The sequence below is a fragment of the Hipposideros armiger genome, unplaced genomic scaffold, assembly GCF_001890085.2.
Source record: "Hipposideros armiger isolate ML-2016 unplaced genomic scaffold, ASM189008v1 scaffold_83, whole genome shotgun sequence".
NCBI classification, from domain to species: Eukaryota; Metazoa; Chordata; class Mammalia; order Chiroptera; family Hipposideridae; genus Hipposideros; species Hipposideros armiger.
In genome coordinates, this window is record NW_017731433.1 from 682153 (window position 1) to 754241 (window position 72089).

At 35.9% G+C, this 72089-nt stretch overlaps 2 protein-coding genes across 2 annotated transcripts in view; both read right to left on the bottom strand.

The window, feature by feature from the left end:
• Positions 1–630: 630 nt before the first annotated feature.
• SERPINI2 (serpin family I member 2) lies at positions 631–31249 on the bottom strand. Its single transcript, XM_019643908.1, has 8 exons — positions 31000–31249; positions 24789–25019; positions 23176–23370; positions 22905–23097; positions 11905–12002; positions 8128–8214; positions 5029–5118; positions 631–852 (listed from the first exon to the last, which is right to left on the bottom strand). Exons 1-8 carry the CDS (start codon positions 31244–31246, stop codon positions 776–778), a joined length of 1218 nt encoding a protein of 405 aa, XP_019499453.1. The 5' UTR covers positions 31247–31249; the 3' UTR covers positions 631–775.
• A 4583-nt stretch (positions 31250–35832) lies between these two features.
• The window catches only part of WDR49 (WD repeat domain 49), a 134848-nt gene continuing 98591 nt past the window's right edge, over positions 35833–72089 (bottom strand). Inside the window, exons 14-20 of the mRNA XM_019643912.1 lie at positions 71889–72076; positions 70499–70696; positions 65843–66024; positions 58446–58555; positions 55797–55943; positions 38450–38570; positions 35833–35923 (exon numbers count right to left, since the gene is read on the bottom strand). Of these exons, the coding sequence (XP_019499457.1) occupies positions 35833–35923; positions 38450–38570; positions 55797–55943; positions 58446–58555; positions 65843–66024; positions 70499–70696; positions 71889–72076 (1037 nt within the window). The remainder of the gene's footprint in view (positions 35924–38449; positions 38571–55796; positions 55944–58445; positions 58556–65842; positions 66025–70498; positions 70697–71888; positions 72077–72089) is intronic.

The window sequence follows — 72089 nt, forward strand, 5'->3', positions numbered from 1 at the left end:
GTTAGAATATTCAGAAGAAGGGTTCTGCATTTAATCTTTATAGATTATGATCTTGGCTCTAACACTTCCTTAACTCAGTGGTGTAAAATTGTGGAAGGTCAGCTTCCTGAATCATGCTAACGTAGCTGCCACTTTCACATTTGGGAAAGCTTTACAAAAGTTCTCATCACTTTTATTCTTTACACATGTTTAAAGCAGAAATCAGAACGAAAATTTAATATATTCCAAAAGGTATTAAAACAAGGCAAATATTAAATGTAACACACAGAATACCTAATTAAGATTAGCAAAAAACCTCAAAGCTTGTCTACTGTCATAGATACTAAGTCTCTGTATCTTAAGTAGCAACCCAGAGAAGCACCCACAGCCACAGCACCCACGCTTTCTTGACCATACTTCCCCATGGTCTGGCTAATGCTGTTATGCCCGATAGTTAGCTACTCTTGTCTTTTAGAAATATAAACTTGGATATCTAAGATAGGAATTTGATATGTAAAATGTCTTAGTAATATTTTAGTAAGTAATAGCAATATTTTATGTAAGTTAACTGCTTTCATATAGACTTTATAAAACATACAGAAAGAATAGAAACATTGAATGAATTTTTATTTATCAATAATTTCACTTATTCATTAATATGGTCTATGTTAATACAGAAAAAGATATATAGTTTAAAACAGAAAAAGATATATAGAATACATTTGCAAGATGATGATGTTGGGCCAATCAACAAAATCCCAGTAATCATCTTTTATTCTGAGATGGTGATTTTCATTCACAGTGAATCTAAATCTCTTCCCTTCATCTTTTGGGTGTCAGGATTTGTCACCCGTCCCATAAACAAAATTGATTCTAGGAAAGTAAAAAAAAAAAAAAACACACTTCAGGAATTTCTGGAGAAAAAAGTTAGTAATTAGTTTTTCTTAATATTGTAGCATATCATTTAGTCTTTGTTCTCTATAAGATAAATAAGCAATGTCTAAGAGCAAAATAATCTCCTTTGTCTAAAATACATAATTATATCATTATTAATCATTTATGAAGTAAATTAACACCCACAACAGCTTGCCATGAAAAATACATTAGTCCTGTTTTTCATATAGCAAAGCAAAAACAAAGTGACCAAGAGGTGGTCTTCTAAATATAGAGACTCCATCAGGCAAGCACAGCATAATAAAATGGTAATGAGCATGGCAGAGTTTTAAATTTAAGGCATTAGCAGTCATCTTTTTATGTATGCAACATAAGCCCGTAGGGTTAAAAGTGCAGCTTCTCAGATCTCCTTCAGCTCTGAATCAAAGCTCATTGCTAAAGGCAATATTTTCATATCACTAGTGCTTTCAAAACCTCACTGAGGTGATATAGTATACAGCATAAATGCAAACACTTATTTCCAGCCATTCTGTGTTTGCAAGTGAAAAGGAACAAGAAATAGACAACAAAATAGAAACAAATAATGTGTCAAAATCCATTCACCTTTCTTTTCAATTAGGGTAAGGCAAGTGGCTTGAACGGGTCCATGTCAAGGGTTGCTTTAAGTTCCTATGGTCATGTCATAAAGGTTAATTTCAAAAGTGATAAAATAAATTTTACATAATTTTAAAGCTGATGAAAAGTACATTTAAATGTATTTGGAATAACAGTGAAAGAATCCTTTTTTTAAACTTTTTACTGTTCAGTCCAAAGACTGACATGCTCTTAGAAGAGTCAAAAACATGGAAATAGACATAGTTTCCAGCAGTTTTTCTTCTTTTTATAAATAATTACAATCAATAATACCTTTATGAAAAATTATAATCAATAGTGATAAAAAAATCTCAAAATAGTTCTGAGAAAAAGAAACAAAAACCCCTATTCTTCAGATAGAGATAAGTAACTTTCCCAGGATACACATTACATTTAGTCAAAATAGGATTATTAGTGACTCTTGTATCTTTATAATTCTATGACATCAAAATGCTTGTCAGACGATACAGATGCCTGACCACTGCACTGTACACCTGAAGCTGAAGCTGAAAAATATTGCATGTCAACTATAATTTTATATATATATATATAGTCATGGGATATGGAATACAGCATAGGGAGTAGAATCAATGGAATTGTAATAGATATATACAACGTCAGAGGGGCAATAGATTGGGGAGGGGTTATAATCACTTTGTGAGGGATGAAATGTCTAATTATTACATTGTTTTGTACACCTAAAACTAATAAAAAAAATCTTTGTCAAAATTATTTGTTCAGGAAATTTTTTTAAATAACTTTTATATAACTTCATAATTGAAGACTATAGTTTAAAATTTTAAACACTCAGAAGTGTAGTACATTACGTAAAAGGCATTTGTCCCAGACTTTTTCAATCTGTTTCTTTGATGAAGGAGAGCCACATTTTGAATTAAGTCTTTATGCAGTCACCAATCTACTCACTACTAAAATGAACAGACTAGTGAAATCTCCCTTAACATAATAGCTATGGATTTAGAGGCAGGCTGAAGCAGAAATCATTATTGCTTCCACTTTTCTCTTCATGTTCCCTTCTTGAAGAGGTGCCCCCCATATTTAATCATTATATTCATATAATGTATCCATCAGATGGAAGTAAATTATACTTCCTAATATTAAAATACAATAGCATAATCAAAGCTAATTGCCTACAAGGAAAGATTTCTCAATAAATACCCTGCAGTTCTGCTTCTCCCTTCATCTCAAGGCCTGAAAGAGTTCTATGCACATTGTTTTTAAATATGTGTAGAGTACTGTCAGTTTCAACATCATGATTCCCTACTTTGTCAGAAGTGGCACATTTCATATATTAATAGAATCTTCCACAGTTTTCTTCTGAAAGTCTGTAAAGCTAGCCTAGAAGAATAAAAAATGTTTTTCAATTTCCCTGGAAGTTGAGCTTAGTAAGAGCTTTTGATGACTATACTAAAATATAAAACTAAGCTGATAGGAAAAAAATAAATAATGTATGGATTTTGCACAAGGGAACTGTTTACCCCCAAATAATTCTTAAATCTAGATAAAAATTGGTTGTACTAAATCTAAACTCATTCATCCTCATACTTCTGAAATTGTCAAATGAATATATTTTATGTAGAGCATTAAGCCACTTAGTCTACCATGCTATGCAAAATCACCATCTTTGTTAATCTCAATGATTTATTGAGTCCATTTGTGAGAGAAAAATAAATTACTGAATGTCCATTGTCTTAAGATAATAGCCTATTCTACATTTTATATGGCAACAATTTACAGCTCTCAATAAATGATAAATGAGTGGCCATTCATTTTAAATAATACTTTAAGGGAGCAACCTTAGTTTAGAAAGTTTCATTACAATTAAGATCATAAAATAGTGGGAACTGTCATTAAAGTCCGATAGTGAAGGACTATCACAGATAAATAAATAAGTGAATTATTTGGGGTTTTGAATTTCACTGTTGTTTAAATGACAGCTATTACATAGCCTTAGTCATCAACTTGAAAAATAAAGAGTCAGATATCACTATTCTAAATGCAATTATTTCCTTGTACATCAATGCCCAATAAAACTTCATTTCTTTCTGTTCTCCATACTCAACAATAAAATACTAATTGTAAGAAATTAGAGTTATCCAATGGTTAAAGATATATGGATCAAATGACATAATCAAAATATCTTTTAACACTGATACAACCTGTGCTGGAAATGAAGTTGCATTTGTGCAATATCAGCAAATCTAAAACTGTTTCATTGTTTCCAAGATATAACTTTCAGAAGTTATCTCTTTCAGAAGGGTCATTTAGCATTAGTTTCAATGAGTCTAAACAGGAGACTGGTTATGTCCTTTAGGGGGCCAATAATATCAGTATCCCTAGCTAATCTAACAGATTGAGATTCTGAAATTAATTATGTCCCATTTCCATGTAAACCAACTTATACAGAGAAACTTTCATTTTCCTTTATTTATTCAGCCATTCACTCAATTATATTTATTGATTTGTTCATCATAATAAACACTATGTGCCAGACACAGTGTTACAGGCTTCATATATTATTTTATTTAACTCTCTGAAATGGGTACTAATACTACATTCATGTAGGAGATAGAGAAAATATGTCCAAGAAAGTATAAATGATTGTGTGAAAACTATTAGTTAATTGAGCTGAGACTTGAGCCCAGGCTTGACACCCATGTCCATACTCTCAATCTGGAGGGATATAGCTATTATGTGCAAGGCACTCTGCCAAATACTAGGCTGGATACAGAAATGAAAGAAAAGTGGTGTGTGCTCTCCCCTGTCTTATAACCCTCAGGTGGTGATTATGGCTCCTGAAGAGTCCTAAATATAAACTTAAAGAAAGTTCCCTCACTCTATCTACTTTCCTGACTTCTTTTTTTCATAAGAGAAAGTGCAGAAACATTTACCCGGACGATCTGCATTTCCTCATGTTAAAACTGTGTCAAATGCCAGTCCAATCCACGGTTACCTCTACCTTTTGTACCTAACTGCATCATCTTTCACCAAATTCCCAAACTGGAGATTTGAAATTATGTTTGAGCCCTCCCTCCCACTCAAAGCCTGTACCTAGTCACTTATTCTTTTATAATCTACCTCTGAAATAGTTCACAACTCTATTATAATTTCCAATTTCCAACCCCACTGTAGCACTGTAGGGAGCTAACTTCAGAGACAAACTAGGTTCTATTCCCACTCTGCCACTTAGACAAACTATAATACATAACCTCTTCGAGCTTCTATGTTTTCATTAGTCAAATGTCTAGCCTATTAGAATGGTATTAGCTTTAGAGAGAAGTATCTAAAATGGCTAGCTCACATAATAGCTACGCTGGCAGCTTTATTACCACTGCCCTATTTTAGGCCCCTGTCATCTCTTAAAATAGAATGCTTGGTACAAAACTGGCACTCAACAAATACCCATTGAAAGAAGAAGTAATTCAGATATGTAGATTGCTATCAGCAGCTAGGAATAGGTCTGTTTGGCGTAAGCAGTTCCCCCAGGGAATTCTCAAAAAGTACCTGTTGGGTTATTCTTCATAATAAACAGAAATGGACGATTTGCTATAAATTGGTTTGGTGCCAGGCTCATGATCACAGGGATATTTATTCCTATAAAACAGAGACAGCAGTTATTTAGATGTTCACATTAAAAGATCAGTGAAGAAAGTATATCCATAATACTTTTTGTAGACTGGAAAGGTCATTTTGTTTGAAGAGTTAACAAGTGGAAATATTACCATTTTCTAAATACGGAGAAATTTGGAATAAATTTAAAAACCAAAGAGCAGAAGAATAAATATTGGATCATTCATAGACTAATTCTAACTTCACACTTATGCTCAGTGAAGAAGAAAGCCAGATACTAGATTCAATTTAGTGAAAGCAGTTGAAATATTTCATCTTTTAAACAGTAATTTTCTGCTCGCTGTGTATTTACATTATATAATTTATTCTTATAATATTTCAACTCTAATTCCTATGCAGATATGTTTGCACTTTATTACCATTCTTCAGGCTTGAGGTAATCACATCTGAGTTAAAGTTTAGTTTTTTAACTTACCTTTCCAAAATTATCCTGTGAGCTCAGAGCTTTTAGGATTTGTGCTGTGAATGTATATGAGGTTTTCATTATGAGATTAGGAGAGTTTCTGCTTAACAATTATTTACGATGACAATTTATATTACACTGCTCCATCGTGTCCTTTGTCACTATTAAGAGTGGGTAAATATAAATGGTTGGATTTCTTTTCTTTCAAAGTTAAATACTTCTACACTCAACTTAGATGGTTTTTTTTACTAATAGCACAATGCTTATATACAATATTTTCAGACCTGTGAAAAAAACAATTTTTAAAAATGTAACATGTGTGATTAGAATTGAAAAATAACTGTATAAAAGGAAAAAACTGTTCCTCTACAGTCTGTTTGGGATGTGCAAACTAAACTGACAAAAAACAGATTAACAGAAGACATGGTTTATTTTTTATCCACACAGGAACTTCATAGAAAAGAAGTGAATACCCAAGGAAGCGATTAGGCTTGAGAGCTTATATACCACATTTACGAAGGATGGTAAACTGTGAAGAAGTGACTAGACAAAGGAAAAATCGCTGGGAGTTCTAGGGCGATTAATTATGGGAAGATAAATATATAGGGAAAATTAAGGGTAGATAAGGTTTATTTAGCAAGGTTCATTATGCAGAGTCATTTCAGTTCTAACTTCCATCTCCTGTGATAAAGGTGAAATTTATGCCCTGGTTTTAAGCAGATAGGACGAGGGTAGAGAGCTCTTTTGGTATATTTTGTTGCTCAGTTGCCTACAGCTCAAAGTAATTTTTCTGTCAAAGTGGCATATTTTGGTGTGCCATATTCTGATTCCCTTCCCAAGCAAACATAACTTTAGTAACAGAAAACGCATGGCACTCCTACTATCTGGATCATCAGGGCTACATAACCCAAATTACCAATGAATATAGACTCATGTCTGAATTCATGAGAGTCTCAGGAAAGCAGAGTCAGTATCACTCCCATTCTCATTTGGGTAAATGCTTGAGCTTTTCTGCTCTTAAACAACCCCTGAGCAGATGCCTGGAAGTAAAAATATTCATGCCGACTATTCTGAGGTATGTTGCATCAGGGTCACTGCTGATCCCTTAAAGATTGTTACATCCTTCTAAGAGAACTCCCGACTTAAAATGAGAGGCAGTGGACAATGGCAGAAAGAGCTCTGAACTTGATGTTAGGAAACTTGATTTCAGTTCAAGCTCTGCTGTCAATTAATAGTCTGACCTCAGGCAAGCTACTTCACATTGCCGGGCTTGTGTTTTCACCAATAAGAGAGAATCAGACAACGATCTATAAAGAACCTTCCAGTTCTATGCAAAAGCAGGTGTCAAATATGTCTACATGGGCCAGTAACCTCATCCCAATGCAACCTTCTGATTTCTTCAAGGATTGAAATATGTCATCCTCTCCAATCTATGTTGTTTGAGCACTGTAATTCAAAGTCCTTCTGGAGATAACAAAACGGTAGTGAGAGTCCAGTGGGTCACACCCAGGTGTCAAAATCCACTGGCACTATGCAGTATTACGAATTAGTCAAGAAATTTATAACATGGACATAAACTTATAGAAATTTATCAATAAGAGAGTTTAAATGATATATATCTTTTACATGTTGATTAGAATCCAAATAATCTAAAAAGATTTAAATAGACCTATGAGGGACTCATTAAAGTAGGTTTTCCATTTCCAACTGAACTTAAGGTTTTTCTCCAATTATTTTTCTAGTATCACTTATATATAGCATAGATACTATTCACAATGTCATTAGTTCAAGGAAATTTAGAGGAGTGGTTCCCAAACTGTAGTGTATACACAAATCATGCAGATTCTAATTCAGTGGGTCTGGAGTTGGGCCTGAGGTTCTGCATTTGTAGCAAGTTCTCAAGTGATGCCCATGCTGCAGATCCATGCACTACATGTGCAGCAGCAAAAATAAGCTGCCAGCCACCGTGGAGCACTGGTCCTCAACCCTGGAAGCACGTAGGGAACACTTAGGAAAATTTAAGAAAACACTGGTGCCTGGATCTCATGTCCAGACATACAAATTTAATTATTTGGGGCTGTGTGCTGGGCACAGGATTTGAAAAAGCTTTCCATGTGTTTCTCATGTGCAGCTAAGTTTGAGAACCACTGCCACAGAGATAATGACAAGAATGAAATTAGAAAAGCAGGGGCTAACTTGGTATAATGGAAGAATAAAATTAACACAATTACTCTTGAGTGAGCATTCCTGAACAATAATGATTTCATATTTGTGCCTGAAGTTTTCTCCACAGGTCCTATCTGCTAACTGGCAGGTAATCCCGTTTGCAAATAAGCAAATATCAGTAGACAAGGCTCAACTTCTAATCAAATCCCGCCCTTTCCCTTTGCATTAAGCTGTGTCTACAGCGATGCACAAGCATCTTGTACAACCAATTTCTTTTTTCTTCCTACAGAGCACTAGACAGCAGGAGGGAACAGGGAGAACAGATTATTACAAAGTGCCAGCACCCTAATGCTCCCTCACCCCCGATCTTTCCTCCCAGCTTGTTGGGAAATCATTCGTCTTACCAGTAGATGCTGCAGCTTCACTGCCATCTTCATTTGTCTCAAAGAAAACGTCTTGCATGACTTGGGAAACATATACGTCAGATGAATCTGTTGGAAAATATGAAAGTGTATTTAAGGGTTAAAATTCAGAGCCATTACTTATTAGGTCTCTGGTTAATTACATTTTCAAATGAACAAAGAAAAGGAAAAAAAAACTCTTTCCAAGTTAGTTAATTTGCTGGAGATAAAGGTGTTTTAGGTTTAGCTTTTGCAGAGTGATACAGAGACAGATATAGAGAGACAAAGCTTAGTTCAGATATAAAAGGTAAAGACAGATGGGTATAAGCCTTAAATCAGGTACCCCGCTAAGTGAAATATTTGAATGGACAGAGGGTTTTGCCCCCCTTAGCCATTGTCTACAGACAAGATGAAAGACACTTTACAGATTTAAATTAATCTCACCCTATGTATTCAACCTCAAAGCCAGCTTGCCTTTTAAATTCTATATTCAGTTTTGATCTGAGTTTAAAACAAAATTCACTTTCCTTCAAGACTGATGAGGCTGTGAAAGTCTAAAGAGCTTTTGTGGTATCTGTTACAAAATCACTTCAGAGCTGTTTTAAAACCTGTCAAATTTTTCAGTGTAAGATAGTGTCTTACAGCGTCTTATTCTGGTGTGGATGGAAGCTGAGGGAGAATGCTTTTCCTCTCCCCTTGGTGGAACTGATATATGTGTGAAGCTTTTCTGATATAGTGGCCTGGGAGGATAGGTCCTTGAGAAAGGGGAAGTGAAACCATGAGCTCAGAAGCCATCAGCCATCTCTGCTCTGTCAAGACCAGATAGATATAACAATGTTCCTTCCTCAGACACACAACTGAACCGTGGTTGTGCGTTCAATGGTAATAAATGGGTGGAGAGAGGGAGGTGGGCTTGAAACTTTAAGAGAAAGGAGAAGAAGGAACTTTATCTCCCTTGAGAGAGACAGCTGGTGGACTCCACCAGAACTACCTATTTAAAGAAATTCATGAAGAAATATCTGAGTAAAGAGGAACCAGCTCTAACAGCTTACTGAAAAGTAAATACCCTCAGGCAAGATAGAGAGAAGTCATCAAAGAGACATTTGCATAAAAAAAACCGGCTTCTCATCTCCCTAAAAATAAACTGCAAATTGTTTATGATGATTCTATCTGGGCCCAGGTTACCTTTTATCCTCATCTCTCACCCCCTTGTCCTCATCCAGTAGCTCCAGCTACAAAATCAAGCATCAAAGCCATAGCTTTAGTTTTCCCTCCACTTTAAACTCCTTCCCAGAACTTGCCCCGATTGTTCCCCTTGCTATTCAGGCTTCAGCAAAAATGTCACTTCCTAGTATCAGCCTTCCCTCACTACCCTGTCTATTTCTGACACATAAAATGAAGAAAAGGAGGCATTCACCTCATTGCGTGGATTAACTGAAATGCAGGAGATTGGTCTTTCAAGATAAGGCAAAGAAACATCTTCTTTCTCCAGGATTGCCTGGAATAAGACAGGATTCACACAGATCACAGAGTAGGTGACCAGGGGGTCCATCTCGAGAGCAATGACCAAACAGCAGGTTGGGAATTAGTGAAGAATTTTTCCCATTTTCACAAAATCACCACCAAGTGACTCTGGATAATTAGACTGAGCAGCTTGGTATTGAGTTTTCCATCTTACCATGGAGAAAGCATAGTCTTGGGAAAAGAACAGGACCTGAGAAGCAATAGGCTAGAACAAGGAATCTGGATGCCATAAATTCCCTGGTTTCTACACCTTTGTAATCATTCTTTCCCTTTATTTCTATAATTCCTTATATGTCTTTGTCAATCAAGAGGATAAGAAACCTCCTGCAGCTTTGCTAGACAATGTGTAAGTAAATATTAATGTGCCAATTGCCTCCCTTGTTTTCTTTGAATTTAACATTCATTGAGTGTCTACTATGTGTCAGATGCTAAACGAGGTGATTTACATATTCTTTCATTTCTTTCCACCACTAGGATATACTGTCTCACTGAACAGATTTGCAAGGTGAGGATCAGAAAGGTTAAATACTTTACTAAAGATAACATAAAAGGTAATAACAACTGGAAGTCAAATATTCATCTCAAAGTTTCTAAAGTAATTCTCTGAAAACGTTTCATCTAAACCTTGGGAACTACATGAGTAAAAGGTAATCTTTTTTGTATAAATATCCCATAGCACTAGGGGTGGGCTGGTTCCCAGCAGCCTTTGGTGAACGCTTACTGCACAAATGAAATGTAGGGATGGAAGGGAATTCACTGTTTTCCTAATGACCAGGTGTAGTCCCAACCTTGGCTGGGGTTGTTCTATTTCAGGCAATAAGGCAGACCAAAGTAGTTAAAATAATTCAAATAGGTAACTCGGGAGAGAAAGGGCTGATAATGTTGGACTTGTATTCTTCTCTGTTCAGGGTTATTCTCTCACAGAAATTCTTTTATGAAGCATTTTGGAGGTGTTTTCTTGACAAACCTGCCTATAACAAGAGATTGTGTAGAAGTCACAAATTGCTGGGAATTGGCAGAATGAGTGGCTGTTTGAAATGCCTAAGGTATAATGAGTAAGCTCCCAAAGGCCAGAAAGAAGCTTAAAAGGAAGAGGTGCTTGAAAAATGGCTTGGTTGATGTCAGGGTGGTGAGGTGGCTGTGTTCCTTGGCATGCTTAGATAGCGTCCTGTTGCAGTATTTAATATTGACTGTCTCATTTCTGATGCTGATGAAATTGTCAAAGAAGTCAGATCTGCCAGCATGAGAACAAGTAGCTAAATCATGTACAAAGGTGACAATAAACATCTGTCAACTGTGTACCACACCCAACTCCTCCACCAGAAAAGCTCACTCATTCTGTCCATTTACCCATATAATTGATGAGTGAATGATTTAATGAATACTTCTCCAAAACCCAGGTCTATAGTATATATACATAGTGTGTGTGTGTGTGTGTGTGTGTGTGTGTGTGTATATGTATATCCCTGTATGTATATAGGAATACACAAAAATTCCATGTTATGATACAAAAACACATCAGATAGATAGGCTTATATCATTAGGCCCCTTTTTATAAAACAGAAGACAATTTAAAAGAGAGTAAGTAACTTGGGAGAAATTGGTCCTCTTCATCCATTTTTTTTTCCTCTTTAATTAGGTGTTTTTGAACTACTGAGAAAAATTAAGACTGTCTCTGACTTGGCTGTGCAAGGGCGCATCTTGACTCTGCACAATTTCCTAGGTGCAAGTTAGTATAAGAGCTCCGTGTCCTCAGATTAGTTATTGGTCTCAAGCTAAATCTACAAGCTGTAACATTACAATTTCTAGATTGTGTTCATCATCCAGCATGTTGTGAATGCCTCTTTCATGGGCTCTAATATTACCGAATTAACATTTGCAAATTGGTTTATAAGAGTTTTATTAGTTCTGCTTAAATGAGAGACTTGAAGTTGTAATTCCCATTGTTCAAATAAGGAAATCCAAATAGGGTCGAAATAAAAGCCCATGTAATACTTTACCTACATCGTTTCATTACAAGAATGGTCAGAAGGCTTATCTAACATTCTAAAATGTTCTCTGGCTTTCATTAAGAAAAAGTACTTAAATGCAAAATAGAATGCTTGTTTACAAATAGCTCAACATGACTATGGCATTTATTCACCGGATATGTATTTTCTGGGGCCAGATACTCTTTCAGTTTTAAGATCAGTCAGTTAACATAGTTACTAAGAAAACATATTCACATGATAATATAAGAATTATTTATCATATTACCTGTTATTCCAGAAAGGTCACAGCCACCACTAAATATTTCAGTTATGTTCAAAGAATACAAAGCTTCTTTAAAGTCTACTTTTTGTTCTACTTTAAATCTGTTTAAAAAAAAGATGAAGACAAGTTTTGAAACACCGTACACATTTGCTACCAAATGTTGTGTTTTTTGTTTGTTTGTTTTTAATAAATATAAAGTGGATGACTTGGAAGAAGTCATATTATGAAATCTTTTGTTTTCCTAACCTGATTATATTTCCTTACATTTCACACCATTTTTCCATAGCTCCACTGAGCAGTTCTGAGTTGCTAATAGCTTGCTTCCCAGATAAATGGTTGATGGGAAGAGGGAAGGGACTCCTCTACTTTTTAAAGTAACAATTACCTAACAAAACAGGGTGAGAATTTTAAGTTTGCAATTGCTTAGCTCCTTCCCTAGAAGCGTAAAGTTTTCCTCCAGCAACTATATCCACTCAGTTTTTCATACCATCTAAGACAGTTCCTGACAGATGTCCAAAATGTTATGAGAAGGGAATAGGAACCAGCAGTTCTTGGTCGAGATTGTTGATTATCAGGATGCAGAGAGGGATTAATAACCTATTACCCTTCCCATCCATTGCCATTATTGATGTGACTTTCTTCAATATGGACACACTTAATCTCTTCCCAATAGGCCTTGTAAAGGGGTAAAACATTAAAAAGGAACTAAATTTCTTCCAAGTGAAGTAAAAGATAAAAATTATAGGAGAAAAACAATAATGCCTAATGTTTCCAATGCAGGACCAAAAGTTAGGATTCCGGATACAGATCACCTGTCCAGGCTGATGTGAGAATCCCAAAGATTCTCTTAGGCACTGATCTATGATACCAAGTCAACAGCCATCGCTGAACCTCACTTTACCATTTTAATAATAATAATAATAATAATAATAATAATAATAATAAAAAGAAGCTAGGACTCACTGACTTTATAAATGTTTAAAGCATCCATTTGCATTTGAAAACCAAGTTGGAAACTCTGTTTATGAAAGAAAAGAGTGTAAGGTCCTTAAACAGGGGGTGCCAAGAAAATGTATACACATGACTTGCATTCATCTTTTGTTATCGGTATATATTGAGTGTTACATTTTAACACAGTTTTTTCCTTTCTTAAAAAGTGTATACATTTGTTGGCATCTTCTGTATGTTCCTACATCAGCCAAATTCCCAGGCAATTCCTACCCAAGTTGCACTGCGCCCTGCTGGGCATTTGCCCCTATGCTCTCTGGTTTGGATACAGACACAACTGCTCAAGCACAGGATCTTTGCTTAGTTAACAGGTAGCCCTACATGTGGGGCTAGAAATTAGCTTGCGCAATGGGTCTAATTAGATCGTTGTCTTAATTGCCAAATACTGAACAAGCAAGCTTCTTAATTATAATTTTTCAAAACAATGAACATGCCATGGCAGAAATATAACTGGGCCTTAATTATACTTGGTAAAATATTATGCACTTTTGGAAAATGTTAACTCATTCAGAACCCTAGCTAACTGGGAATGGGCACAACATGCACATTAAAATCTACTGATAATGAAAATAGCTTGTCTTATGCCAACTGTTTTCAATTTCTTCCTCTGAACTTCCTGCTAAGAAAGATAATATGCAGCATGATGGTTTGAGGTTTTTTCTTTTCTTTTCTTTTCTTTTTTTCCTGTTTCATTACCACACCCTATTTTTAAACTGAATGGAGTATGGGCTTCTATGAGGTGGGAGATAAGTGTTCCACCTATAAAAAGGTTATTTTTAGTGTAACAGTACAATAATTTTAGGATAATGACAGTAATACTGTGAGATTTAGTACAACTTCTAATAATGCCTAATTATCACCAGAGTCCCTTAAGTAACAGTCCTTTTCATAATATAGTCCAATGAAACTCACTGGAATAGAAACTGTAATAGAAACCCATTTAACCATTTAGTCAAAGTAAAATCTGCAACCAATTTCTAATTATCCGTAATTATTAGAGCAATGAATAGCCACGTGTGAAGTAGTACTTCCATGTGTTAAACACTAAATATAGATTACAGTTTTTAATCTTCACCAAAAAAAAACCTATGACATTAGCATTATTATTCCCATTAATATATTTTTTAAACGGGGGCTTGAGGAGGTTGATTTTCAGATTCAAGGTCAAGATAGAAGACAGAGCTAAGTTTCAAACTTAGGTCTTTTTGAAGTCAAAGTTGGCCTTCTAATAAAAATTAATTCACAATCATTTATATATATATATATATATATAATTATTGTGTACCTCTTCCAAATTTTGTGTCTGAATATTTATTTTAGATATAGTTCATTTCCCCTTTTGCTTGACCTTCCTCTAAAATTTGTCAACAGGATACAGCTAAAAGGTAAAAGAATGAGCAGCAAAATGACTGGATAGACAATTCACAACTAAATAATCATGAAATGAATGTTTTAGCATATATCAATATTATCTATTTGCTTACAAGACAACAATTTACAGTCAGATGCAACCATTGTGCTTAAAAGGGTCTTACACAGGTAAAAACTGCAGAAAATGGAAAAAGAACAATTCAGAATTTCTGCCTTGTGGTGGATCCACTCTTGTCTGCAGGCCCGACAGTGGATTGGTGGTGTTTCTTCTTTTTCCTTTATACCCAGGACTCTTGTTTAACAAAAAAAGTCTTGAATGGGTCTCCCTTGGGATCCCTATCTTTATTATTTGGAATCCCAGTTATGATAAACTGGACTTGAGTCAATCTTGGAATGTTCTGTCTTAGAACCAACCAAACCAAATCTTAAAGCTGCACACAAGGATCAAAATATAACGCAATCCTTGACAGAGGACGCCCTGGACTATCATGGAAGTACACAGTAGTTTCTATTCACTCTCTAACCAGTACTTCAGAAAGAGAGAGAGAGAGAGAGAGAGAGAGAGAGAGAGAGAGAGAGAGAGAGAGAATGAGAATGAATGTGTGATATACTCTATTAGCCTCAAGGGCTAAATTAAAAATGCTTTCTGTCAGATATGAAACATGTGGACAATGTTTAATGTAAACTTGAGATTCCAATTTATATCAGTGTCCAACAGGTTAAAGTAAATTAACATTTTGTAATCACTACTGCAGCTGGTCATGATATAGCTGTTCTCATATTCAGCCTCATTTTCCCTGAGTTCAGTTTTGCCCCCATACAAGTCACATTCACCCACTTAGAGATCCACAGCTGGCCAAGCCTGGGGCTGATTTCTAGCCCAGCAAGAAGATGATACTTCATGTTCTATGGTGGGTATTAGCTCCTTTCAAAAGTCGCCTTGCACTGCTGCTCCATATCTTTTGTCTTGCTGCTCATTCGACCACTGAGCATTTGCTCTGTTCTGTGCTCTCTCTCATGCTTGTCCCACATTACACCTGTTTTCTGACTCTGCCATTTGTTAGCTGTGTAACCACAGGTAAGGTATTTACCTGTTGGTGCCTCATCTGTAACATGAATATAAAAATAGATCTCTATCAATGTATTGTGGGGAATAAATGAGACAACGTAAAGAGGAGAAGCAGTTAGGACAGTGCAGGCACTAGAACAGATACTCAATAAATGTTAATAACACTGAGTGAGAATAATAATAAAAATAATAAAAGATAATATCGAGTACTAAAGCTTTTATACACATTATTTAATCCTCACAATAACCATAAGAGGAATGTGTTATCATTATCCCATTTAATAATAAAAGAAAAATCTTAGGTAAGGCAATAAAAATTATGCAGTAAAAGGGTGGCAAAACTCCTGGTTTTCAATATTATGTTCTACTTTCCATGATCTGGTTCTAACAGTTGATAAAAGGTACAGTGAGATACCACAGCAGTCAATATTTTTAAAGAATACTTCTCAGACTATGCCTATTGTTTAGTCATTATTATACTTTTGAAGAGAACTTTAGCATTTAACGAATTTAAAGACCTGGACAACCAAAAGTTCAGTGACAATTATAAAGTCTCTCCCAAGGAAAACACACATATGACCTTTCAGAAATAGACTTGCTAATAATTTCAAGGGCTTCAAGGACTCCCTAAAGTCTGCCCCAGAACTGTTCAGAAGTCCATGGTACCCAGTTAAGGACTGCTACAAAAGAATAAGAAATCACCATTTTCTCCTTTTCCTAGTAAGTCAAGCTTAGAACCACAAAACAATCTATTCCTTCTTCACCCCTATCTGGTTAGTCACACACCAACGTCCTTCTGCTTCCCAACTCCTTACTATTCTCAGTGAAGCTGCTTCCTTTCAGCACTCATTACTCAGTGCCCAAATTGTTGCAGTGGTTTCTTAACTGATCTATTGGGCTTCAGTCTTTCCCTCTTCAACACATTCTGAACATAAGTACTACTCAGGTTAAAGCAGCAAATGTTCACTGAACAGCTACTAATTTTTACATGCATGCTTTGTGCTGGGGTCAGAGAAAGGAAATATTCATAGCTCCTGACCTCAAGAAGTTTACAGTCCGATGAGAAAGACAAACAAAAACTTTTAACATAACTGCTATGCAGAAATAAACACAAGGTACCAGGAGAACTTTTCCCAGCAAGGAGAAGGTAAGATGTGTGGGATCTCACATGGAGAGATCAGAAAACTTTTTAAAACCCAAACTTGGTTTTAAGGACCATTAGGAGTTATCCAGAAAAATGGGGATGGTGGGGGAGAGTGAGGAAAAAAGTTCAGACAAACTATCTGGCATGAAAGAAGGCATTGTGACTACCAAATATACCTATCCATCTAAAACACTGACTTAATCATTCCAGTATCCTACTTGGAAATTTTCAATAATTTCTCATTGCATATGAGATGTATCCTTGTCGATTTTTAAAAGCCCAATTCAAGTCCTTCCTCTTTTACGAAGCCTTTGTTTACAGTTCCAGTTTCTGAGCTTCTTCCTTATCGCCTCCCTTTTTTCATGAACCTCTTAGTGCCTACTGGTTGTACTGTTCTTTTAGTATTTATACTGTATATTGTTAGTAAATTTCTTGTACAAATCTCGTACCACTCCACCTAAGTGGTAAACATCTTATCAATAGAGATTATGTGTATCACTTTGCATCTGTCCTAGTTCCTTATCTACAGTGTGGTCCCAGTTGATCTGTGCTTTCAAACAGGAGATACATTTTCTTATAAGTAGCAAACTAATAAGACCATAAATTTGTGAGCCAATTGACATGAGAGCTTATCCTGTCACCCAGCACTTAGTTAAATGTCAATCAGTTAATTGTTAAGGGATTCAGTTTCCTTACCTGTAAAATATAAGATATAATCAAGTCAGACTATAGAACCATAGTGTTTAATATTAAAATATAAATGCTTTAAAAATTTAAAGCGCTATATAGATGAAAGTTACTTGTTTATTTACCTTACTTACATGTATTAAATTATCACTTTTTTTCACATACATAATCATAAAAACATATGCTCAGAACGTTTCTTATACACAGAAGAGTCTAATACAAAGCAAATGGTGTGTTAGACTTTTTAACCTGAGGATGTTTCACTATTAAGATGTTTATAGGATCCAATACTACATTTAGACAAAGTGATATGATTATTTTAGTTTCTATCCAACTGCAGGATAATGCCCAAAATTAGATATCTGGTATGTTACAGATAATAAACACTAGAAAGCACCTTAGTATTTTTAGACTAGACCCTTTCTTGTTGCCCTTGATTCTAAACTAGTCATACATCAAAGAAGGAAAGGAAAGTGTTTTTTAAACAGTAACAATGATCTAAATAGTCAGTTACATGCTCCTTTCTACTGTTGCTTGTATGCAAGCATTCTTAAGATAAAATTTTTTCTCTTTAGCATTTACTAAATCGCACCTTATAATGTGACCTTATTTGAAAATCGGGTCACTGCAGATGTAATTAGTTAGGTTGAGGTCATACTGGAATAGAGAAGGCTCTTAATCTAATATGAACTGTGTCCTTATAAGAAAGGAGAATGCCACATGAAGAGAGATGACCGCGTGACAACAGAGGCAAAGATTGAAGTGATGCATGTACAAGCAGAGGAATAACAAGGACAGAGGCCACCACCAGAAGCTATGGTGAGGCTAGGAAGGACTCTACATTGAGTCTCAGAGAAAGCATGGTGCAGCAGACACCTTGACTTTGGACTTCTAGTTTCCAGAACTGTGAGAAAATGAATTTCTCTTGTTTTAAACCACCTAGTTTGTAGTAATTTGTTACAACAGCTTTAAGAAGCTAGTACAGCTGTTTAAATTGTTTCAGTTTTACCAAAATCTTCAATTATCAGTTTGAAACCATAATGCATTCATTCAGATATTAAAAAAAGCACAGCAATGAGTAATAAAATATAAAATTGTCAGTCTACACAAAAGTATGTATTGAGCCTATATAGTTTTCCCTCTTCTGTACTGAACAGATTTTAAATGAGTATTTTTCTCTTGTCAGAAAATTATTCATTTTGGAGGAAATGTATTTCAGAACTTTCAATCCGTAATGCTTAGGGGATTTAATTCAACAAATGTGTCCTAAAAACTAAAACTGTTCATGAACTTAACACATAAGAAATTTCCTTTAAAAAATTGGAAAGATAATACTTTTATAGTGAGAAGTTAATACATTTTGAATGTAATGTTTTATTAATGTGATTGAATACTTGATAACAAAATTTTCAGTCCTGGTAATTAAAAAAAATCATTTTTATTTCTCTAGAGAGAAGTTTCCAGGAAAATGGTTGATGTCCTATTTTTCACTATGGTGAACATAAGGGAAGTAGGATTAGCTTCATCAGAAACCTCAGAGGAAATAAATTAAAGAGTGACTGGAAAGTTGAATTCTGTTTTTTGAGATATGTAAAAATAGATAAAGGAAAATAACATAGAATCTCTGTCTTTCAAAATATTTGTATAACTTAATTCAACAATATTCATTTAACACATACTATGTACCGTGAAATGTGCTAGGGACTACAGAAACCCAAATGAAAGAGACACAACCTCTTGCTCCAGAGCTCACATCTTAATAGGATCAACAAAAATGTGAATAAGACCTGAAAAAGCAGTATGCTAAGTGCTATAATGTAAACTCACAAAGAACATTCAAGGAATAAAAATAAGGAATGGTTGATTCTAACTGAGCATGTTGATGAAATCTACACAGAACAGTTAATTTTGAGGAGACCTTTAAGGATGAAGGAGAATTTACTGGTTGGACACCATGAAGAAGGGTCTGTCAGGCAGAAAGGATAAGTGTGAGAGAAATTTAGAAGCCAGAGAAGACTTTCTAGTTGAGTACTGTCTGGGCAGTGATCTTCTTAACAAAGGAAGAAAAACAACCATCACTTGTTTAGCATCTTCTATTTGCCAGACTTTGTGCTATGAATAAAAGTATGTAATGAGGTACTTAATTGAAAAATACCACCAAATTTAAAAAAAAAAATCCTTGGTGGTCAAAATTGTTTGGAAAAAGGGGATACAACTGCCAACTAATGTTTCTGTTTCCATATAACTGAAGATTCAAATTCATCTGTAAAGTCAAAAGGTGTTCATGTGTTTGGCAAAAGCAACACAATGAACTTTTCATTATACAAATAGAACCAATAGGATTGAAGATGGAGAAGTTTGAGATGATGAGGCTGTAATATATTTGACATGATACGAAAATATTGTTTCACTGTGGGTTGACATCTACTGCTACAGATTCTTCTCATGACTGGGAGCCTGACCTTAGAGAACATGGGAGAAAATCTGTGTTACCTTCTTTATATGCTGGGAAAAGTTGGAGGACTCTGGATTGTGGGTAGGAGGAGATGGGAAAGACAGCCCTTTTAGGTGAGAGTGCACCCTGACACCATGACAATGGCAGGCTAAGGATAGCAATGAACAGGGTAAGACTCTCTGGTACAAAACAATGGCCTATACTCCAGGCATACCCATCCCTGGCACCTACCTGGTTTTAAATTACCTTGTAAGCCCCTTTTATTAACAACAATCTGTCAATAAAATTTGGTTAAACACTCAAGTTGTTCTTATTTGTATCAGTTTGCCAAGGCCTACTATTTAACAAATTACCATAAACTAGGTGCTTTAAATAACAGAAATTTATTGTCTCACAGTTGTAGAAGCCAGAAGTCCAAAATGTGGGTAACACTGGATCCTTCTGGGGGCTGTGCAGGAAAGATTTGTTCCAGGCCTCTCTCCTTGGCTTACAGAAGGCCATCTTCTCCCTGTGTACCTTCACATAATCTTTCCTCTATGTGTATCTCTATATCCAAATGTCTCCTTTTTATAAGGACTTCAGCCATATTGGATTAGAGCTCACTCTAATGACTTCACCACACTTGATTACCTCTGTAAAGGCTGTGTCTCCAAATAAGGTCACATTCTGAGTTACTGGGGGTTAGGACTTAACATATGAATTTGAAAGGGACATAATTCAACCCATAACAATTCTTCTTAGAGGAATTAAAAGAAAAAAGAAGTCTATGATTACACTTTGGGAGACGTTGTATGAAAAATGTGGCCACAGTTTGGAGAAACTGATAATAAGGCCAAACAGTTTGGAAAAGCTGTTCCCCATGGGTTCATGACTGTGAAACATTCCTGTAGGGATTCCTAAAATGTTGGAGAAGGGGATTCTGGCAAAAAATTTATATTTCCTGTTGTCAGTTTAGTTTGAGACATACACATTATTCTCTAGACATTTGTTATCTAGGCCAGGGGTCGGCAAACTTTTGAGACAGAAGAGCCAATCCTGTCCCTCACAACAATTTAAAAATTATTCGAGAGCCATAAAACAAATGAAATCACCATTATGTGAATAATATCCTTTAAAAATGTTATAAATGAAACTATGATAGTTTTATTTTCATTTTCAATTTTACTTCAGAGACACATGTATGTACCCAAAGAGCCGCATGTGGCTTGTGAGCTGCAGTTTGCTGACCCCTGATCTAGGCAGATGAAGCTGGGGCCACTTCGGGTTATAGGTTTCATTATCCCCATTTTATACTAATAAAACCACAACTCAGGACAGTCATGTGACACTCCTAATAGTGATAGCACAGGACACAGTCTGTTTTCAAACTCAGGTATTTTGGACCCAAACATTGATTTTTCCAGATACAGAGAGAGATGTGAGACATAAAACTGAAAATAAACAAGTTAATTCCAAAATTCATTACTGCTATTATTAGAAGAAAAACTATCTGTCACATATACCATTATATCCCAATGTTCAGCACATAATAGTTGCTAAAAAAGAACACTCCTTGAAAGACTGAATAACATTCAGGTAGAGATATACAGATGATAGGGAATAGGAAAAGGGTTTGGGGAGAAGAGATTCAGATTTAGGTACATAAATAAAAAAGAGAGTAAGAAGAGGAAAATTTCTGAAGATGAAACTCTGGTAAACATTATTTGGGAAAAGAGACAAAAAAGTGTAAGTCATAGAGCACATAAATTTGATGGAAAGACAAAAAACTAAATAGAAGTGTGTAGTGCCACAGGGGATAAAGAAAGATTTTTAAGAAAAATAGGATGGTTAATAATATTTGTATCTGAGTTAGAGTGAAAAAGACACCTCTTTCTCCAGGGCATCAAGGAAAGTAGAGCAAAAGACTAGCAAAAATTTATACATATTTTTAGGTGAAGAGTAAAGAGGTGAGTTTGCTTGATGATATGTTTTCTTTAAGGAACAGGAAGTTAAGACATATGTTGAAAGTAAAAGAAATCAACACAAAGTAGTACACTAAGAACAGAGGTCAAGTTTTGGTGTGTCGTGAAGTTTTGGTGTGGTTTGGGTATTAGAAAAGAAAGCTCTTTGAAGATAAACAAGAAGTTCCAAGCTCCAGCCTTGGTGAGACCAGAAGTGACTGCTTTTTGGGTTTTGCTAAACAATATCAGTAGTTATGAAGCAGGAGTGGCTTTTCGAGAAGACTCAGGATTGACAGTGGTTGGGGAGAGAATTAGAGAGAGACAAAGACGAGGTGACAAACACATTAAACAGTTTGGTGGCAGTATGAGTGAAATGACTGACTGGGTCCTGGCTACATGGAAAAGGAGGGAAAGGCCAGGAAGTGTGAGAGGCCAAGGGCCAGGAAGAGAGACAGGCAGACCATGCAGGCCTTGATGCGTGTGAAGAAAATTTTAAAAACAAAAGAACAAAATATAATCTATTAGCCATCTGTCTCTTTTTAAAAATTCAGGTAGAGGGCCAGCCGAGTGGCTCAGTTGGTTAAGAGCTCGCTCAAGAGTGTGAGCTCTGAGCAACAGCGGTTCGATTCCCAGCCTGAGCTGAGCTACCGCTGAGCTGCCAACAGGTGATGGGGTGGCTCAGCTAAAAAAAAAAAAAAAAATCAGGTTGAGTGTGAATTGAGTTATTTGGGTACACCATACTCTGAAGTTTTTCTTGTCTCCTAGAAGCATGATCTTCAGAAATTAGTGTGTATAACTATTGTCTCCTGAGATATGCCTTTGTGATTTCCATTTTGTATTAACTAAAACTGAGCGTAGGATTCGATTTATAATTCAGTGTCTGCTAGAGCACTGTCTGTCAAATGTGACTTAACATACTTTCTAATTGTATAACATCATAAGTGTTTTGGGAGTTTTATTTTCCTTAAACTTAAGACAAGATAAATATTTTAAATGCCAATCAGGAAAAAATTAGAAAAAAAATAAGTTTGTATAATAAAAAGAATAACAATTCTTTTAACTGCCCGCATCCTAGTTTGAAGACTTACATGTCTTCATTGCTTTCAGAGACTGTTGAGACCTTCAATTTAGTCTCCCTCATGGCATAATAAAGCTGGTGATATTCAGACCTGCCTTTGTATCCATAATGTGGAGTCAGACTTCCAAATGCATTTTTCTTCTCATTTTTGTTAATAGACTTTTCAAGCATTTGTTATCTTTCATCTGGTTATTCAAATTCCTCCATCAGTGAAAACATAAGAACCAGAATAATAAAATGGCATTACCAACCTAGGAAGGCTTATTTCCACTTCTTCTTCTTGCATCTCAGAGAACCATTTGAAGATTTGATGAGCAGTAATTAGTTTTTCCATTTCTTCCATATTTATCTCTTCTGCAGGAAGTATAATGATTAAACTAAACTCATCACCTTTATAAGGCAATTCCAAAACCTGGTAGCTCATGGAGGATTCAGAAAAATAACCTGGAATAGAGAAAATAAAACGTTAAGTATACTTGGCAATTCCAAAGTCATGCTTTTGAGTTTGCGTTCTCATATTACCGTATTTTGTTCTCAAAAGAGCCTTCATCATTGGGATTTTGACTGTTACACCATCTTTCTTAGTGAAATTCATCAGCTGTGTGTCCTCTTTTCTGAATTTTTGTTTCCAATCCCCCTTGAAATAAATAGCATTCACCAGGACAAGCCGAGTCAGAGGGCCAAATTCTTCCCCTGAAAACATGTCTTTAATTTTTCCTGTGAAGGGGGTAGAGGAGGAGGTAGAAAGCAATATGCAATAGTGATTCAGTAGGCGTGCTTTAAATAGAATTAAAACAAAAACTTCTTTTGCACATCAGTTATAAACAGGGTGCTTTATCATCTAAACAGCGATCTTGAGAGTAAAGGGATACTCCTTTTTACTTAGAAACAGGTGCAAAGGGGATTTTACTAGAAAACAGGAGATAGGGGATTGTCTTAGGGAAATTTGGACAGGCCTAGTAATGAACTCTCTTTAGTGAGATTTTCTAAATCATTTTTCAGTCAGAAAGAACAGAAACTAAATATCTCTTTCTGCATATTTATTGGTAATTTTCAAACTTCATTTCAAGGCTGTCCAGTAGGACAATTAGAATCAATAATTTCTTGGTAAACTCAAACTTGCTGCTCTTGCAGCTGCAGCCACTGACCAGTGGGAAGAGACGAGTATTGAACTGCTAGTGTGATTTTCTTCTTCTAAAAAAACCAGTCTCCTATGTCTATGTCCAATGAGCATTTCAAAGTTATGAGACAAAAGCATGGCTGGGAGCCATGGAGCTGTCAAGGGATGTTCTCATTTTGTATCTTATTACTAGGACTTTCCTGTGAACACGGCTCACAACACCCTTCTCACATTTTCTACCTATGGTTCTCCATATGAGGCTTTCCATAAATAAAATAGTAACATCTTACACCATTTTACACCACATTTTTTTTGTAGCAGAATGAATAAGCAAGGAAACAGACTACTGTTGAACCTGATATATGCTTGTCACTTCACATACATTATAATGAAACTTTCTAATAATCCTAAATTTTAATAACAGTCTCATTTTCAATGGGGCATAGCTTAGAACTTGTTAAGGTTTGAACCCATCTGTATGATTTTAAGCTTGTGTTCTTTCTACTATACCATTCCAGAGCCCCTTTGGAATTTGTGCTAGCTTGTATTTAATTTAAAGTTAAGATTACCATGTTTATGATAGGACTATCAATATTTATTATTAAACATTAACACATCCAACTAAGATGTGTTAATTATTTATTGAATCTGTGGGAAAGAAAGCATTTGGGATCAACAGATCGAACTTATATCTGGCCAAATATATTATTCCTGCTGCCATACTTTAAAGAAACCTTCCCATAAACAAAAATTATTAAAATTCTTCCATTAAGAATTCTACAAATAATTGTTTCTCAAAAAAAAAAGAAAGAAGAATCTGTGTACTTTTCAAAACAGCTTACCATTTCTCTTGTTTTTTACAATTTAGTATTAATTTGAATAATAGGGAAGCAAAGTAGATTTGATCCCTCTGAGACAGTTTAGTGGAAAAATACTCAATCATTCTTTATTTTAGGATATTAAAAACCATGAATGCAATGTCAAATAATGATGTTATGAAAATGAGAAACTTTACCATCTGTTTTGCTTTCTACCCAGGTACTTATTGTCTCTGCACAAGCCTTTGCATCCTGAAAATTCACCAGTTTTATGGCACTCTGAAAAAATTCCTTGTTGCCATGGAGATACTGTTCTTTCACAGTGAATCCTTCTTGAAGGTAGAGGGCACTGGCAAGATTAAATGTAAATTCTTGTTTTTTCTCTGAGGTGGCAGAGAAAAATGACTTCAGCACAGAAAATTCTTCTCCTAAAAAATAATTATAATGCACACTGACATATTGAACAACATAAAAACAACAGCTTTCCAGCTTTGCTTCTAAGCAATATGATTCATATCACGATTTTTTGCACTCTTATGTATAACTAACAATCTTTTCTAATTTAGTATCAATATTTGAAGCATGTATCTATCTCCTGCAGAACATGTATTTTCTGGAGAAACTAGCTTTTACATAGGGAAAAAAATGTCCATGTAAGTTTGAAATTTATCAAAAACAAGAATATGCATTTAAACAGTATGAAGAAAACTTATTCTTTATAGTCAAATTTAGCTTATTCTTAGTTGTTGGAACTTATTTTTAGAATCTCATTCTTTGCATAACATGCGATATTTATGAAACAGGAATGTTAATGAATGCTGATGGGGTTATGACAGTGATGAGCAATCCTTTTCAATATCACTTTTATTTCAGCTTAAGAAAGAATCGCTCTCTTATGAGCAACTGCACCTGTCCAAGATTTGAAATTTACGAAGCAACCCCTAGAATCATCTCTAGAGATGCGTAAGTATCAGAATTGTGTATTTCTTCAGGTTCATGAATTTATATACTTTGGCTGTCTACATGAACAATAAAAATCTTTAACCATCCCAACTATATCCACTGGCCAGATAAGTCCATCAGTGTCAGCTAAGAGTCACTGTTGGCCTATTATTTATTTATCATCAGATTATTCTGACCCACAGTGTTGTTAGGAACTTTGAGGTGTGATAAAAAAAATATGATAAATACTGCTGCTGAGTGACATCCAACAGAAAGGCAGGGATTTTCAATATGGGAAGCAGCACTTTGAACCTTAGTAACAGTGTGTGACAAGTTTGAACTTGTTCAATGTAGTCAGTCGGGTGTGAGCTACGGTTGAGAGAAGGTGTATTTTAAAGTAGGCTGTAAATCACAGGTCACAAACAACACATTAACATGAAATGGGCAAATGGTTTCATCCTCTGCCATGACAATTCTCCGTGTCACACATCGCTTCTGGTATGGCAATTTCTGTCAAATAAAAACATTATGGTGTGTCCTTATCCACTTTAGTCACCAGATCTGTCACCGTGCAACTTCTGGCTCTTCCCCAAAGTCAAAATGACCATGAAAGATAAACATTTTGAACTGATTCAGGACATGGAGGCGGCCATGACAGTGCAACTGAAGACACTTATGAACGAGGACTTCCAGAACTGCTTCAGAAAATGTCAAGAATGGTGGGATAAGTGTGTTCGAAGCCAGAGGGAGTATTTTGAGGGGGATTAATGGCAATGTGTCTTTTAATTTAAACATTCACTGTAGGTTCTGATCACACCTCATATGTGCCTATAAAAGAATTCAGCCCTGAACTTTACTCAATGGCTTTGTGTTCATTATCACAGGGTACAGATAGTTTTTTCATTCCCTTCTGGCTTAATCCTGGAACTCAGTCATTTAGTCAGGGAACTATATTTCAAATCAAAGATTTATTTGGAGCCATTGTTATATTTTCAGTTAATTACTAAAAATACCACTTTTATAGCCTTAAAGTTGATTATGTGCAATTCATTTCTATTGAAGAAACATAAATGGTTTATCATTGTAAGGTGCCCACTGAATAGAGATATCAAGAAGTATTACTGAGAGAAACTTTCTACTCAGTGTCTATTGGAAATAAGGTGTGTGTATGTTTATATGTGTGTGTTAGTGTGTGAGTGTGTGAGTGTGTGTGTGTGTGTGTGGTTGTGTGTGTGTGTGTGTGTGTGTGTGTAAACACTTTCTCAGAGAGCGAGCAGCCCATAGGGCATCTCCATGCAAAGAAGAACAGATGCCCTCACTGGGTGCTATAGACCCATGGTCTCACATCTTATCCAGCTGAGTAGAGACTACATTTCAGCCCCTACTTACCTCCTTGTTCTGGAACTCTTGTGTAGGTATAACCTGCACAACCACGCAAGAGGTTCTGGAAAATGTACTACTTTGTATTTCAAACTATGATTCTCCATTCATGAGACACAGGCACAGACATAAGAGATTTTAGATACAAAAATTTCCTTCCATATGATTGGATCTGAAGAATTTCACTAAGCCTTTACAACCCTGGAATTCCTTATATAAGGAAGGGAAGAAAGTTAATCTATTTTACTTGTTTACACAGTGATTTCAGATGCAAACAGTTCTTGCTATTTGAAGACAAGAGAAATATCTCAATACCTGCGAGGCTACAAAGAAGACCTCCTGAGTAAAGTCATGAGAACTTCTCTAAAAGAATTAATTAAAATCAGAAATAAAGTGGCAAAATTTGAAACCAATTTTCAGGAGCTTGTAATTTTTGAACAATTTTAAAGGAATGGGATAAAAAAAAGGAGAAGGGAAGAAAAATTAGTCCCAACTCATTTGTCAGAGCAAATATATTTATGTAATGCATTTAAGGTCTAAGACTATGTGACAATCGGCTGCCCTTTGACAAATCACTGGACTCAGAAGTCAATGAAAAAATATCATCAAGTAGCACAAGTTTGGAGGTGAATATAAAGTTCTCTGCTTTATAAATTTGATTTAATATACAGATTCATAATCTCTTTTAGCACAGATCAAAAGCATACATACATATGGCTGCCGATAGTCAATGAGAACAAGTTTATTTAATTTCCTACATTAGAACCATGGAAAACCTACAGGTCATGGAGTAAATGTGACTTTTGGTTTGACTGTACCAGACCTCCAGAAACTGTTCTAAAATGCAGTACAAGTTTACTTCTCCTGCTTTGAAGGGCCCAAAGACCAATGTTTGTATGCATTGTGAGAGATCCCAAAGATGAAAAAAACAAAGGCAGTCACAGGATTAGAGATTATTATAGCCAAAGGGTCCATATAAATCATCTCCTCCAAATTCATCTTTTTGTAGTGAGGAATCTAAAACCCAGAGAGATACAGTAACTTGAGAGATGTCAGATCACAAGGTCATTTGACTGCAGAGCTGAGTCAGGAATTCATGTCCAGGTCTCTTTCCATAACCATCTTGGAATAAAGAAGCACCTTCAATTTAGCCTTTGCTTAGTAAGCAGCATTATTAGATGCCAAGGAAAATGGAGCATTATCAGAGGTTCAGTAAACTGGCGAAGGTAAGTTCTGAACAGATGTTTTAACAATGGGGGAAAGGAGGGAAATTGAGAATCCCAGTGCAGTAGGACGCCAGGAGTTGTGTGCCCCCATCTGTAGAATAAGCCAGGTGTAAATGTGAAACAGATTGCTAGCAGAAAAACTAAAACATAGACTGATTCAACAGAGCATACTTTTTGATAATCAGTGGGAATTGAAGGCAGAGCCAGGACTAACGTAAGTCAGAGACACTCACTTTAGGCATCAAATTTACAAGGATGCCATCAAACTCAGTAATCAAGATAAATAATATTTTACTGCAACATATATACCGGGGGTGCCAAAAACATGTATACAAGTGGACACTTTGATCAACGTTGCTCAATGTAGTTCGCCATAATCAGGAGTGCCTAGACGCTGATGGTAACCACTTCGAGCAGCTCTTGTAATTGTATTCATCTTTTGTATTCATTTTTTGTTATCGGTATATGCTATTACAATTTTAATAGTTTTTTCCTTCCTTAAAATGTGTATACATTGTTTTGGCACTCTCTGTACTTTAAAAATCAGTAGTAATGCAAAGAAATCCATGATGAACAAATACAAAAAAATTAAAATAAAGGCAAGTTTATTATTACTGATTTTTCTTTTTTACTTGGGTTCCAACATGGGCACTACCTTCTTCTGATCTGTCACAACCTTCCTTCTGCACTTAGTGCTATTTTGCTCTTCTTTCTCCAGACCTCCTGGACATTTTCTCCATCTTTTTGCATCCTCATTCTATTCTCTTCCTTAACTCTGTAGTTTTTTTCCCTTTATTCCTTAGTTTCCCCCTTTTTTTTTCAGAATTTATTTTTCATACCGTCTCCATTGTTGGCTAGTCTTTCTTTTCTTTTTGCAGTTATCTTTCATCTGTCTCTCCCTTAAGGGAGGATAATAGAAAGCAAGTTTGGTAAATTTTGTTGTATGTGTCAAAATGTTAATGTGAAATTATGCATATATACTCTTCTAAGGAAAATATAAAAATTTTCATTATTGCTCATATGATTTATAATCCTCAGTGAATTATTTTTGGAATTAGTTCTGGGCAAGTTATTTAACCTTTCTTTGCCTCAGTGTCCACACCTGTACAGCAGGCTTATGTCTACCTCACAGAGTAATTATGCAGATTAAATGAAATCATGCACATAAAGCCCATAAAACAGCAACTGTTACTCTATATTCATATACTTGACAGTGACATCATTATTATAATTATTATTTCACTCACAACCCAGAGTTATTAAGACGTGTGTTTCTATACAAGATGAAATCCATTTAACGTAATTTAGATTTCAGAGGCTCTAATTTTGCTAGTTCACCATGGATTCAACTTTACATATCGTCATAAATGTTCTCTTACTTTCCAAGGCAGTATCATGTGACTGAAATGTTTCTGGGGCTATATAATGGGATTTGCTGAAATTAATATTGACAGTGAATCCAGACAAAATCTGGAACATAGTGGTTTCACTTGACATTATTCACATAGGGAAACTCTTGCAATGAATTTCATTCTCACCAACTTTTTTTCTCTATAAAATTGCCTTTATTTAAAGTGACACAAATAAAACCTTGTAAAGAAGAAAAACAAACCCCTAAATATAACTACTCTACACTAAGGCAAAAATATTGAAATTAGTTATAGTGAATAAATTCCCAAATCAAAAACCTGGGTGTGTCCTCTGATGTTTAGGACATATTATCTAACAGAGATGTGAAAGTTTAAAATTAACATTATTATGGAAATTGAGAACACAGAATTGTTAGGGAAATGGGCAACCATACCTTCAAATGGGATGCCCGCACTAAAGCTTCCACACAAGTAACTCAAAAGGGCCTTTGGGAGACTCCAAAGCAACAACCACTCACACACAAAAAGGCCTCTGAAGGGCTATATAAATGTTTTTTATCCCCAAAAATTTTCTTTAAAAACTATTAACCAAATAAGCTTTTAAAATACACACATCAGTGCTTTTTCTTGGTCTCAATTAAGTAAAACAGTTAAATTTTACTTAGAAAACTAATTTTAAAAAGCTAATGAAACAGAGATGCACACTAAGATTTCTGGGTGAGGGTGGTCACCGAAGCATTTTTATAAAAGAATGAAATTAATGAAGAAGGCTTAAGTAAGTAATGCTATTTCCATAAGAGGAAGTAAAATGCAACAATTAAGAAATATATTCTGAAGTATTTGCATGATATGAGAAAATGATCACAACATAGTAAGTGATAATGGAAGAATATCTGTGTATATACATATGTGGGTATATATAGCGGTTGCCAAAAAAATGTATACACATCTTAAGAAAGGAAAACTGTATTAAAATTATAATATTCAATGTATACCAATAAGAAAAGATGAATACAAGTCACATTTGACTTCTGCAATTACAAGAGGTGCTCAAAGTGGTTACCATCAGTGTCCAGACACTGCTGATTATATGGAGAATTAAAGCTTGGGCAACACTGACCCAAGTGTCCACTTGTATACATTTTTTTGTAACCAATGGTATATGTATAGACACACACATACAGCATAACCTCAATTAATTAAAACTGGCTTAATTAGACTAGAAGAAAATATACAGATATACACACAATTTTATATCTGTATAGAATTAATTTCTTGATAAGTTATTTTGGCAACATTTTAATTATGAAATGATTATTAATGAATAAATATTATTTACAATTACAATTCTCCATTTTATTATAGTTTTATACTTTCTATAACATTTTTTATTTACTAAAGTTCTATGACCCTGAATTTCTCTCTAATATTTAAAAAATAAATTTGGCTAGATCTTATCCAATATAAATAATTGTATGTTAAAATCTCACCAGTTGAGGTTTCCTGAAATTTTAAAGCTTGTCTTATCTGCTGTTGTGCTTTTCCTTTTGCTCCCAGGTGTACCATTCCAAGAACCAAAGTTGTTCCAAGGGGGGAAAATATAATGTTGTTCTTATGAGATGAACAAATAGCTTGATAAAGATCCACTGCAAATTCAGCATTTCTTTGAGCCAAGGGTCTTGAGGCTTGACCTCCAGAAAAAGCCAATAGTAGACCCCACAACAAGATCTTATCCATTTTGACCTCTGTGCATTAATTCAAAATACATTAGTTTTCAAAATAATCAGAGCGTACCATGTAAAAAACTCAATGGAAAATGTTTTACCTATTACAACTTCCTGTCTTACTAGGACAAATTACCACAAGAAGATTCTAATGCCAGTTTTCAGACAAAGCATCATCTATTAGGAGAAATTTGTGCTAATGGTATTTTTTTACATTCCTTCAAGAACCAGTCCAAAATATACAGTGATTTCTTAAAATCAAAGGAGAAATTATAATTCTGGAACATAATCAATAGTAATACTATACTTAAGTAGCTATATGATACTTTTTCCTATTTTTTACCCATGGTTTTAAATGGGATAACTGTAACTCTGATATCAAGAGAACCCTCTGTCCAGACTACTGCAAAATGGTTAATAGATGAAAAAACAGAAAGGGAATACAAAGTGAACACACTCCTTTGTGGTTTGGTGCCTGTAACATTAGGAAGTTAATGTATTCTAAATTAATTAAGTAATCTGGCTTTTTACGATAGGAATTCTCACACTTTATGAATTGTGGAGGGCAAAATACCCCCAAACCCACATGTCCATTTCCAAAGGGAGAGAAGAAACACAGTTACAACCAAATATAAATGGTACAACTATAACAAAAGAAGAGAGCACTGAAAAAAAAAAACAAAGAACAACTTGACAAATAACAAATATAAGAAAGCTTCAATTGAAAACAAACTGATTCACAACAACACTAATGACATCCTATTAACGTACTCTCCACTAAAACTGCAGGAAATTCAACCCAAATTACATCTTGAGCAGAACAAGTTCTGCAATTTTACCAAAGACTTGTGGAATACTATTCTGAAGGACTCATAAATTTTAGTAACACTAATTTTACTTTACAGATAATACATTTTAGCAACCCTTAATAATGCCTAGTTTAATAAGTTGCCAGGAAGTAAACTTTCATTGGGGGTAAAGATGAAAGCCTTCAAAATAATGTATTGTTAACCTTAAAGAATGAAGAACTATATTTCTAGAGCATTTTGTACATCATTAGGAGGGTCACCATGACCCATAAATGGGTTAAGAGTCACTAAAATCATTATTATATATAGTTAATTATATGTAACTATATATATAGCTAAACATTCTCCAAACTAAGCTGTGGAGTCATTATCTAGATATCTCAAATTGTTTTCTAATATATGTAGTTAAATCTATTGGTCTATATATACAACTTGCAAAGGAAAATGTAATAAAAATGTAATCCAAAGCAATTGTCAGGAAATAGTGTTTTGGTAAACTGCAAATATATATATATATATATATATATATATATATATATATATATATATTCAAGCAAATGTTTTACTGAGGATTAAATTAGAATGCAAAATTGTAAATAGCAGCACAACAATAGTAAAAACTAATGAATAAGAGGTATACATGCAAAATAAATTTCTGTGTATCATTTTCTAATACATTCAATATCTCAGAAAATTTCTGCCCAAATATCAGTTTGTAGATATACAGTCAAATGTATTCGTACTTTTAAGTTATCAAGTGGCAATCCATTAGGTACATCTTTATGTATGTAGTTTGTATTAGAATAATAATATTATGAAAGATATAATTTTTCTCTTATAGTAAAATCTGGAAGTTATCCTCTCATTGTTATTAACAACCTTAATAATTAAAATGTACATGATTTAAGCATCCATTTATTCTATAATATTCCTAGGCACTTAATAAATTACAAGTGCAAACAAAAACATGGTTTCAAAAACTCACTTACCTCACTGGCTTCGGATCGTATTGCATCAAAAATCACAAAGTACTGATGAACTAAACAACCTGATGAACAGTGCCATAAGAACTTGATATTTACATTTATGACATCTTTTAAGGAGAAAAAAGTAACATGCTAACCTGATAAATTTAAATAATATCTACCAAAGTTAATCGAAATGCATTCATATTCTATTAAATACTCATAGTCGATATTATTGCATACATACTTTATTCAAAAATCTATTTAATTTTAAGGTACTTACCCCAAATTTGCTTCTGATTCTTCACGGTAATGTTATAACTAAAATATGCCTGCTGGGCAACACAAGTACATGGAACACCTGATCGGTCAAGGTCAACTCTATTTGCCTTGAACGTTGCTTGATTAATTTCTCCAAAACCAAAGCAGGTGTTCACCACGTTTGTATAAGAGGACTAACATGATCAGGTTAATGATCGGTGATGAAATATGGAAGAATTGAGAGAGAAAACAATAATAGAATTTTAAAAGATCATTAAGTTTATATTATTATCTCATCCATTATTTCATTTCTTATATAAGTAGAAACAGAACTTGAAAAAATGTGCCAGTGCTTGTAAATTTGCTAGTAATTAGTTCTTTTTGTTTCTCACAGGACTCCCATATCAGATTACCAATGTATTCCACCATAAATATTTCAGAATGCCTATGAGAAAAAGAATAAAGCTAAATCAAGTCCAGAATGCAGAGACAAATTACTGCTGCACTTACAGGATTCTCAACAATTCATCAAATTATACAATAGTCAAAGGAATTTCCTGTACATACAAAGCCCATTTGAATCCTTAGGAAAAAGACTGGATACTGAAGAAATATAATCTTTACGTTGAATAAAAAAACCAGATTAAGATTACTGATTTATCAAATTATATCAAGATAACACTATTTAACATAGGCAATTTGATAATAAACATCAGTGTTACTTTTATGTGATTTTAAAATTTTACATGATTTTGTTTACAGACACTTCATTAATAAAAAATGGATGCATAATTGAATGGGTTTTGATGTTATTGTTTTGGTTCAAATTGATCACGTCAATGGCAATATTAAACACATTGGATTATTTGTTAGTGGCTTCGGATAGGAGAAATGAAAATTTTGTTCCAGACTCATAGATACAGAAATAAACTGATGGTTTCTAGAGAAAAGGAGCATTAGAGAGTTGGGTGAGAAAGGGCAAGAGATTAAGGAATACAAATTGGTAGTTACAAAATAGTCACAGGGATGTAAAATACAGCATAGAGAATACAGTCAATAATGTTGCAACAACTAGGTATAATGCCAGGTGGGTACTAGACTAATTGGGGGGATCACTGCACAAATTATACAAATGTCTAACCACGATGCTGTACACCTGAAACTAATATAAAGTGATACTGAATGTCAACTGTAACTGGAAAAAATAAATAAATAATTTAAGCTTTAAAAATATGTTCCAATTACAATTAAGCAAATATTTACTATTAATTACTCAATGTAATATTGTTCCTGATACATTCATGAAAAAGAAATAAAATGAATATATAATAGATACCTTTAAAAGGAATTCTCTTTGAAATACTTTTTCAAAGACCCTGTTAACATCTTTCAGTGTCCTAATAGGGCTATAGCTTAATAACAGGCCTGAGTAGCCTGATGACTGTTATTGGCCATAATCTCCTAATTTACTAAAATTCTTTTTTTTTAATTAAATTTTATTGGTGTGACAATGGTTAGTAAAGTTACATAGGTCTCATGTGTACAATTCTGTAATACAACATTTATATATCACATTGTGTGTTCACCATCCAGAATAAGTCAGAAAAAGTTGAGAACCATATGATTTCACTGATATGTGGGATATAAAACTGAAAACAACAAAGGAACAAGACAAACAAATAAAGATACAGAAACTCATAGTCTAAAATTATTAATTAACCAGCTTGGCATCTCTGATTTATTTTTCTGAATTCTGGGTTATGTCCTCCTCCAACTTAATCTAATCTAACTTAATCTAATATAAATAATCTCATATCCAGCTTTTAACTTAACAGCATTAGAGGGAATTTCCCAGAACACAGTTATGCAACACAAGAACACTATCATTCTCTTTGCTCTACGCTGCAATTTATAAATAATAAGTCTGAATGTCCAGGGCGATCATTCAATCAATGCTTTCCTACCCATGTAGTGACACCAGCAAACATCCATCACAAGTACACTTAGCTACCAAATTATTATGTCTCTATATTACTTGGATCGTAATGCGATTTCCCCAGGCACAGGCCATTACTTTTCCTCCAGTGGCAGAGACAGACACTCGGTCTTAGTAAGATCCTTTAATGAAGTTGTTCTGTAAAGACCTTATGTTAGAGCAGTTCATGAAGACTACATTTTCCTGTCTCTTGGGAAGTAAAATGCAATGGCCATGAATTTCTCCTCCCTGATGTAAGCTATTTTAATAGACAATAAAGATAACATAAGTGTCCATAAAATGTTACTGCAAGCCTTTTAAATATTTTCACGAATCTGTTCCTTCTACAACTCTATTTTGCCCCTAAAGCATCAGGAAAAACAATTATTCATTAGTGACAGCCAATGTGTTTTGTATAAATTTGAGCACCATCACTACCCCTACTGTAAAAACATAAACCTGGGGCTATGTATAAAAATAATAGCAGGTTTAATCTCATTATCTTTCTTAGTATTTAAGAGTTTTTTTAAAGTATTTAATTTCAAACTTAAAAAAACATGTAATCAACACTCATTAAAAAATAAAGAACTTAAAAGTTAATTATTCCATGGATTAATTTCAGGCAGTTCTTTCCTTTATCAGCTTGTTCCATACATTTTGGGTTATAAGAGGAAAATGGTCTGAAAAGAGAATGGGTTAAATTATGTTTAGTGTAAATCTTCATACTACAAACAAATAGCCTATTAAAAATTATGGCACATTCTATTTTAATGTGACAAGTTCATTCCATTGTGGAAAAATGATCTTAAATAATTAAACCTAAATGCTAATTTCAGAAATAGCTCATAAAGTCTTCAGTTCTATTAACATTTGGTAGGTGAGACCCTGCTACCTGTCCAGCACAATTAGATGCTATAAGGTACAAAAGAAGGTGAAAACAATAAATATATATTTTTTTCTTTTATTTTGTTCCTAAGTATTAGAAACAGTAATATTAAAAGAGACTTTCACACCTTTAAAAATTCTATTCTCATTAAATGTACTTGTGCAATAGCCCCTCTTAATTCCTTTCACAGAAGAGACACTGAAGTTAACTAAGGGTGGGATTAGGGTCACACACAGCATAGTACCTTGTACATGTAGTAGGCTATAAAGACAAGGTCTGTCTATATGAGCCAGTCTATTTCAGACTAATCTCTTCAAACAAAGTCATCTGCAGGGGTGTAAAAAAAAAAAAAGTAAAATATGTCTAGTAACATAATTTCCAAGTTTACCAGAAAAACTAATGGGCCCATTTAACCATTCAACCTTTGCTTAATAAACCACTGCATTTTGTGCCTCCATTTGTGTATGCCTGGTGTCTAAAATAGTCCTTTGCATATGCCTTCAATAATCAGATGGATGATGGATGGATGGATGGATGGATGGATGGATGGATGGATGGATGGAGGGATGGATGGATGGAGAAAGAGCCTCACAAAGTATTTGGTACCCATATTACATCTCTTTAATATCTTTATATTCTTTTAAATTTCTGGAAATGCAGCTCAAATTTCACTCCACTGTACTGTCACCGATACATGATTCATAAATCATGTTCTCTAAGTTTGAAATGATGAATTGTCCAATCAAACCTCCCAACCTGTGGAAGAATTTTCGGCACGATCCCTGTGAGAGAGTTAATCAGCCTCGGCCTGAACGTGTCAAGGAATCCTTTGTCCCAAGCAACCTTTTCATTTCTAAAACATAATTTACTTTGAAATGCTTTTAAATTTCCAGAACAGTTGCTGGCATAATACAAAGAGCTACCATATCCCTCTCTGTCTCTCAGTTTCCCCAATTGTTAGAACTTCATCACATGTGTGTGCTCTATCTATATAAGTAATCTATATCTATCTATCTGTCGATCTCTCTCATATGTGTGTAGATACATACACGCAGTATGTTTGTGTGTATATGTATATAGAATGCCTGACTCAGGATGCACTTAAATGTAGATGGAGTAGGCAACTGTCTTCTGAAAACCTTCCTTCTGCCATCCTCTCTGCCAAATTAAAACATTTAATCTACTAATGATGTAAATTCTATTGTTAGAGTTCATTCCACTGACTATATACTAATAAGTGAGTGAACAGAACTGCGAAGGGCAAAAAATATGGTCTTTGGAGCAAAGCAGATCTGGGCTCCTGTCCCAACTTTGCCATTAATAATTGGGCACCCTTCTAATGGATCCAAATCTCAGGTTTTAACCTTAAAATAGGTATATCTTATATGATTATTGTGAGGTTTAAACATGATGAATTTTGAAGTAACTGGACAGAATAGGCCCCTACATGTTGCTCATTATTTTCTTTACTTGTGTGTGCTATTGCAAAATTCTTCTCAAAACACAAATATTTGTAAAGGATTCCTTAAAATATTAATGTATAGTATATAACTAAAGTCATGTCAATGAAATTAGTAATTATTCCTATAGGACACAATAAATAAAGCAGCATAATAACATTGGTTGCTGGAGGATGATATTTATAAAGGAAAATGGATCCAAAAAGTGAAGCCTGTGTTACAAAACCAACATTTCCCATATGCCAACCAATTTTAGAGTACATTATAACAAATTGTAGAAGTAGAACTTACGCGGTGATTTCTTGATAAACGCACAGAAGAATGGATATAAATCAATAAGAATTAACAGAACAGCTGATAATGACAAGGTCTAATTGCATTATCAGAATCATTTTAAAAAGCTAGGAAGTGTAAATTAGTGGGAACTTTTTTCTTTTAGTCAAGTCTGTAGATATTCAGACTTGTAGATATTGTAGATACTGTGTCAGTACTTTTCATATTTAATTTCAATGAGTGTCTCACGATGAAAATTGACCAAAAACATATGTCTATAGAAGAAACCAAAGGTGTAACTGGTAGGAATACCTTGTTTTGAAATTGTACATTTTTTACATAAAAACACTTGAGAATAGAAAATACCAATTGATACCGCCCTCTGTTTTTTCCAATCTTACTTTCATTGAGAATACAGAAAGTGAAAGGCGGTAGATAAAAGCAGCACTAAAATATCGACTGAAAACAAAACTTCCTGAAGTTCCAATATAAAAATAAAAGTGGGGAGCACAGAATTCTTGATTCCTTTTCTGTATTTCATATACATACTTTATGTGACAAAATATTTTTCTTTCAATTATAATTGCTTCTTATTTCTTTTTATCTTCACTTCGCTACTTGTTTCTTGACATAATTGTTTGGCTCTTTGTTCACGATCCAGAATGTCTTTGGGAAACAGGTTTTTCTCAACAAATACAGCTTTCAAAGCTACAAAATGATGAAGAAAATGGCATGTAAATTATATATTGGAAGGGACCCAATTAAATGAAATAGTGGGGAAAAAATTCTCAAATTTTATTTCATCTAAAAAAATTCTATGTTTCTAAAACAAAGAGCTTATTTGGGAAAATTTTCTCTTAAGCTTCTGCTATTCCTTTGATGTCAATTTAAATGTAAAAGTTAAATTTTAATAGTTAGTTCTATTAATGTATTTATATCATGATAGAGCGCCACCATTTAACAGTGGAAGACTAAAGGAGATGGTTTTTTCCATTTTTTGTTTTTTAATCTACTTAACAGCTATGAAGAACTCATAAAAAGCCAAGAAGAAATTATTCTGTATTGAAATAAGACAATTAAAATAATCAAAACACAGTTTGACTATCTGCATGACTAAACAAGCACATCTGCAATCGCATCTTTAGAAGATACTTTGATCTGCAGGGATCTGTGGCTTCAGAGGAAAAAATAAAAGAGCCAAATTATCCCCATGAGTGGGTATATTGTGCATCAGTGAGAAGTAGGAGGAAACAGTGCCATGCATTCAAAAAATAATTTTGGCCTTTTGCTTAATTTTATCATTTCAACAAATGTTTACTGAATGTGTATTATGCACAATATTCTGTGATCAGGAGTAAATGGGGCACAGATATGACACCTGGTAAAAAGTAGGAACAGTACCCAAATAACCAAAACATTATGTACAATAGGATACAATTCTCAGAGCATATAAGCAATGTAAATTGTGGTTAAACATATAAGAGATTATAACAATATGCAGAAATCAGAGGAAAAGCCTTAAGAAACACATATTATCTGAGGGGAACTTGAAATTCAGACAGGATTTTAATTGATAGTAAGGACCATGGAAGGGTTGCCTAGAGGGAAAGGAAATGTCAACTAGAGGGAACAAAGTGAATAAAAGTGTGGAGAAATAAGAAGTATTATTCAGGTAACCCTGAATAATTCAGTACAATTTAACAGAAGTATAAAATATATGAAAAAGATGAAAGTAGAATGAGTTCAGAGTTGAACTGAGGGGCACTTTAAATGCCAAGCCAAGGAATTTGAAATAAAGAAACTATGTATAAACAGTGAAAAACCTCACCGTATCACAGCATTTTTATATATTCGAATTGAAAAAACCAAAACTCTCTACTTCCAGTACAATCATGACTACATAAGCCAATTATCTTTCCCCTTTTTCTCTTGGATATTATACAACCAGGAAAATGAGGGAAATAACCCTGCAAACACATTGCATGTTCAACATTCAGCAAAACCCAAAGATAGATGTGACCTGCAGGCTACAAAATATGAAGAAGGGAATCCAAACAGCTGAGATTGGGCAGAAGTTACACAACACAAAGTGGTGAGAGGGGAGAGTGTAAGTAGGCCATCAGTAGCAGCATCTCAGAAAGTGCTAGCAAAAAGACATTCGCTAAAGGGGAGGGGCTCAGCCTGCAGTCCAAGTGCTTTATCTTTCATTTATATCTACGGATGGAAGCAGAGGTGAATAAGGCGGGAAGCAAAAGCTCTCCTCACCTCCTTTGGTTCAGAGAAATGGATGATGCAAGGCTACATGAAGAATACTACCCATGAGCTATGTTTTGCTAAACACAGTCTGCCCCTGTGGTTTGTAAAAACTGAAGGCCTCACTGCTCACTCATCACAAGCTTTCACCCAGGGACCTACTACAAATTTCAGGTCTAAGAAAAGCCAACTCATTAAAGGCTAATTAATTAAAAGAGGAAATTTAGAAAATTAATAACTGTCAAACCATGGACACAAAGGTATTATAGGCAAAATTCAAAACAAAACGAATTTTTAAAAGAGCAGTAAAAGTAACCAGTACCTGAACCAACACCAGAAAAATGTTGCCATTAGACAGATAAATATTGTTACTGGGCATTTTGCCACAAATTCAATTTTAAAACTTGACAAAATATTTGCCTCTATGAAGATCACAGAACAGAAGGGAAAGAACTCAGAGAAGAGACGAGGACACGGCAGGAATTGATGACATGTGAGCTGGCAGTACTCAAGTAAATATAGGAAAACTTATCACACGTGAGAATAGACATAATGGGAAACACAGAGTATACAAATGAGAAGAACAAATATAATTAATAAGATGAAAATCAGAAAGAGAACAAATTAGAGAGGAAAATGGTAGATATTGAAAAAAATAGACCCAACACAAACGGGGTAAGTCCTTAAAAAGACCGAAGGTGGAAAAAATATTTAAAGGTATATAATAAAGCTTTCCTCAAATAAGAGACAACTTGACATATATAGATAGGACATACAGTCATCCCTTGGTATCTCCAGGGGATTGAATCCAAGATCCCAATCCAAGTACCTAATAAAGAATGTGTGGTATTTGAATATAACCTATACATACCCTTTTGTATACTTTAAAATGATCTCTAGGTTACTTATAATGCCTAATGCAGTATAGATATAATGTAAGTAGTTGTTGCACTGTATTGTTCAGGAAACAATGACAAGAAAAATTTACTGTACATGTTCAGTATAGACTCAACCATCATAGGCCTAGCTATATAGCACATGTCAGCAACAACATAACATTCTTTTTTGATTATCGATCTGAGTTTGGCTGAATTTGCCAATGAAAACATTACAGATACCAAGAACCTACTGTACTGTGTACCTGGAATAATAGACTCAAAATAGTCAAAACCAAGGCATAGCCTAGTAAAGCTATCAGACTTTAAAAATAAAGACAGAATCATTTGGTAGCCAGAAAGTGATCAAATCACTTAAAAGGAGAGAAATATAGTTTGCATGAGATATTTTCATGGCAATGAGCAATACCAGAAGGTAAAGCAACACCAACAAGATAATCAAGGAAACAACATGTGAGTTACAGGTACTGTACATATCCAAGCTGGAGTGAAATCTAAAAATGACAAATAGTTTCAACATACAGGGTATGCAGGGACTACTGTTTCCAAGAGTCCTTTTTAAGAAAATTACTGCAAAACAAAGTGAGAAATGACTGAGGAAAATTTGGGAAAAGGTTTGGTAGTGAGCATTGAATATATGTAAAGGTAGAAATGAGATGAAAGCAATGTGGAGTTTAGGGTGACAAAATAGATGGTAAATGCCAAATGCTTGACACTATAGAAATGATACAGTGAAAAATTTGGAGGATAAGGGAGAAGATACTTCATTCATGATAAATCAGCAATACCTAAGAGAAAAGGGCCCAAACCAAGTTAAGTAACAGCACTATAAGAAAATTTAACAAAATAAAAGTAGGCACAAAGATTATATTATTGAATAAAATTGTGTTGTGGAAGAGGGGGAGGGAACCAAAGAAGCATGCTCATTTTACCATCATCCAGCATGGATCTAATATTTACTGTCTTAGAGAAATTAAGGGTTAGAAGAATTATATGAACCTACAATTATAAAAGTACCACTAGAACAGACATATAACAACCCTCTAAATAAAAACTAGGAAAAAATTACAGATCCAGTGAAAACCTAAAAAAACATATAAACAATAAACAGCATAAAAGAGTATGAGAAATACAAAACCAACATGTCTAAATATCAATAAAGGTAAATGTGCTCAATTTCATCATTTAAAAAAAAGTTTTTTTAAGTTGGATCAAAAGCAAAACCCAACACACAGCTAAAATAAAATAATTCAGAAAATTTGAAATGAAAGAATTGGAAAAGTATACTTGGCAAATAAAAACCAAAAGAAAGCAGGGCTCAAAACCTAAAATCATAAATGCATACAGAAACTCTCAAAGGGTACACAGAAACTTATCATTGTGGCTGCTAGAAACAGGTGCTAGTGGGAACTGGACAGATTAGCATCACAGAAAGGAAAGAGCCTTCTCACTGAATATTTTTTAATGTTCTAATATTTGAACAGTATGAATATGTTTTTTTTTGTTTGTTTGTTTTTTTAGCAAACATGAATAAACCCGGAACTACCTCATAAGGGAAGCTATATATGAAAACACTTTCATTTTGCCTAATACCACAATAGGAGATGATGTGAATTTCTGTACATTAGCAGTTGTCCCATTTGACCACAGATTAGCACTTCCAAATCATGAGGCTTTCTGAATGCCGTAGCGCTCTCCTGAGATTCACTGCGGAGCCAGAATGTTACTTCTGAAATAAACTCGAGCTGTTTTTACTGATGTCTGTCGCTAAATTAGAGAAATCATTTTCAATGTAATTAACCAGTTTTCAGGGCAATTAAACCAATAACTAACTGATAGGCCCTTTTAAGATCTTGAGAGAGACCATCCTGCTCGGATAATTCTTTTTTTTTTTTTAGTTAAACATGATTAAAATATTCATATGCAGAGGTGGATCTCTGTTTTCTGGGCCTGAAGCTTACAATTTTGGAACCACTCTTTAAAATAGGCATATAAAATTACAAATACAAAATTATTCATAAGTGGCTATTTATTTAGAATGAGAAAAGAAATTCAACAGATTACCGGAGATTTGTAGACTTGGGTTCTTTTCTTCTGAGATCTCTTTTAGGAAAGGTACCTTAAATGCTTACCCGAAAATGATTCCTGCTCGCAACCTGGTTCTGCTCTTCACCTTGTATACTCTAAAACTCCCAGCAACTTTCCTACTACTCGCAAGGATCTTTGTAGGTGAGGCCCATAGAACAACGTAACCTTCATTGGTGTCATTGGCAATCTCCTTTACGTGGCAAAAACGATCTCAAAATTAACCTAACACCTTCTAAAGGGAAAATAGTAATCATTTCCTCTCACTATTCAGAGTAATAACATCTGTCAGATTAATGGCATATGTTTCCTCATGATGATGTGAGAGAGTCTGCAATGGATCATGATACATGTAAGAACTATTAACCACTTTCTGAATTTATTTCAGATTATAAAAGGAAGTCTTTAACCTTGTTCTGATGTCATGCTTTCTGGACGTATTAACTTGGCAAGACTCAAGTCCCAGTTGTTCAATCAAAAGCTAATCTAGGTGTTGCTCTGAAGGGATTTTGCAGATGTAATTAAAGTCCCTAATCAATTGATTTTAAGTAAGGAAGATTATCCTGGATAACCTCCGTGAGCCAGCCTCAATCAGTTGGAAGGTCTTAAAAGCAGGGCTGAGGCTCTATAGGAGAGGGAAGGAATTCTACCTTTGGTTACCAGCTTCAGCCTGTGCCCAGCCTGCCGATCACCTTCCCTTCCTGACTCAGCCTTGTTCAATTTGGACTTGCTTAGCCAGCCCTTGTCATAAATTTCAACCTATGGTCCTGCTGGTCCTACTTCCCGGAACCCTGACTGATCCACTTGCTATGAAATACACTGTTTACCACAGAACAACTGCAAAGGTCAAGTGTTCATACTGAGACTAAAAGACTGGTTTGTCAAGTTTCCTCTGATTTTTATTATAACTGGAATCTGTTGGATACTCCTTGTAAAGAAAATGTATGTTTATTTAGATATACAGCTTATCTTAAAGCATCCTGAAGTTCCCACATAGGTGCTAGCATAGGAATCTCAAATCTCAAGCTTCTTGCTTTCCAGACCCCACAACTTATAAGAATCTCACAGAGTAGTTTTCTTCGGAGTGTTAGCAATAGCCAATGTATATGGATTCTTGGGGTCACATTCCTTCTTCAAACACCCTAAAGGCTTCCCTTCACATTGAAACCCGGGTTACATGGCCCCACATGGCCTGATCCCTAACCCCACCCCACCCCAACCTCATCTGGTACCTTTCTCTTTATCTCTTCTCTGCTCCAGCAGAACTGATCTTTCTTCTCTGGAACATGTCAACTTTATTCCCACCTCAGCAGCTGTACACTTCTGTGATCTCTCCTTGGAATATTCTGCCCCCAGTTCTTTGGGGGCTGCTTCCTTCTTTCAGGATTCAGCTCAAAAATCAGAGAGACAGTCACTGATGCTCACCCTAGCACATCCTATCACATTACTTTGCTTCATTGCCTTCATACTTCTTATCAATATCACTATCCAAACTGAACTTCTTATATTTAGTTACTTATTCATTGTCTATCTCTCTCCCAGATGATAAATTCAAAGAAAGCAAAGGATTTGCTTGTTTATATACACCACATACCCTTAGCACCCAGCATGGTGTCTGGTACATGGAAGGTGTTCAGCAAAAATATTTGTTGAATAAATGAACAAATAAATGAAAATACCTTCAAGCACACAAAGGAAGGTGTTCAGCAAAAATATTTGTTGAATAAATGAACAAATAAATGAAAATACCTTCAAGCACGCAAAGGGGTGGGCTCAGTCCTCATACTTTGTAATTCTTGCATTCCAGAGACCCAAGGGCTGGCTAATGGTGAAAGAAGGGTGGTTCTCCATGTCATACATTGGAATATCCATCCCCTTACCTCAACCCCTGCTCAGAAACACCAACATCTAGTGTTACTGGTAACCACTTACATTCACTTTTTTTTTTATTAAGATTTTTATTGGGGAATTGGGGGGATGGGAACAGTGCTGGGGAGTTGGGGGAAGGGGAACAGCCAAGTTGCTGTCACTTTTGTTCTTCAGTCTAGTTGTGGAGGACGTTGCTTCACTGGCCCAAGTTGGCACCATCATTGCGCTCTTCCCGGGCGAAGCAGACCAGTCGCTGGCTTCTGGACGGCCGCTCACGCTGGCTGCTGGCTACACACAGTAGCCCATGCCAACCCACTGCCACAGGGGCTGCAGCCTACGCCGTCACCAAGCGACTCACGGCAGCCCAGCTCCAGGTTGAGCTGTTGTTCAGCATCTTAGCTGTGGAGGGAAGTGTCACTGGCCCTCATATGTGGGATCCGAACCGGGGCCCTCTGGCGTCCCAAGCCAGTTCTTAACCATCACGCCACTCGGCCAGCCCTACATTCACTATTTCTTAACTAGGAAAATATGATATTTATATTCATCACTTCATTAGATAGTTGGCTGCCTGACAAGATTTGTTATAATGATAATCGAAAGGTGTTTTTAAAACAATGAAAATAAAAGATGTAATGGTCATGAAGCTATTAAAACATTTTCACTAAAATAAAATGATTCAGTGATTTTAATGTACCAAAGCTAATCTTTTGTCATCTGATCCTTCCCTTTCCCCCTGACTGACCACTATCCCATGAAAAATAGTGGACAACCTCACAAAGGCAACCTGGCAAGAAGGAACTTGGTGACTATGTCAACAAAGCACTGCGAGAGCCAGCTATTGTTCATCTATGAGTGGACAGTATTCTGAAAACCTCGTCTCTAATTCACATCCTCTAAGTCCTCTAGATAAGTGCTTCGCAAATTTAATGTGCATTAAAAGCCACCTAGAAAGCTTGTGAAAAATGCAGATTGTGATTCAATAGACCTGACTTGAGGCCTGTAATGCTACATTTTCTAACATGCTTCTGGGTGATGCCCATGCTATTATCCACTGTGCCCATTTTGATATCAAGGTTCTAATTCTAAATCTAGACTCTAGATCGGTATTGCCAAGCTGTCACTCAGCTTCAGCCGTCATGTAATAAGAGTCAGGTGACAAAGCAACAGAGTGGTGAGGATTAATCAAAATGCTGTCATAGTCTGCAAATGATTCTTAAATGATTGTTATTCAGGATCTGTTGACTCTTTTCTTTCTTTTTAAAGACTATTTTTAATATTATTTTTAGGTTTACAACAAAATCGAAAGGCAAGTGCAGAGATTTCTCATATACCTCCTGCTCCACACAAGCATAGCTTCCCCCACTGTCAACATCACTCACCAGAATGGTTCATTTTTTACCAAGGATGAATCTTAATCATCCCAAGTGCATAGTTTACCTGAGGGTTCATTTTTGGTGTTGTCCATGCTTGGGGCTTGGGCAAAGGATAATGATATATATATATATATATATACACACATACATATATACATATATATATGTATATATGTATATCTCCCTTATTATATTACCATACAGAGTATTTTCACTGTCCTAAAGAGTTCTCTGTGCTCCTCCTACTCATCTCTTCTCCCCCAATCCCTAGTAACCACTGATCTTTTTACTGCTTCCGTAGACTTGCCTTTTCCAGAATGTCAGATAGTTGGAATCATAGTGTATACCTTTTCAGATTGGCTTTTTTTCACCCAGTGATAGTCATTTAAGATTCCTCCATATCTTTTCATGGCTCGATAACTCTTTGTTAAATGCCGAATACTATCCCATTGTCTGGATGGACCACAGTTTATTTATCCATTCACCTACTGAAGGACATCTTGGCTGCTTCCAAGTTTTGATAATTATGAATAAAGCTGCTATAAATATCCATTTGCAGGCTTTTGTGTGGACATATGTTTTCAACTCCTTTGGGTAAATACCAAGAAGCATGATTGCTGTATTGTATGATAAGAGCATGTTTAGTTTTGTGAGAAACCACCAAAATGTCTTCCAAAGTGGCTGCATGATTTTGCATTCCCAAAAGCAATGTATGAGAGTTCCTGTTACTCCACATCCTCACCAGCATTTGATGCTGTTTGTGTCCCAGATTCCGGCCATTCTAACAGGTGTGTGGAGGTATCTCATTGTTACTTTACTTTGCATTTCCATGATGACATATGATGTGGAACATCTACTGAACCTTTTAAAAAAATGTTTTTCACAGGTTAATGACTTCTGTTTTGTATGACCCAAATTTTGGTGGGTGTGTATGACTTTCAAGATGATTTGGTGTTATCATGTAAACACAGATATAAAATAATAGGAAGGATTTTTACTTGTAAAATCTCTGAATTTTGTGCTCATTCTGGGTCTTTAATTATTTAAAATTTACTGGAGTGACTCATGTGTAGCAATCTCTCATTAATACTTACTTAAAATGAACATATCTATAAAGGTTTTCTTCTTGTGTTTTAATCATTTGCTCAAGTAAGAAGGTTTTTATAATATCAATGATTCTTTACTAGATAGATTTAAGATTATATTCTAAAGCAAAGCTATATTAAACTAGAATTTACTAAAAACCTATACATATATTTTTCACCTGTAGTTTAAGAACTATAGAGAGAAATTTTGCATGTCAATGGAAAATCATATATTGTCACTGGCACACCCTTCCAGGTGGTCAGATTCTAGCTGAGGTCACCATTTCCGAACTATTTTGTCCCCTCTTTGTAAATTGCAGGCTACCAATGGACATGTGGTAGAATCTAATCTATATAATCAGTCAAGTTTCAGTTGACTTACTCCCCTTCTTTGGAAATACCAGCTTGGTGCCTACCTGCAAATTCGATTGGAAGCTGTTACCTTGCACAAATTATCAACATTTAGCAAATTTTCAATTCTTCCACTCTCCTTCCATATCTGACTACAATCCTCCAAACTAAGGTCCCCAGTTCTCACACATGACTAAAACTGAGAACTAAACCCTGACAGCCCAAATCCTTATCCAGACTCTGCCCTGTAGGCATCCATTTCACTCAGGATCTCCAGGACTCCAAGACAACTGACCTTTGTCATCACCTGGCCACATATCATTCAACTGGTTTGGCAGGAGTGAGGCCAACAAGAATCCCCGAAAGACAAGTTCCTAGATGCTGCTTTGCCCCGCCCAGGTATATGATCACCTCTGGGTTGTTCAGTGATGAATGATATTTATTCATCATGAACAAAAGTGGGGGGACTGATAATGTTAAACTTGACCTGAGCCATGTGCTCCTGGAAAGCAGAGACAGTTAAGAATCCTGCCACACTTTTCTGTTTCGGAAACAGGTAACAGCAAAGCACCACTCTACTCTCTCGTATTCTGAGGTAAGACCCCCTCTACCCTTCCTCACATGTCTAATAAGACTTGTGGATTCAATGACCTGCCTCTATAAGCTCAGCACCCCCCTTCCTTTTTATTGAGATGTTCCTTTTTAATGAATATTCTCTCTAGTGTCGTAGTCTGATTGAAATCATCTAATTGCCCCATTCGCTTTGTCTTGACAGAACAACAACAAAACAATTCACCTGAGGTTGTCAATAATACAATATTTCCTCTGCATTGGAAGTTTTAAAGGTTTACAGATACAATGTGAATTTATTGGTGAAACCTGACCCAGAGACACTTCTAAGTAGTTTCCTGGTTTTTGAATCAAGCATATCAAACAGGGGATTCAAGCTGTTTGAGAATCCACAGGGAACAACTTGGAAGCTGAAGAGAGAGTGTGAAAGATGTTTCAACTTGAAAGGGAAAGAAAGAGAATACAAAAGGACATTAAAAACCCAGTAGGTAAGAATAAAAAGTCACCTGGAGATTAGGAAGTGTTTGAAAACTGTCCCTAGTGCCAAAGTGATAGTTTAGAATATTGAAAGTAAGTCTGGCACAATGCCTCTCATCATACAATTGCCAAATAACCTACTGCACCCTGTAATTACGGAGATTGCAGGAGTGTGTGCACAAGCAGTGCGAAGGCTTAAGGGACACTGTAATGACAGCATGCAGGGGCGATATATTGGTAATGGAAATTTTTAAAAACGCTTTTTTATAATAACTATTTTTAAATTCAGCATTATTGTCCTGAAAAAGAGGTGGATGATTTTAAACAAAAGTGATAAAAATAGGTAATAGTATAGTAAAATGGTTGGTTTTACAATCAGCATAAGAATAGGCTGCCTAGGGAATATGATTTGTACACTATTTGAACAAGAGAGGCTGCACTTTGAAATATTAATAACGTGGTCACATGAATAACATGGACACTTCTCATCTAGGGTCCACCTTTTACGAGCTACGTGAGATTAGATAAATTATTTAAACCCTTTATGTCTATGCTACAGACTCTTTATGCCTATGCCACAGAGGCAGAGTCTATGCCACAGTCTCTTCATATAGAAAATAGAGACAATAATAATTCTTATTCATAGAGCTGTTTAGTAGAATAATAATAAAATATCCAGAAAGGAAATGTATCAAACTCTTATTAGGTGTCAGGCCCTGTACTAAGGACTCCACGTGGGTTATCTCATTTGATGTTCTCAGCAACATTTATGAGGGTGGTAAGTAATATGATGCCCACTTTTCACTGAAGAAGCTAAGGCACCACCAGTTTCATCGACCTGCTCAAGGTCATATATTCATAGCTAGCAAGTGGTAGAGTCTTGATCTGAACCCAGGCTAATGCTTAAAATTATGCCTTTATAGCTTCATTGCTTTGAGTGTTCCAAGTTTTATTCCCTCTATCAATGGAAATTCTCCCAAGAGACAACCATAACCATTAAGACCTTATAACTTAGCAGAAATAATGACTGCAATTGCAAAGGTTAAAAGCGAATGTAAAGAACCAGAAAGGCACTAAGAACCAGGTAAGATGAGAAGATACCAGTTAGCAATATACTGGCCCTCAGCTCTGAAGCCCCTCTTCACCGCTTGCTCTGTGATAATGGACTGGAGCCCTGTAAATATGTCTTCTATGCCAGCTGGTATGATGTTGAGCTCTGTCACTAGAGGGCACTGTAGGGACACTAAAGGATAAGGGATTTCTCTTCCCAGTGAGTGCTCCTCTCAGGAGGCTCCTACAGTGCATTTTCTCCAGCAATAGGCTCCTACACCATGACTCTTCCATGACCAGGGTCCTACAGTGGCTTTACCAGCTCCACACTCCTGTGGTGCAGATATGGCTTCTCCAGAGCCCAGAGCCAGCAGCTTCTGTTGTCACCCTCTCAGGGCTTTGCAGCAGAGTGCCACCTGTGTGCTACCACCAATGAATGACTTTCCATAACGCCACAAGGGGCAAGCAGAGGACCCCCAGTGTGATTCCTCCCCTCCACTCCCTTGTTGGCTCTTCAGTGAGTTGTAGACACAGCGCCTCCCTGTGCATGGCTTCCCCTGGCACTTCTGAAAGCCGATGTCCAGCAAGTTCCACCTGCTAGGTGAGCATCTTCCTTGGTCTCTCTGTCTCAGGACTGAGAGTAGTGACTGCTCTTTAGATCTGCTATTACTGCATTCTCTAAAGTTCTCTTTTCTTCTTACTAGCCAATTTTCTATAATGCCCATACATTATATCGAAATCAGAAAAAAAAGGAAAATTAAAAATAAAATTAATTCTAAAACATGTCCGTCTTGACTATAGCTGCTGTTCAGTTGCCACCCTTGGTCTTTCCTTCCTACTACCATCAGTTCTTGGGAAAACGTTAGCTTTTCTTGGTAGATGTCCCACAGGCACCTCCGTGTCAACATATTTTAAAAACTGACTCTAAACCATCTTGTCCTCCTGTATTTCCTCTCAGTAATAGTCTTTTTCTGACATAGTTATCCAACCTAGAAACCTGATAACTATACATGACTTCACATCCCATCAGGGCACGTAACCCTTTACTTTTCCTTAACACTTCTTGGATTAGTTACTTCCTTTCCGGGCCTCCTTATCTTTGGAATAATAATAGATACTAATAGATACCATTTAATGAATGCTAAGTACGCAGGAATCATTGTGCGAAAATCAACCCACACAACTCCAAGAAGCAGATATCTTTAGTCCCATTTATAGATGAGAAAATTGAGACTTAGTGGCTTATATAAATTACCTAGATATAAACAACTAGTAGAAGGCAAACCGAGGATTCAGAAGCAGGTAGCCTGTTGGTGAACAAGCTCCCACTGCTATAATATGCTGCCTTCATTTTAGCCTCATTATAATTCATCCACTACACAGTTTCCAGAAAGCTTTCTAAAATGCAAATGTGGTCATGTCACTTCCCTGTTTTAAACATTTCAACAGGAATTTTATTCTGGATAGGATTTAATAGGTAATGGCAGGCCATTCTTTTCATTGCACCAAATAGGAGAAAAACAAATAAACAAGAAATAGGTAAACTACAGAAATAAATTTTTAAAGCTATCAGAGGACTGTAGAAGCAAAGATTATCAAATTAGAATTCTAGAAATGGTAGTAGAAGCCTTCTTAGATGAGCTGAGATTGGCAAATATTTGGGCGGATTTATCATGTCTGGGCATATCTGAGAAACAGGCTTACCAGAGACAGAGAGACTATTCTAAGGGAAAATAAAACTAGAAAAGCTTTTGATGACTATGTGGGTTGGTGTGATATGTTGGAATCCAGAGAAATTCTGTAACTACGGCCAGTGTTGCCCACAGGACACATTCTGAGTACTGGGAAAGTGTGGGAGGCCGTGGATTGGACTGAAGAGGTGGAAAAAGGACTCCTGCAGGTTTGCAGGACTTAAGAGACAATACCCCACAAAGGGAGGGGCCTAAAACAAGGCCTAAACATTTCAAGTCAGAAGTAGACTAAGTCTAATTAAAGCTGTAACACAGCACTGACAAAGCTCAATTTCTAATGGGTAACGTGATCTGTGCCTCATGCTCTCTGCTGAACTAAGGAAAGGGTGAACTGTCTCTGGGAGAAAATAACATTAATTTCAGTATCTGTGGATCTTTGATATATAATTTCTACAATACAATAAAAAATTGTACAAAAATTACAGCACTTACAAAGAAGAAGGAAAATATAATCAATACCCAAGAGGTAAAAATAGACATTAGAAGCAGAAACAATGATCATCTACATATTGAGATACATCTATATCTATATCTATATCTATATCGATATAGATATAGATATAAAATTGGGACTTGATCACATGGGTTTAAAAGTAGACTGGTAAAAGACAGGATCAGTGAATGTAATCATAGAAAATATCCAAAATGAAGCCCAGAGAGGAAAATGGAAAGAGAATAAGAACATGCGAAACACTTACGATATGATGAAAGTCTAACACATGTGTAATTGCAATCCCAGAAGGACACAAGAGTGGGAATTGGAAAGAAATAATATTTCAAAAGATAATGTCTGAGAATTGTCCAAAATTGAAGAAAGGTGAATTCAACAATTCCTATCAATCCCATGCAGTATAAATACAGAGAAAAGTGTATTTATATGCATCATGATAAAATTGCTAAAAACAAGGATAAAGAGAAAAATCTTTAAAGCAGCCACACAAAAAAAGATATTACATTCAAATAAGCAACAACAACATTAAGAGTAGATTTTAAACAGGAATGATGAAAACAAAGAAACAATGGAATGTTATCTTTAAGGAATTGAAAGAAAAAAATCCTGCTATCCAGAGTTTTAAACCCAGTGAAAATATTCTTCCATACCCAAAATGAAATACATGCATTTTTCATACACGTAGAAGCTGGGAAAATAACTCACCAGCAGATCCACATTATAAGAAAAATTGGAGGAACTTCTTCAGACTGAAGGAAAATGATCTCAGAAGGAAACATAGTACCACAAGAAATAAAGAGCACAGGTAAGAGTATTATAGCCTCCAGAGTAATCACTAAAAGAATAATACAAAGAAATATAAAAACTGAAAAATTAATAAAAGAGATAAAATGAGATAATTGAGGATACTTGATTAAAACATTTTAATGGCTCCTCATTTCTGGCAAAATAAATGCCCAAGTCCATAGCACACAGAAAACTAAGTGCTCCACAGTCTGGCCCCATTTACCTACCTGGCCTTAATTCTACATCACGCCTCTTCTAGCACCCAGCTATTTGGAACTACATGTAGTTCCCTTAGCACACCACATTTCTCATACCACCCGACATTTGCTTATGCTATTCCATTGCCAGAAATATCATCCCCATTTTTTCTTACCTGACTAATACCAACTTAACATTTAATATCCAGCTCACTCATAATCTGGTTTCTCTGAAATACCATCTGCAAATCTCCATGTGGTCTCAATACCCAGTGCTTATCTCTATCGTCACCCTTGTTGTAAAACATAATTGTTTGTGTCCTTATCTGTCTATTTCGCCCACTAGTCTTCAAGATTTTGGAAGGCTGGGCATCTACATGTGAGCTCTGTGTCTCCAGCATCTGGCACAGGGCCTAGCACAGAGAAGGTATTCAATATCTACCTTAGGAAAAGCTAACTACATAAATGAGCAAACATTATTTCAGTATCTGCTAATGGAAGATTCTATGATACTATGCCGAGCATGTTACAATTCTCTTCATTTCTAAGTAGCACACCAGTAGCTCAAACTCTACACATTCCAGACTCAACTCTATCCCTATGTGTCACACTCAGTTAACCTGTCACCATCTGAAGTCAGCCATGGCAGTAAACTTGGAATCACTTGACCTTCTACCCTACTTCATCCGAGATGTCTTTCCTTTCAGTATTTCCTTGATGTTGACTTCCTTTATTCCTCCCTTGCCCTTTTAATGCCTAGTCATTCAAAGTCCCAGCTCGGATGTGACCTCTACTTTGAATTCCTTCCTACATCCCAGCCAGAGTTAATAAATATGGCTTCTCCCTTCATGCTTCCAAAGAACGTCACCGGCGGTATCATGTATTGTGCATTCTGATATCCTCGATAGTTTGTATCTGTCTCTCCCTCAAGTTGGTAAAACTTTAGAAAAGAAAAAGAAACCATTTTCACTTGCAGAGAAGGCAAAGGGAGAAAAGCTGAAGAAAATAAAAAAAGCATAAGAGAGAAAAACATCTTTTAAAAACTGAAAATTACAGAAAAATTTTATATTAAGAAATTTGGGGGGGGATATATTTGAAAATGTTTAGTCTTTTAGGTATTTTTGGTATTTCCATCCAGCTAGCCACCTCAACTCCCCCACACACATCCTTCTTGTCCAGTAGGCCAATTCATCTGTGGATGGAGGAGAATGTATAGGGCTCCACGCGTAAGCAGGCATTCACATGGCTGAGGAGAGGTGATGGCGACCCTGACTGTCTGCCTCTCCCATCTCCTGCTCCCCAGCTTCTGAACGCTCCCTGTCGCCCATTTCTCTTGGCTCAGTCCTGATTCCCACTCCATCTTAGCGTCCTCCTGTGTGCATGTTCTGTGTCTGGGCTGTCTTTATACTTTCTCCTGGCTCTCTGTAGCTCTTCTTACGTATGTTCCCCAGACTCTCTTCCGTCTGTGACCCAGGAGGACCAGATAAGTATTCCCCATATTTATCCCTAAATATGAATCATCCTGGTGAAAAACAATAGAATGATAGACCGAAAGCCCTGTCAGATACACTAAAGTTTATTTAGAGCCCTGAAGTTTATGGATTCATGTTTTTCAAAGAAATGAGCAGAAACCATAGATGACCCTCATGAGAGCAAATAAATGATTACAAATTTAGAAAAGAGAAACTCTGAGGAAAGGCAAAGGAAGCTGATGATAATTAGAATGGAAGCTCTGGCAATGAGGAATGACAGCTGTACCTTGCTGACAAATGGAATTAAAAAAAAATAATAATAAATTTGACCAGCTGTTTTCCCTTTCCATAGGGAACCAACCGAAGACGAGAGGCTTAAGCTTCCTCAAGCGTGGACAAAAAGAAACGCCTCCCTCCTACAGGGCTATTATTTCTCCAGGATGATGCTGAATCCCCATCTCAGGGGGTTTGGAACGTTTAGAAACCACAGATCTCAGAAGATCGTTCGAGTGTAATTCTGATCTTCTGACTGTTACAAGTTGAAACTTGGCGCTTTTCATTAATTATTTTAAATAAGCTCCCTGCAGTGTCCATATGCTTTCTGAGTGCTTCACTGAGAATCAGGTTGTGCTGTCTGCGCTCCCACAGGGCCCCTCGGTGCGGGTAGGATGTTCGTACAGAAATTATTCTTCAAATTCTGAGAAACTCAGAGGCCTATAACAGTCTGAAAAATGGAGCCTTCTTTGGCACATCTTGTTTCCAAACTTTGAGAAATAATTCCCTTCTATTTCCTAAGTTCAGCTTTCTTGTCCTCTCACCCTAGGAGCCTAGAGGCTGGCAGCCTCTAAGACAATACATTTTAAGGAGCCTCTATTTGTAGTGTTTCTACATGAAGAGAACAAAACCAGATTGTCAGAGACTGTTCTAAAGCAGTCTTGTGACGTCTCTTTCTCTGGAATCGGTTTTGAAAGTTAACATTATTTGAGGGGAGGGGTTCCCATCCATGGCAATTCATAGTACCTCTTCATAGCATTCTTACTTCAGAAAATTGACAAAATAAAATATTATTTTTATGTAGTCCAGCATGTTGGCTGTCCTTTCTGAGAGCAGCAGCTAAGCTATATAAAGCTTAACAGTTCAAACCATATTTCATCTCACTGAAATCTAGAAGGCAAATGTGTTACTTTCATGCGTTTCTACTTTCTTTTTTTAATCGGTTGCGTTTCATGGGGCGAGATGATGGAAGTGTATGATGGCTGAGAACTTACTCTCATAAAGCAACGGAATCTCTGGAACCTTGGGACACTCCTCCTCTTGTTCTTTCCTAAAATATTTCTCAGGATCCAGAAGAAAAGCTGGTTTATTCACTTCAGGTAGCTCTTTCAGGACTCCGAGGCTTAATGACCTAAATGGGCCTTCGTAACAGCACGTTTTAGAGGAGGACAGAAAAAAAAAAAAGTACATCATTAATTCCTTGGAAGGCACTAGCACATTTCCAAGTTAACTTTAAATTTAACCTTCTTGCTACTCAGCTGGTGCAGCTGCAGTGATCAGCAGACCCTATAAACACAGCTGCTCATGATAAACCCATGGTCCTTTTATTCAAAGGGACCAAATGGAACTCAAGGCTCCCCATTCATTTTTTTTTTAATTTTGTATTCTTTTGCTATTTTCCTTTGAAAATGAATATTCTGCAGTTTTGGGAAAGCTCCAGCTTCTCTTTTATCTACAAGAAAATTGTATCTTTTGTGATATGAAATCTATTTTTTTTCTTTTTAAATTTAATTTTTTTTATTTATTTTTTTATTGTTAGTTTCAGGTGTACAGAACAATACAATAGTTACCCTTTTTCACCCTCACCAGTTAACAACCCCCCTCCCCCCATCTACTGCCCTCCCACCCCCGATATCATGCTTATCTATTACAATTCTATTGAATCCGTTCCCGCTCTCTACTCCATGTCCCGAGACTATATGAAATCTATTTTTTAAGCATTTCACAAAATATCTAAATGTTTGAATTTGCAGGTACTTTTTACCATTTTGCAAAAATGTAAACCAGAGTTGTGTTATTATATATAATGCATACAATGCGATGATGGAAAAGAAAGCTCTTTTAATCACTCCCTTCAAAGCAAAGTCTTGGACAAAGCAAAAACATTTGGATAATGGAATGGAAATCTACAAATGCTAAATTCAAGATGTGATTTCATGTTTGTTTGACTGTTACCTCTGCAAAGGTAGGAACTGTGCTTTTGTCGTGCTGGCTCAGTATCTAGGAAGAGTAAACTAATACATATATTCAGCACCTGCTATGGGACAAGTCATGTGCTATGTCAGTGGTTCTCAAACCTTACCTAGTTTAAGAATCATCTGGAGGGCTTGTTAAAACATAAACTATTGGGGCCGGCCAAGTGGCTCAGTTGATTAGAGTGTAAGCTCTGAGCAATAGGGTTCCAGGTTCAATTCCCACATGGGCCAGTGAGCTGTGCCCGAGCTGAGCTGCCAAAAGGTGGCAGAATGGCTCAGCTGGTGAGAGCACGTGCTTCTAACAAGGTTGCCAATTGGACTCCCGCATGGGATGGTGGGCTGCACCCCGTCTTCTTCCCCTGGCTCCCCGCAACTAGATTGAAAGTGGTGACTGGGCTTGGAGCTGAGCTGTGCTCTCCACAACTAAGATTGAAGGACAACAACTTGACTTGGAGCTGATGGGTCCTGGAAAAACACAATGTTCCCCTCCCCAATTCCCCAACATCATTCCCTTCCCCAATTCCACCAAAAAATCTTTAAAAACGAAACAAAAAAAACATAAACTATTGTGCACCACTCCATTTCTTATTGGTAGAGTAGGGATGGGACCTCAAAATTTACATTTCTAAGTTTCAGGTGCTGCTGGTGCTGCTAGGACAGGAAACATAGTTTGATAAACAATGTGTTCTGTCAAGCCAAAGGAGAAATCTTCACAACCTGTAAAGTGTCATTGTGCCCTTCTGACCTATGAGGAAATAGAGGAGAGGCTCGAGATCCTTTAATGGCTTGCCTGAATTTACACAGCTTGTAAACAGCAGACGTTGGGCTTAAGCTCAAGTATGTTTCACTCCAAAGGTCATGCTCCAAGGCATTATAATAATAATAATAATAATAATAATAATAATAATAATAATAATGAAAAAATTGTATTGAGTTTCTATAATATGCTAGGCACTGTTCTAAGTGTTTTACATATAATATCTCTTAAAATCCTGACAAAACTCCTATGGAGTAGATCAGTTTATAAATGTGCATTGAATATTAACAAATACTGATATAATTTTTGACAGCAAAATTTGAACACAAATCATAAATTAATGTATCTGTTTTATGAATGGGCAGATTCCCCTTGGACATAAATTGAAAAAAGATTTGTAAGAGTGAAATTATACATTTCATTATACGATGGGGCTTCAGGAATAATGCTCACTACACTTCTAAATAATACACTTCAGTATGAGAATGATTCTTTTATTTCAATTGCTTTTTTATAATTCATTTTCTACTCAGCCAATAACTAAACGAATACACCATTCTGTGTGACTTTGGGCTTTCTGAGAATAAAAATAGTTTTCATTCATTTTCATCTCTTAAACACTTATGGGAAAGATTTAGCATTCTGTGCCAACTCCATTTGGGGACGTATAGTGGGTATATTACACGCATTTTCTGGCTTAGACCTTACACTCCTGCCACTCGTATACTCTGCACCCTTGGACAAGTCACTTAATGTCTGAGCCTCACTTTTCTCCTTTGTTAAGTGAAGATCACAGGACCTTACCTTTGAGTTCATCAAGGAATACCAACATTCCAGACACTCATTTGTCTTATTCATATCAATCTACAAAACAATAACACTATGAAAATATATCAACAGTGATTACTTACTGGATGATTTTTGTATAGCTTCATCATTGTAAAGGCAATGTGATTTTTTCTTATGGATATGTTTTCCCTTATATTTTATACCTAAATTTATGACTTCTGATGATCTGGCCCTGGAAGAAAATAATTCATGGTGAAACAAAATATTAACCACAAAGGATGAACAAATACTTCCTGGCTACAAATATCTATCTTACTTTGACAAAGAAAAACATCTCTATCCTATAAACCTAAGTGGTGATATTTGTTTATACCAATCAAGACAAATCTTTGAAAAAAAATCTCTTCTAGCCAGGTGATGACATAAAAAGGTAGGAGCTAGAGAGGCCAAGAAGCTAGTTAAAGCAAAGATCCTGTCCTTGTAACCACTGTCAGGTCAGAGAAAAGGCTATGCAGAAGAAAATTTCACCGAAACACATGCTATGCCTGCCCTGTGTGCAAATATAATCAGCGTATGTGTCAAAAACTCTTTTATCCAGTTTTAGGACTGGATCTTCACTTATGGTATCCAAAATGCAGAAACATTCAGCATCATTGAGATTTATCACATGAATCTATAAAAAAAACTTCAGATTAGTTTGACTCCAGTGAAAAAGTTTTTATCAATAAACCATAGAGAGTGAAATTAGTATATAGTTGTATATAATTCAAGTCAGAACAAGGGAAATGGCCTCAAATATGTTTAATACTCACTGTCATAGACTGCAACCTTAATAGCTACAAGTTGTGCTGCCAAAAATCTGACTTCTTAGCTTCTTCTAGCCTATGACAGTTTCCCAGACTTTCCTTGTTTTTCATGACCTTGGAAGTTTTCAAGAATACTTGTCAGATTTCTTTTTGTAGAATATCCCTCAATTTGATGTTGCCTGATATTTTTCTTATGGATAGAGGGGGTTATTGGTTGTTGGGAGGCAAACAGTAGAAATGAAGGCTAGTCTCATCACATCTCATCAGGGTACATGCTATCAACTTCACTTATCTATCCCTGCTGATGTTAAACCTCATCACCTGGCCAAGGCTGTGTTTGCCTAGTTTCTGCCTATAAAAGTACTTTTTTTTTCCTTCCTTCCTATACACTGCTCTCTGGAATCAAGTTTCCAAGTACAGCCCACACTTAAGAGGGGATGAGGTGGGTATCTCTACTTCTATGATTGGGGGGGGGGAGTATCTACATAAATTATTTGGAATTACAGATTTTTTTAAAAGAAACCTTTGACATCCAAAAGACCGAGGGCAGGAGGCAGTTTTCCCCAAATCACATTGGAATGGCCTCCCTCGCAACAGGCCATTTCCTATGTAAAAGAATATATGTCACCACTGGGCTTTGAAGACAAGAATGAGAGTCGTTTTATAATGGTGAAAGACTCTGTAACAACAAGAAGTTGTGGTGCATACAGGGAGAGTAGAGTGTGATTCAAATAGTCCTTGTGGCTATTAGGTTAAGAATTATTTTTTCCCAGAAAAGTTTTGAAAAAAACTGAGGTACAAAAGGTTGGGAGAGGTCTAGGAGCAGCAAAGTCTACCTTTGGACTAGTTAACACCAGACGTTGATTTTTCCAAACACCATGAACTCTTTCCTGATTTTACACCATTTGCTTTCTGGCCCTCTCATCCAGTGGTATTTAAATAAAATATTTTTCTGTATAAAAACAAAAGGCTTTGCCTATCTCCACTAAAGAGTTTAAGCCACAAAGGAGGAGAAATGCAGAGGGTAGGAGAGAATCTCCTGGGAATCACAACAAATTGTACTACTTAGATGACTGCCTAGGAAATGCAGTTATATTGATAAAGCTGCAAGACAAAGGGCAGTTCTTGGAATAACTAGACTGTAAATTTAACTTCATATTCAAAGGCCAACCTATTGCTCCCTTTCCAGAGATATCTGATATTTGGGGAAGTGGTTACTATGAAAATGTACAGGGAACTAGAAAGAGGTTAATATTCCTAAAATCCCAATGTTCCTAATGGATGAAGATAAAGAAATATAACAGAAGAATTCAATAAAGGGCTTAAATAAAGTTTAAAACTTTTTGCAAACATGTCTTACATGGTTATGCAGGAAAGAGGGTCTACTATGGGCTCTGCTAAACTGGCCATCAATTACATGAGACCTCCCATGTCTCAGTTCTGGGTGTAGAAGGAAAGAATGATGTGTAACAAATCACCTAGTGCCCAACTAGGCATTAAAGGAGAGTGAAAGTGCCCAGAGTAGTGGCTTACACATAGCAGGTACTTGTCAAAATATTTGATCACTTGATTTAGAAACTAATAACTTTTCAATATTATCACATGATGCTTGTTGGAAAGGGAGTATAGAGTAGCGGCAAAGCATACTGACTCTGGAGCCAGAATGCCTGATTTGGGATCAATCCCTGGTCCACCTCTTGCTGGTCGGTTGACATTGAGCAAATCATTTAACTTCTTTGTGCCTCCCTTTCCTAGAAATAGGGATCATAACTGTAGTTATCTCTGAGGATTATAGTGACAATTAAATGATTTAAACACATAAAGATCTTAGAACAGTGCCTGGAATATGGTAAGAGCTCAATGAGTACTGGCTGCTGTTACTGTAAGCAATAATAAGACAATAATTTCCACTCAAAGCCAGTTCCAATACCCCTGGCAACTATCAGATAATAAGACAAAAAGTAAGGAGATGTGGTATTTACAAAAATAATAATTGGCTATACTAGTTTTTAAGACTTAAATTTCAAAAATTGAGTAGACTTTAATTTACTTTCATTTGTCATACGTAGGTATAGGATAGTTATTGCCACACATTTTTGGCAGAAGTAGGATATTAATCCTCCAAGTGTTTTATGCCATATAATGCCTGATTTAAGATGAGGTTTTAATGTTTGTGTATTTTTTCTTATAGTCGTCCATAAATTTTCCAATTTAATTTCTCACATAGATCTACTGGTGGAATAATTAGGTAACCAATAGCATATAAATAATTTTAAACATCAGTTTCCTCATAACAATAACATAGAATTTAGAACACCATAATTACTTTACATATCTAAAAAACATTGAGTTTAAGTGTGACTTCCACCTTATATAAACTTATTAAGAAATTAATGGAAATTTCTACTCCATTTCCTATCTGAGTTTTTTATCCTGGTTTCTAATAATTAACCTTTCTCCATAAGCAATTTTTAAAATAGTAACCAAAAAATAAATTTATCAGATAATAGCAGGAAAAGAAGACTTGCTCTTTGCTGTCCTAGAATAAGAATGAAGATCAATAAAAGAGACTCCTACAAATGGGTAAATTGGACTTAGCATGAGCGCCGTTCTATAGTAAAGAATGGTTCCCAAACAGAGATGGCCAGCTGGTAAGACAGTGAGTGCATCCCATAGCAATTATTCAAAAGGCTGGGATGTACTTCTCTTAAGGATGCCATAGGGGTTAGTTTAGTAGACTTCAAATACCTTTTTCAAATTCATTATTCAATTATTAAAGGTTAATAAACATGTGAAAAAATGTCCACTCTCCCAAATAATAAAAAAAATGCAATTTAAAACAATAATGGACTATCATGACAACAGTTTTAAGGCAATGACAATATCCATGTTGGTTCAGAGGCAGCCATTTTCATACACGCTGGAGGGAGTGCCCACGTCAGGATAGCGATTTAGCAAGATGACCCAAAGGCCTTTAAACCTTCAACGAATTGTTGAATTCAGGAGCACATGAAGTTATTTAAATAAATGTTCTCCCAGTTAAAATTTGTAACAGCCTAAATGCTTAAAAACAAGAGAATGGTTAAAGAGCTACATGGTACATTCTTCGGGAGTCGTTACTAATGTTGATGTCTGTGGACACTCATATTAACAATACAGAAATGAACTTGCTATGTATTTCAGAGTGATAAGTAGGTTATAAATTATGTATGCTAAGTCCTCATTTTAATAGATTGTCCATTTATTTATTTGCATAAGTATGCCCAGAACAAGCCCCCAGAGTAAAATTCCTAAGTGTTAGCAATGTTTTTGCTACAGGTAATTTCTTTTCATCTTTTTCTTCTTGCTTATTTGTACTTCCAAATTTCCCCCTAGTGAACATGTATCATTTTTGTGATAAAGAAACATGCTAAGGTTATATTTTCTAAATTATTTATTTTACCAATATTTTTAGAATAATTTTTATTAGAATAATTTTGTGAGTCCAGAAACCAAATATTGCCATAAATTAAGAAAAAAATGCATGCCCACTGTAGTTTTTGCTTCCTATTTTATCTTCGTTTTTTTTTTTTTATTTTCTAATGGTAATGTGATTTTTGCAGAACCTAAGGAAGGGAAAAAAATCTATTTCTCTGTATCAATTTTTAACTCAGTATTAGGACTTCCTTATTCTGCTAAACTTTATATTCATCTTCATCTCCCTAGGGCTTAAATTGAACATGACATTTTACAACCTATCTACTTCTCAGTCATATTACTATAAAAACCTTAAGCCAGAAGATAATATACACCAAGATTTTTATCCTAGAAAAAGAATCTTAGGAGTTAAGATGAGAACATAGTTTTAAATTATTTAATATCTTCCCCACATTTTTCCTGCTTCTTCCATTTTTTTACTGGCTTTCTCCTTTTGCTTCTCCACCTTTCTTACTGTTTCCCTCACTCATTTAAACATACCCCCACCTGTATTTACACATACCAAATGTACTTTTCCATGTTTTGTCTAACATTTTTTCATATTTTTACATATGGACAAGAACTAGCTTGATTCTCTCCTTGTATCTACTAATCTGATTAAGAAAAGGGCACATTCTTAAGAATAATATTTTCTTAGGAAGAAAATGATCTGTAATCTCTTCAGTATTGCAAGGAGTCCATGAAGAACATTTTACAGCTGACAACGACATTGCGCTTATATGTTTTCCACATAGAATTGCTGGTCATGTTCCTGGAAAAAGTGAGGGGTATAACTGACATGTCAATTCTGTGGATACGTTTTTAACATTTTTCTATCAATTAGTTCAATAATTTCTAAATGACATTATTCTGTTCTCTCTTTATTATAATCTAATAATCATTTCAATCCAGACATCTGAATTAAATAAAGGTAGAAATTTTGAAGATCACAGGTATTTTTGATGTATTGTATCTCTATTGTTCAATAAAGATAACTTCCTTTTTACCACTGGAAATTTCTCTCAAGGTCTACAGAAACTTACAATCAGGGTAAGAAGATCACTGTGCTGTACACCTATTTAATCTGGCAGAACACAAAGCTCTAATTTTAAGAGAAATCTGTGAATTTAATAACCTATATATCACACACACTAATTTTTATAACAAAAGATGTCATGGAACAATAGGAAACATAATAAGATGAGATAGAAGCCAGGAAAGAGGTAGACAGCTCAAATTGCCAATTTTTAAATCTAAGGAAAGTCTGATTAAAAAAAGATTGGCTTGTTGGAAAAGTCATGACATATTTTTTCTATGTTTTTCGTTGCAAAAATGCGTCACGACTTTTCCGACAACCCAATAATTATTGAGTTTGTCGTAAGGAAAGGGACACTTGTATACTGGCTGAAATTCTCCTACAAGAATCTGTAACACTTGCTTTTACTCTTCTAGGAGTGTGACAGGAAGAGAAACCATGATCTACCTGTGTTATCCTGGGGTAACTCTATTTCCTGATCTATAAAAATGAAGTTGGGTAGCTGGGTGGGGGCATTTTATTATATCAGAAGTCTTTCCATTCCCAGCATACTAGTATTGTACAGGATTGGTCATGCTATATTTCTAAATTGAAAAGAGCATTCTGCCTGCAAGGAAAATGCCACTTGACATTTCAGCAAGCCATTATTCAAGGAAATGGAAGAACAAATATCAAAGTGTAACAGGAGGTTTAAAGGGGACTTTTTCTTTCTATCTCTCTGTCAGCAGAGGTCCAAAAGTTCTGAAAGCAAAATAATTAATTAAGAGGTAAAAAGTATTCCATATTCCAAAGCAAGGTAGCTCCAAAACCCAGGCCAACAACCATTCTAGGAGATACACAGACCAAAGATGTGATAGCATAAGAGAGGAGAGGACAGAGTTGGTGTGTGTTCAGTCCCAGTCCCATGAGAGAGGAGGGATGCTTCCTCTCCATTCTAGCCTCCATTGACATAGATCAATCAAAGGGCTTAACGTACGCTGCCTGGGGAAATAATTAGAGGGACACAGTAGACCAGTGACTCATCAATACCTAAAAGAGTCTACAGGAAAAGCTGTGGCTGGAGCTACCCAAGTAAGCAGGAGGAGAGCGGGCTACCAGGGAGCAGCTGGTGAGGCAAGGATGAGTGAGTTTCCTATTGGCCAAACAGAAGTTAACCCAAAAGGAGTTATGCAAGAGGGGATGCCCGCCAGTGCCAGGGGACTGTAACAGAAAAACACTATGATGTGTATTTCCAAAGGTAACCCTAGCTGGTGGGGTTGAGCCACAGGAGATTGACAAAGAGTACATTAATTTGGAAATGTTCAATGCAGAGGTCCCTGAGTGAGGTCATAAGAGAACCCTCACCTGTACCTTCTTAATGTAAACTATGGACTTTATAATAAGTGATAATAATGAAATATCAATACTGGTTCTTCAGCAATAATAAATGTACTGCACTAATGTAAGATACTGGGTGGGGTGGGATAAAGTATGTAAGAACTCTTTATTTTCTGTGCAATTTTTCTATAAATGTAAAAAATGTAATATATGTACATGGTAAAAAAATTGCATTTGTATAAAAGAAAATACAATAAAATCATTCTCCAAAAAAAATAATAGTTCTTTAGTATGAAAGGTAAAACTGAGAGCATGAGGTTAGCAAGAGTGTAGGAAATAACTAAAGTTGCCTGACATTAGAAAGAAAAAGGAATATAAGAATGGGATCTAACAGAGTGGTGTAAAGAGAAGGAATGTTTAACAATATGAAGGAAAGGCTAGAAGCATTAAAAGAAGAGTCACATCTAATATTCAAAGTTAAGCTATGTGAAATTCTGTCACATATCTTTCGGTACACCTTAGCAAAACCAGGAGTAAAATCTGACATACATTCTGACGTACATACACACATGCATACATATATACATGTATGCACACACACATATTATTTTAGAGAAAAAGGAGCTAATTTTCACAATTTGGTGATGGATCAAAAACAAAGGACTGGAAGACAATGAATAGAAATCAGTAATTTAATGGAGACAAGAAATAAGAACCAGAAAAAACCCTGAGAACACAGATTCTTTCCCTGCCATTACAGACACCTACCAAGCCCCAAGGTTTTAGAGAAATTCTGAGGTAGTCACTGGACATTCCAGAGAGGACAGAAGGAAGTTTGGGCCAGTCTTACCGGGGTCTTATTCAGACTCCAGCTGATAGCTGGGTAACACTTAAAATTACTTACTTGTATGTTGATTCATCTTTGTTTTTCTTATCAAGTGGGGAATGTTCTGTTGAGTCTAAACATAATTCCTCCTTAGGAAATAAAGGAATTTCTCTTATGTTTTCTTCTTGAATGTCACTTTCCATTACATTAGTATCCTTTTTAGGAAGGGAAAAACAGTTTTCAATTTGCCAGTGCTTTGTCTATAAAAACAAAGAGATTTATTTTATTTTTATGAAATTTATTTTCCTTAAACATTTATACGCTGCACTACCAACTAAAGTCCTGGGAACAGACAAAAAATAAAGAATAAGACATGGTTCCTGTTCTTAATGAACTTACAGCCTTATAAGGGAGAAAAGACATATACATGTAACTTTAATTTAATAAAGGTAGAAAGTGATAAATGTCATAAGACAAAATAAAAATTCTCTGCAAAGATTAACAGATGAACTACAAAAAAAATGGACATTTCTACTTTAAAATCCTTAATAGCAAAATGTATATTTACTAAAAAGAAAAACAAAGTTTTTGTGGAAGAATTATCAGCGTTGATTTTTCATACAACCACTTTCTTTGCATCATGTTTCCTAAAACTGTCAAAAACCTGTCCAATTATTGAGCAATTCTTCCTAGAAAATGTGTTATGTAATAGTTTTCACAGTTATAGCTTTATTTCTTAATATGTATCCATCTAGCCAAAGTTCCTAATCACCACATATTTTATTATTTTAAATACAGAACTGATTTCCTTGTCATATCAATTCATACTGAATATAAAGGAGTGTACCAGAGAACACAGCCTGTGTGATATGAGGGTAACAGGAGGTATCTCCAGGATATCTGATTGGCTTACAAACTGATAACCTTGTCAAAAGGGTTTGCAAAGTAAACTGCCTACAGGGACCAGTAAGATGATGTCGGTGAATGAATCCAGGCCCATATAAGATGATCAATAGCAAATGAAATTCAGCCTCATGGCTCATAGGCAATAGGGAAAGGTAGGGACGGCACTGAATTAGAGAGAACCCATTTTACAGTTAATCTCAGGAAATGACATATGTTCTTCTTCAAGACAAGCAAGAAACCTGGATCTTATATGAAATCTTCTAATGTTTAAATATGGACAAGTAAATCAAATTTTAAACACTGTGCAAACAGGCACAATCTAGTCACTGGCCCCCAGATGAGAAGGAGCGGTGCCAATACACAAATTCTGCACAATCCAACCATGGTGAGTGCCCAAAGAGGCGCACTGAGAAAGCACACACACCATCTAATTCCTGTTTATACCACAGTCATCTGACAGTTTTCTGAGATAAAGGTATCTCTGTATTTAAATCATCCCCTCGCCAATTGCTCCAACTATAGAAATAGACATACGACACCACTTACTTTTAAAAATCTAACCTGATACCTGAAAAATCTGAAAATGGAACTACCTTATGACCCAGCAATCCCACTCTTAGGTATTTTTCCAAAAAATCCCAAGAAATTAATCCGAAAAAATATATGTACCCCTATGTTCATTGCGGCGTTATTCACAATAGCTAAGACTTGGAAACAACCTAAATGCCCATCGGTAGATGACTGGATTAAGAAACTTTGGTACATTTATACAATGGAGTATTATTCAGCTATAAAGAAGAAGGAAATAGTACCCTTTGCAACAATATGGATGGAACTAGAGAACATTATGCTAAGTGAAATAAGTCAGTCAGAGAAAGACAAATATATGATCTCACTTATACGTGGATTCTAAGGAACTGAATGGATGGGAGAAATGGATGGAGATAGTCTCAGAGATACAGAGGAAGAACTGAGGGTTGTTAGTTGGGAGGGGGTGGGGATGAAGGAGAGGGGAAGGGATGAGACAATACAAATTGGTAATTGCAATATGGCCTCAGGCATAGAAAAAGACAGTCCGAGGAATACAATCAATAATGTTGTAAGTATTTCTTAGGGGGCCAGATGGACCCATGTCCTGTTGGGGATTCCACTTCATAGTCGATGTAGAGGCCTGACCACCGCATTGTATTTCTGAAGCTGATGTTGAATAATATAGTATGTCATCTATAATTATATATACATATAGTCTCGGGACATGGAGTAGAGAGCGGGAATGGATTCAATGGAATTGTAATAGATAAGCATGGTATCGGGGGTGGGAGGGCAATAGATGGGGGGAGGAGGGTTGTTACTTTGTGAGGGTGAAAAGGGTAATAACTATTGCATTGTTCTGTACACCTGAAACTAACAATAAAAAAAATAAACTAAAAAAAAAAAATCTAACCTGAAAAGCAGCCACAGATCAATAGCTATGTTGTAAAAGTGGTTCGGTTACTAAAAAAAAAAAAAAAAAGCTTCTTCCATTAAACACATATAATCAGATTACATTAAATTTTAAATACTTTAATCAGACTGGATGTGATTGAAAAATTAAGTCTTAATGTAGGAAATCAAAATATATTAATGTTTTCCACCTGTTTTTATAACTGCTAGACCTGAATTGATTCAACTAAAAGATAAATGCCTCAATCAAATGGAGGGCAAAAGTCACTAGACTTTACAAATCCAGTTTGTTCAGTAAGTTATTCTGATCCCAGTTATATTTACTAATTGGCTCTCTTTTTCTTCTTATCCATGTATTTCTCTCTGCCTTTCATATCTTGCTGTGAAAGGGTGTCTCTTCTTACACGCTATGAGAAGGACATTCACTTGCTATTTTCCAGTATCTGCTAATTTGTTGTTTCTCATGCCTCCACCCTCCCTTTCCCTTTCCTTCTTCCTCTCCCTGTGCCCCTTGGGACTAGGAGCACCCATATTTAGACAGCTTGGTAAAAATGTCCTTAAAAAAACTTTAAAAGCTCAAGCTAAAAGGAGTGGAAAACACAGCTGTCCCAGCTTTGCCAGACTTTACTTTCCAAAACTACACCAGCTCTGGTGGCTCTTTTCCAGCAGGGAAAAACAAAACAAAACTATTTTCATGCAGGCTTTGGGAACAGTTCTTCAAAATACAAAGGACTTTATAAAACAGCTAAGAAAAAATATTAAAGGCATAACAATAGTTTTACTAGCGCATATTTCTTAATTAAAATGAAATTTAGATATAGGTTGTGTATAGTGAACACAGTTTTTATGACACCCACATCTAGAGCAGTCTTAATTTTGCTTCCACCCCATCTACGGGACTCCTTCTACTCCAGATGTCACCTGCTTAATGACACTTAGTTCACTGGTCATTCTAACCACCACCTCATCTCATCAGAGCCCATGTGGCCTGGTCCTTTAGCAATGTTGGGGTTGCATTAATTTCTCCACTGCCCCAAACAGCTTTCCAACTCCTTCCAGGTTCAGAATGCCAGTGTGGCCCTCTCTGTCTCACTCACTACACACCTACCCACACACCCACTGAGTTCCCAATCAGATGCTGTTTTTCCTAAGAAAAGTCTAGCACTTCCCTCACTTACAGAGCAGAAAAGACTTTACAGCTCTTGAGTGTTACATTGAGACTCCCACATTAGCTGGCCAAACATGGGTCCACCTCCCCGGATTATTTTCTGATTTACCATCACCTGCCACATCCTAAAGGATTAAACGGAATTCATTCAGCACAGGTTGACACCATCAAACTGACTTCACAAATAGAGCAACAACAGGTGATCTTCCAACATGAAGACAACTGCTGCACTCTCACAGCATGAGAGTGGCACCTGAGGTTGATGAATGAAACCAAATCAACCGGCCAAACAGAAATTGAGGTTTCAGAGTAACCTCACAACACATTTGAACCGTACTGGTTGAAACAGTTCAAACCCATAGTTTGTTCCCAAAGCACAAAGAGAACAGGAGCAGAGTTCCCATGAAAACAGAGAAAAAAAATAGAAATGTGAAACAATGAATAGTTCCTTTCTTCCATACCCCCACTTCCTTTTTCCCCTCATGGGCAGGTATACATCCGAGTTTAGTTTCATAGGAGGAGGGAGTTAAAAGCATGACTTTGAAATCAGCCAGCTTCAGTGAAAAGCAAAACTCGACTACTCATTAGCTTTTGTGAGCTCAGGCAATTTATTCAATTTCATTCTGCCTCTGCTTCCTTATTGGTAAAATAGGAAAACTGAAAGTCCCTCCATGATGTCTTGGACAATTGTGAAGATTACATGAGACCTTAGAAGAGTGCCCCAAGCATACTGGAAAACTCAGCAAGTGTTTGCTATTATTATTTTCACAAGAGTAAACCAGACGATGAACAGGAAGGTTTGTTTCTTCTAAAATGTCCTATTTGATTATTACCTTGACTATTACTTGACAGCCATAGTCTTCTTTCTGTTTAATAATGGTATAACATGGTAATTTTATCCACACTGTATTTTTACTGAATTTTGAAATCGAAGGAGTTCACTTAAATTAGAGGTCAATATTTCCTCAGAAATCCTGGACTATATTGAGCGGCACAGAACCATCACGTTTCCCGGTCTCTGACGTCCTCCCCGTGATGGAACTGCCATGGCTCATGGTAAACGGACAAGAGATGCCTGGAGCTACAGCTCCAGAAACAGAAGTCAGCTTTTTCGTAACTCGTGAACATCAACAGCCATGAGATTCAAATGGAAATCAGTCCGAGTTCATACTAAATGTCAAGGAAATCCTAGGATAATAAAAATGTAATACGTCTACCTGACCGAAGATCCAGACAGGAGCCCCGCAAACATTAGTCACACAAATGCTGCAGTCCGCAGAGGCGGAGATAATCAGCGAATGGCCACCCAGCTCACACATCTCTAAGGAACTTATCTGGTCTTCATGAGGTTGGAAAGATCTTATCAGAGTTGGGGCCTGCGTGATTTTGCTTTCGCTGGAATTAAGACAATACTCCTGAATGGAAAAAAAAAAACCAGAATTCTAAAAGACCAAATATTAAATTATTGTAATGACATAGCACTTTCAAAAAAAAAAGAGTCTGATATGAAAATGAAAGAAGATACATTTTGGGACAATAATCTGTGATCCAAATGCAAAATAATAGTTTATAACAGAGGTTAGAAAAATGGTATTAATGTTCAAAAAAAGTTTCTAACTAACTTGACTAACTTGAGACATGGAAAGAAAGAAAGGAGAGGGATAGGAAGGATGGAAAGAGAAAAAAAAAGAACAGTAAGGTCAGTTATTTGATAAAGGTTTACTTAGCATGTATAGATAGTCACATATTATACAATTTTATAATAGAAAATTGAGGTCATCAGTGACACAAAAATCCCAAACTAACTCAGAATGGCAATAATGTTAGAAGAAGAGCCATACTTTATTTAAATTATGTTTATAGTCTTATTTCGAATAAGGCATCCTTTAATTATTTATGCTCAAACAATGCTGTAGTACCTTACTGATAGTAATGCATTCCTACTTTGGGTGATCGACTTTTAATATTAAAAAAAAGTCAAGTTTTCTCTGCAAATTACTTAAAGGAAGTCTCTGCTCAATACATGTAAATGTTTCCCTTAAAATACTCAAACTGGGGCCAGCTGAGTGGCGCGTTGGTTAAGAGTTGGCTTGGGACGCCAGCTCTGAGCAGCAGGGCCCTGGTTCGAATCCCACATGAGGGCCAGTGACGCTGCGCCCTCTACAGCTATGATGGAGCTGGGCTGCCATGAGTCACGGGCGACGGTGTAGGCTGCATTGGAGCTGTAGTGGGCTCCTGTAAGCTACCCTGAGAGGCCAGCAGCCGGCGTGAGCTGCCGAGAGCCTCAGTGAGCAGCTGTCCAGTGACCGGCAACCGATCTGCCTCACCCGGGAAGAGTGCAATGATCACAATACCAACATGGGCCAGTGAAGCCACGTCCTCCACAACTAGACTGAACAACAAAAGGACAGCAACTTGTCTGTTCCCCCTCCCCGATTCCCCAACGCTGTTTCCCTCCCCAAATTCCCCAATAAAACCTTTAAAAAAAAAACTCCAACTGAAGATTTCTTCTTTTATCTAAGAAACAGACAAGACAGGATTCATAGTTATCTGCAACAAAAGACAATCAAAAATAGTAAAGACAATGTGAGAATGTTTTCAATTCACCTCTATATTCCAGATTTTCAACCATCCATCAAGGTCTCCTGTGGTGAGGTATTGATTCAATTTATCAGTAGACATAATAATGGATCCAGTTCCACTGTGAGCCAAAAATTCAGCCAGAAGTTGCTTCTTAAATATATCCCAGAATCTGACATACCCAGATCCTCCACATGACACCAAGTTAGCACCTCCTAACATGTAAAG

Excerpts from the sequence above, each read along its gene's own strand:
- SERPINI2 (XM_019643908.1), bottom strand. The coding sequence starts at position 31,246 with ATGGATAAGATCTTGTTGTGGGGTCTACTATTGGCTTTTTCTGGAGGT. Across the intron at positions 8,215-11,904 it reads TGACCTTTCTGGAATAACAG|ATTCATCTGACGTATATGTT; the intron begins GTAATATGATAA and ends ATTTTCCAACAG. Across the intron at positions 853-5,028 it reads TATGAAGAATAACCCAACAG|AATCAATTTTGTTTATGGGA; the intron begins GTACTTTTTGAG and ends TTACTTTCCTAG.